Here is a 72,089-nt window from a genome sequence, read left to right on the forward strand (position 1 = left end):
CATTTTGACTTGAGGTCATCACACCGGAAAGAGAACGTGGTGCTTTCTAAACAATCACGTGGTACTTTGTTGTCATTCACTGATCAGTCCGTGCAGTGTAGCGTGAAGTCGATCACACTTGTAGTCTCTTTGTAGTTATTTGGGATGGGAGCTTTTATTTTTCTTTATTTCATACGTTGATATGCCACCTAAGCATTATGCAATAGATACTTATGTTTGTAATGCATTCATTTGTCCTGATGTAAAGGCAACTTCCCATGTATATTTAATGGTTGCCGGAGCTGGATTACTTACCCTGTTGCAAGTCTTGTCTATGTGTACTGTGTGCTTGTTTATCTCCCCACCTTCCTCATGTTATGCTGTATTTCCTTCTTGATACATTTCGTTGCATTGTACTTGTACATGTGTAATGACAATAAATTGAATCCAATCCAATCCAAAAGGACAAAGGAGGCACTCGCAAGCAGACTTCTGAGCGCTAAAAATACAAATGCGACACCATACGGACTCGTTGACTTGGCGAAAGACAAAAACACTGTAGCATCTAGGAATTTTACTACAGTATACTATAATAAATAAATAATAAAAGTGAAAATGCAACATTTATTTTAATTTGGACCGGCACCTTATTACTGTTTATAAACTCCATTACAAGCTATGATAGTTTAACCTTTTTAATGCTAAGCATCGAGAAATTTGAGAATTTTTTCTCAAAAAAAACTGTGCACCAGCCTCAACTGCCCTCAGCATTCATTTAGGATTTTATTTAACAAGTTAAAATCTGTGGTTGAGACAATGCTAGACAAAACGGACTTTCTGACATTATCTTGTGTGGTTTTGTTCATTTAAGCTTGAAATAGAACTTTATAGGCTACTGGTGCGCTGTCTGACAGAGATACACTGAAGCAGCCTTTAGCCTGTGACTGGATAGTCTACATCAAACTGGACCACTGTTGCGCTGTGCTGCATCCCACAGCTAGAAGCTGTCTACACCGAATGCTTCAAAACAATTCAAATCGCGCTTAAAGTGTTTAAAGGCTAAAAATAAAAGATAAAAATAAATGCATATGTTAACGCGTTGACAGCCTTTCTATACATACACACAAACACACACGCAAATGCACATATTTATATATATAAAAAAAGAGGAAAAAAATTTGACCATTCCTAATTTACATTTCAAATCAGCATTTCTAGATGTATTGTGATGATTCCAGATTTACACATTTATTATTGACATGTATAGGATTTATAGCTATACATTCAGATTAACAATCTGTTTGGCACTATAATGTTACATTACAAGGTCAGAGGAAAAGGAAAGAGTTAGTTCCGTAACAGCAAAAGAATGCAAAAAACAGGTGTGTCTTCCACTGTTTTTCAATGACTCTCATGTGAAGATTAATCCATCAATCAAAAACACAATGTAAAGTAAATTTTCTTTAGAAGTGTTTTAGTTCTTTCTGAAAGACTAAACATGTTCCATGTATACACGTGTAATGCATTCCATTAGATGATGTCATAATACATGAATATGACATACTGTAGGTGTGTCTTGTGTCAGTTTTTTATAGAATCATCAGGTGTAGACTGTCAGGTTATTTACATTCGGTTTTCTATTGAAACATAAAATAATATACCAAACTAAATGTTGGACAGGTAATACGTTAGCTTTGGACACCACTGAAGGAAAAAAAATAATTTTGATATTACCATGAATGAAAACATTTGTATATATATTTTATACATTTCTTCTTCCGCATTCAGCAAAGAAGCTTTTAGAAATAACTTGTCATATAGTCCATTCCAACTACAACATAATTAAGGTGAAATAAAACAATCTAAGGTTAACTGTACCTTTAAATTTTAAGCACAGACGAGACATGGCCTTATCATAGTAAGGTTAAAAACACCTAGAAGATCTTGTCAAAAAGAGAAAAATGAAGGAATAAAGAAACAGACAAATGAAAAAGAGTTAATCATTATTTGTACATATTTTTTTTAATTATAACATGCTAACCGCAACCTATAAACAGTGTCAAAGCCACCCAGTTTACAATGCTCCACCTGTTCTGCGCAATCCTTTACAATCTTTCTGGGGTGAGACCAAGTCTGACTAATAAAAATAATAAAAATGTAAATCAATGCTGTCCCACTAATAAGTGGCTTTAAAAAAAAGAATCTGTTAAGTGAATAAATGAAACTACATTATGTATTGGCTAACCTCTTTATTTATTCATTTGATTGTTTCGTGTTTTTATTTCTTCTGTGTCAATCTGGATGACGTTCAGGTCGAATTGTTCTGTCCAGCCCTGTTCACACCCATCATTATGGAAATCAAAGTAGATACTGGCACAACATTAAATATGTAGGAATTCAGAATCACATTCTCCTTACGTCCGTTGTTGTTATCTGCCTAGCCAGTTCTTGTATTCACAAATGAACCAAACACATATGTTTTAGTTTAGTGTTATTACATTTTGTTTTAAAAATGCTTTCCTGTGCCATAACAATGAATGAGTAAAGTAATTCTTAAGTTTAAAAAAATATATAAATATTTAGGTTGTTGATCAAACATTGAAAGCTTTACCAAAACTTTAAACGAAACCAAATATGGAAAAATGTGACGACGCCACTGTGACTGTAGGACACTAATTTACCTCCACTGTGCAATTTTAGATGTATGCTTTTATGAAATGTTTACATTATGTGTTAATTCTAAATAATGCCAATAATTATCTCAAAACAAAGAACCACAATTAAAAATCTAAATAAAAATTAAGAGGGCAATTAAAACCTTTATTAACCTAAAGTGCAAAATGTCTTTCCTCTGTGAGATCACATGGATATTTGTAACAAAGTTTAAATGCATTTGAAAGCCATTAGTGGACTTAACATGACCCCTAGTCACCATGAAACAGAAGTTGCGATTGACTTCTTTTCCGTTACGTGACGAACAAACCAGTGAAACGTCAGTATTCCTACTTCTTTTTTTGTTGCTTACATCATGTGATGAAGAGTTGTTGAGAGGGGGAGAGGAGCATAATGTTTTTGATTAAAGATAACATGTGCAAATGAATTGAAAAAAAGATGTTGTGCACTGATAAATCATTTATAATAATCACAGCAACAGTTCATGATGACTTTAAACACAGCCCTGTACATCTAACTTTATTTATCATTTTCAAATAAAATAAACATTCCTAACAAATTAATATTCATTAACAATTTGGGTGTTAAGATATCAGCCCCAAACATAAGAGTAGTTGCATGTTACTGTTCATTTAGAGGCATTCTATAATTATGGGAATACTTTTTTTGTAAGACATGTTAAGAAATGAATATGTTGCACACAAACACCCCTAGCTAGTTTAAGTAATGTGTCAGCTTAGTAAGGAAGTCCATACTGATGTCAGATGCTGGATAGCTGATGGCGAATCTTTCAGCTCCTGAAGCAATTTGAAGCAAACTGCCTGGAAACATACAATACACTGTAAAAAAAATCCTGTAAAATTTACAGTAAATTACTGGCAGCAGGGTTGCCAGCCAGTTACTGTAAATTTTACAGCCACAGTACTGTAATTTAATTTACAGGCATTTTCTGTAATTGCATAATACAGGAAAAAACATCACAAAGCAAGGCCCAAGTGAGTCTGTAAAACGGTCCACATCTTGATCCATCAGAGCACAACAAGTAGCTAGAACTATGGAAAAGAAAAAAGAGAATAATGTTAGATATTTATAGTCAGAGGACAAACAGAGGACAACATATACAGTCAGAGACAGTGAATATTAAAATGATGTAATTCAATGATGAGATCTGTGTGTGTGTGTGTGCTTCTTACTTTTCATCAATTTCACTGAAAATTCATCATCGTGTTTAGAAGAGCGGCAACATGTGGGTTCACTACAACCTGTTTCTTCTGTATCCTGGCATTTTAGATCACGCTTCTTCTTGTTCCACTCTGTGGATTAATATCTACAAAGAGTCAGGAAAAATTAAATGTTATATATTAAATATACAAAATATATTATATTAAAGCACATGAATTAAATCATCAGCTTGCTAGTGTTAAAAAGGGGAGACTTCTAAATAATTTGCACTGAAAAAATCCATCTCTCGTTGAGAAATATTGTTTTAAAGGTCTTAACAATAACATTAACATATCTATAAAAGGCAGGTAAGGAAGTTGTTCATCTAATACCTTTCAGTGGACTCCAAGATACACGCTTGCCCCATCCTGGTACTCAAGATTGAATATGTAACATGCTATGAACAGAGTGGGAAGGCCAGACATGAAGCTGTGCTGAGCACCGTCACACACAACCTAAACTTCAGTAGTCAGCATCCAGTGCCCTGCATGTGTGTCCTAAAACAAACAATACCACAAGTGACAATAGTTAATAGTTACTATAGACTTTTATCTTTAAGCTTTTTACATTTAAACTACATTTTAGTATAAGTGACTCTACAAACAAACTCTAAGCAAATTACACAGAGTAACTTACACTCAGTGTTGCCAGGTACGCGGTTTCCCCGCACAATTGGGCTATTTTGAGAATGCAATTGCGGGAAAAATTATGGAGCCGCGGGTTGCGTTTTTTTGGGCTACTTTCATAATGTTCCGCGGCCGCCAAAATGTTTATTTATATTCTAAGGATCAATGTTAATTGATGAGTTCTTAATGTATAATCACACTCCGAATGAATACCTGCCAACTCAAGGACCGGCCCGGTCTTAAAAGTGTGGGGAACGATTCTGACATGCAGGCTACAGTACATGGACGGACGCGGGAGCTCAGCTCAACCAAAGAGGAAAACTTAGCGGTGGTATTAGACACAGTACATCCGAATTATGTTTTAACAAATGTTTCATCAGGTGAATGTCACGTTGCACAATGAAAGAAATCACTCGTGAGTGTACAACACTTGATTCTTCCGGCTGCCAAATATCACGTTTGATCAGCGCTATACGCAGTCTAGAACAACTAAAACATTGACGTGCTTGTACAGATTATACATTATGCAATAAATGTTTCCATGTTTATTAAACCAATTTTCTGCATGTCTTACGAAGGGAAAACATGTTTCTCGTCCATTTACGTGCACGTGAGATATTTTTAAAGGGACACTCCACCCAAAAATGAAAATTCTGTTATGAAACTAGTTGTTTCTAAACCTGTATAAATGTATTTGATCGGTTGAACGCAACGATATTTGCTAGAATGTTAGCTGCTGCAAATTATTTGGCATCATTGACTACCATCGCAGAAAAAAATAAATGGTAGTCAAACGTGACCGACAATTGTTTGCTTTCCTAAATATCCCAAAACTTATTTTGTGTTCAACAGAACAAAACAATATATACAATACATAGGAAACCATTCAGATAAAAAATATGGCAATAGAAACGTCTTTAGGCAGTTGTAAACTTTGATTTGACAGAAGGAAAAAATTGGGCTAGTTTTTATTCCTTTTCGGAGGGTTTTGAGAGGTTATTGGGCTGGAAATATTTCTTGGACCTGGCAACCCTGCTTACACTTAAAACCGTACTTATACAGAAATGTAATCCAACTAACGTTAGGGATGTCACGGTCAAGAAATTGTCACACTGGTATATGTAACGGGCCGTCTCACTCCCACCCTCGAACGGTCCTATCCAGTGGTGTAGTCTAGTTTTTTGTAGTGAGTATACTCTGATTCCCCCCCAGCCTACTCATCCGTCCCAGGTCGACAACCCATGAGCACCACCACACGCACGAATTCAAGGATAGAGTATGCCTCTATATGTAATCAAGAAAGATTTATTGCAAGCAAGATTTCAATAGCCAATGACAGCTGTGGGACTTGCTGGTTTTAAATCAGTCAGTTAAGAGTTTTATTTATGTATACAGTCACTAAAGTACAGGTTTTATCAGCTGGCAATTTTCAATGCACATTAGTGATCCACGGGATAAAGCTATTAAGTATTTCTACACAAACCCATCCCGCTAAAAATAGTATTACATACATTCTAGTGGTTTCCATTTAAATACCATTATGAAACACATTTCTTTATCATTTTTTTATTTTATGCCTTTTCTATTGATTCCCATCTGCATCCCTTGTGTTTTGGGCGGGGTTCTATTGTTTTTTTAAGAAGGGCAACTACATAATGTAAAGAATATCTTGTGAAAGTATAAACTTTAGATTTTGATTTAGTTTGACTAAGGCCAAGTCAGAGACTCACAGTAAATCATATTGAAAAAAATGGTTAAAATCAAACTCTGATATTCGTCCCTAATAACTAGATTTTTCAAACACTTTATGTGTGTAAGTTGCATCTATTATTGACATTGATATTTAACTATAATAATTAACAATGAACATTTGTACAGTTTTATCAAGCACCTGTTGCACCTATAGATTGCTGGCAGTGTCTCTAGCTCAGTGGCGGATCTACATTGAATCACTCCCCGGGCGAGATCCCTTCTGGGTGCCCCCCCACCTACTCCCACCCATCCGAGAGAGAAAAAAAAGCCATGTTTTACCATAACTATATAAGTGTAAGACAAACCTTATATTTCTCAATTGCACAAATCCTTCAACAGAACATTTTAACACAATTCTGCACAAATCAGTATAAGTTTTCAGAACTTAAATATACTCTATGTACATAAAAGTTGCAACATATGTACAATCATGATGTAACACGAGCGGAGAACAACAACAATATAAAATATTAAGAATAATATACAAATAAAATATAGAATAGATATTCTAAATAGCACAAATCCTTCATCACACAAAAGCAAATCTAATTATTACACTATTGCACTAAGAACAGAAAACACAAACTAAAACCTGACCTTTCTGGCCTTCCTTGATGCAAAATCATCATTAATGTCATCATACGAAATCTGCCCCCTATTGAGTGATTGATACTGATGATAGCAAGGCCAGTGAGCCATTCTTGAGACATGGTTGACCTCAGGTACGACTTGATCAACTTTTGAAAAGCTCCTCTCTGCTTGAGCCACAGTGACTGTCAGAGTAAGTGCAATCCTGAGAACAGTCCAAAAGTTGGAGTAGATCTCTGATAGATCCTTATCATGCATAAAAGTGATAAGTTCAAGGAAGATGATGGTTTTGATGGCTGACCAAAGGCAGAGGATTCTCCAAAATACTTTAGAAGTGCCCCTGAATTTGCAATTGAAATTGACATCAAAAGACAGTAGGCTACAGTATAACTCTTATGAATTGCAAATTTAAATAAACATGCCCTTACATGGCAAATGTCTGTCATCACCCATTAGACGCTATATTAATCTAATCTAAGGGAGGAACAATTAGCTCCTTGGTTACTGCCTCCAGGGGCGTAGTTTGTGGGGGGGATGGGGGGAACGTAACCCCCCCAATATTCAAATCCATCAGTTACATACCCTCCAATATTTCAAAATGAAAATCACAGTAGATCAAATGAAAAATATGTAGAATTACTTTATTTCGTGATGATAAATTTGTTCCTTATCAAATATGAGTTTGTCATAATAAATTAGACAAAAAAAACTCCCCCTCCATTGAACCGATTGGTAACGCCCAACCAATGAGTCGCACTTTCACCAAAACAACGCGAGTGGTGTTTCAATGGGAGAGCACACGGGTAACTTAACGTACGCCAAAAATGAATAGAAGTGCTGCTCAGCGGACTATATTAAACTGCTGGTCAGAGAGGGATGCAAAAAAAAATAAAGCATGTACTGAGAATGAGGTATGAGAATATTGTGTAATAAAAGCAAAGTACACACCATAGCCTATATGTTAGCTAGCTAATCCATTGAAATGTATTTAGCTATAACTATCAATATAACAAGTTACCAAAGCAGCCATCTGTTTTGCTAGTTCATTTTTCAAAAGTGTCTGTAATTATCAATGACAAAAGCATTCACATTGATGTTTGTTTTCTTCCTAAAATAATCTGACTTTTGAACGAATGGATGAATGAATAATTTAAGTGTCTCACTCATTAAAACAGTAAATCGCTGCCGCCTACTGGCGCTTTCAATACTTAATTTCTTTCTTTTTATAATCTCTTCTATGTTAGAATTTTATGAATGAAGATTATACACGAATTTCATAACGTTATGAGGTGTATAAGCTCTTAACAAGTTTTTTTTAACAGATTCGAGGTAAATATAGTAGATAGATAGATAGATAGAAATAAATTATCCAATAACAATACACATTAAAAAATAAAAATAAAATAACAGGCAGCATACAACCCCAGATAGCACACGTACGTCTGCAAGATGTCTGTTAAAGATCACTTCATCTGGAAAGCATCTGCTGTTTACTAACATCTGATAGACATCTATAAAATGTCAGTTTAACATACATTCTAAATCATTACATCTTAAAGACATCTTCTAACAGGAAACGTCCTTTAGACGTATTGCAGATGAGCAAACACTCTAAAAAATACGTCTGCCAGATGTAAACACACACATCAAATAGATGTCTCCGTGATGTCTGTGTGCTATCTGGGAAGTTCAACCCCCCCAATGTTCAAACCAAATCTACGCCCGACTGCCTCGAATTATATTATTTTTCATGCAACAGAGTTATAGCAAATGTTCGTCTTTGAAACGTCCTACACATATGTTAATTTCGTTGTCTAATTACAGGGCCCAACATTAACCCCAATGATGGAAATAAATAATAACTTTACTTGTAACAGTTTTGTTGCAAAGCACAATCTTATGGTGAAATTAGATCTCGTGTTTGTTGAGTTAAGACCGAATTATTGTTGTATAAGCATAGCAAGCATCATAGCAAGAAGGCTAACAAACGTCAGAGTTAACGTTACCACCCATTAACATTAGCCCTTCATTGATGACATGGATAACATTACCGTAATCATACAGAGAGAACGTAGTTGCATACCTTTATCTTTTGCTCTTTTCTCCTCTTCTACTTTTATTTGTTCCTATATTGGGCACCTGACGGTTTAAACCTTTTTCTCTCCATCGCTCTCACTGTGTTTATCTGGCACTTGACAATCAACAGATTTCACAACACTGTCACTCACAACCAGAAGTCAAGACTAAACCACTTCACCTCCACATAATCGTTTTGGATTACCTTTTTTTATTAGCCATTTCACACACACAATTCAGAAAAAAAAACATGGAAAATATAGGCTAGTGCTTTAATATTATGAATGAAATGTGCGTTATTTGGAAGAAAGTCAAGGTGTGACTGACTTTAGCCCACTAAATGGCCCCTCCTCCTTGTCCACTCCCTTTGGGAAAGTTGAACTGTCCATCGCGGGCGCGGCCCCTCCCCTTTCCACTTTTCACACAGCTTCAGCGCTTCTCAGCAAGCAGGGGCGGCAATTTGCCAATTCCCCACACAGACAGTTATATTATAGATAATAGAAACCCGTTTAGCGGCGCATATTATTTTTCTTTTTCAAGTGCTTTTGCCGCCCCCCAAGTGTCGTGAAAATGTGCCGCCCCGGGCGGCTGCCCTGTTCGCCCGTGCCTAAAACCGCCACTGCTCTAGCTTGACTTTCACAAGGCTTGTGAGGAGTTCTCATCTCTTATCATCTAAAACAATTATAAACATTGTAGTATAAGTTATCTCTCCCTTTCTCCCTCATGTATTGATTCAACACACAAACTAATGTTTGTGAAGTTGGCAAGTTAGATAAAATTTAATATGCCAACAGTCACAATAAGACTAACAGTTATGTTAATGGTAACAAATATGCTTGTTTTATTAAAGACTTTGCAGTGGTTTTAAAAGTGGGGTGAGTTAAAGGCAGAAAGTAAGACACGGGCGAACAGTGTGCACATTGCGACCCCGGAACACTAACGCGAGGAGTGGGGACCCCGCGTAAAGCATCGCATGAGCCTCGTCGGACTCATTATGTGTAACACCTGCTGCAGCTGCACGAAGCGCCAGTAGCTTCGAGGGCAGGCTTACGATAACACTGATAGTGTAAATGCTGCCATTAATGATCTCCTTTGGTTTCATATCTCCTGGTTGCACCAAAAGTCAGTGCGTCGTACTTTTCTGACACAAACGATGTTGTTACGTAACCTTGCACTTTTTTAAGTGGGTATACAGAAATTCTTGATCTTTTCTAGTGGGTATACGGCGTATACCTGCGTATCACCTAGACTACACCACTGCGGTGCAGATCCAGTGATAGTCCTGTAGGCAAGCATTAGTGACTTGAATCTGATACGGGCTGCAACCGGTAGCCAGTGAAGAGAGATGAAAAGGGGAGTCACGTGAGCCCTTTTGGGCTGTTGGAAGACGAGGCGTGCTGCTGCGTTCTGAACCAGCTGAAGTGGTTTGATAGCCTTTGCAGGAAGACCAGAAAGGAGAGCATTGCAGTAGTCCAACCTTGAGATTACCAGGGCCTGGACAAGCAGTTGTGCCGCATGCTCCGTGAGATAGGGTCTGATCTTTCTAATGTTGAATAATGCATATCGGCATGACCGTGTTGTCTTTGCAATGTGATCATTGAAGGACAGCTGTTCATCAAATATGACTCCGAGGTTCCTGGCTGTTTTGGATTGGGTGATCGTTGTATTGCCAAGATGGATGTTGAAATCGTGTTGGACCGTAGGGTGTGCCGGAAACACGAGTAGTTCGGTCTTTGCAGGGTTTAGCTGAAGGTGATGGTCTTTCATCCAAGCTGAGATGTCCTCGAGGCAGGCTGTAATGCGAGCTGCACCAGCAGTGGTCTCGTCTGGGTTAAACGAGATGTAGATCTGGGTGTCGTCGGCATAACAGTGATATGAGAAGCCATGTGCCTGTATGATGGGTCCCAGTGAAGTCGTGTAGATGGAAAAGATCAGCGGTCCAAGCACCGAACCCTGAGGGACCCCAGTGATCATGTGGTGAGCCGTGGACAGCGAGCCCCTCCATGACACCCTGAAGGATCTGTCGGAGAGGTAGGATTTGAACCAGCGGAGGGTAGAGCCTGTGATTCCTAGTGATGACAGGGTTGCTAGCAGTTTCTGGTGATTGACAGTGTCAAACGCTGCAGATAAGTCTAGCAGAATCAGGACCGAGGATTTAGATTCCGCCTTGGCTAGCCGCAGTGCTTCTGTGACCGATAGCAGTGCCGTCTCAGTGGAGTGGTTTGTTTTGAAACCAGACTGCTTGTCATCCAGTAGTTTATTCTGGAACAGGTAGGAAGACACCTGGTTGAAAGCTGCCCTTTCAAGTGTTTTTGCTATAAACGAGAGGAGAGAGACAGGTCTGTAACTGTCGGGAGTAGAAGGGTCCAATGTTGGTTTCTTCAGTAGGGGCGTGACCTGGGCCTGTTTGAATGTGGATGGAAAAGTGTCGGTGAGCAGGGAGGTGTTGATGATGTGTGTGAGTGCAGGTGTGAGCGAGCTGGATATGTCCTGAAGGAGATCGGAGGGGATAGGGTCAAGGGGACAGGTGGTGGGGTGGCTGGAGAGAAGCCTGGTGACTTCAGTGTCCTTAAGTGGGGTGAAAGAGAAGAGTTCGATGGTTGAAGTGTGGGAGGTGTTTGGATGATGTTTTGTCAGTGAAAAATACAGCGAAGTCTTCCGCAGTCAATGATGAAGTGGGCGGGGGAGGATTGGGGCAAAAAAGAGAGTTAAATGTCTTAAAAAGCTGTCGAGTGTTAGAAGCATTGCTTACCTTGGTGGTATAGAAAGACATTTTAGCTGTGGTAACACTAGTAGAGAAAGAGGAGAGTAGTGACTGGTAGTCCCCTAGGTCAGCAGGGTTCTTGGTCTTGCGCCATTTCCTTTCAGCAGCCCTGAGTGTACTACGTTGTTCACGGATGATGTCAGACAGCCAGGGGCAGCGGGGAGTGGCACGAGCCGGTCTGGAGGACAGAGGACAAAGGTTATCTAGACAGGATGTAAGTGTTGAGCATAAGGTGTCGGTGGCAGTGTCAGCATCCAGAGAAGCAAAGTTGGAGGGAAGAGAGGATGTCAGTCTAGCAGAGAGTTTGCTAGGGGAGAGAGAGTGAAGGTTCCGTCTAAAGTGAACAGGTGTTGGTGTTGGTGTAGTGCATGTAGGAAGGAGCATGTTGAAAGTGATGAAGAAGTGGTCCGAGATTTGAAGAGGTGTGACTTGAATGTTATCTGTGGTGCAGTTACGGATGTAGATGAGATCCAGCTGGTTTCCAGATCTGTGAGTACTGGCTGTGACGAGGCGCGTGAGGTCGAACGAGGCGGTGAGGGTGTGGAAGTCAGATGCATAGGGTTTCTCCAGGTGGATGTTGAAGTCCCCAAGGACTACAAGAGGGCCGCTATCTTCCGGAAATGATGAGAGCAGCACATCTAACTCTTCAATGAAGTCGTGAAGAGGACCTGGGGGACGGTAAACTACAACAATGCTGAGCGGGAAAAGTGATATTAACAGCATGGTATTCAAATGAATAGTTGTTGCATACGGAAGATAGTGTTTCATATTTCCAATCATTGGTGATAAGCAAACCTGTGCCTCCTCCTCTTCCAGTTTGGCGGGGAGTGTGAGAGAAGGAGTAGTTTGTGGAGAGAGCACCGGGTGTGGCTGAGTCTTCAGGACAAATCGAAGTCTCAGTAAGACCAAGAATGTGAATCTCAGACTGGCTGGCAAACGCATGGACGAAGTCAGTCTTGTTCACAGCTGACTGGCAGTTCCAGAGACCCATAGATAGAGACAGAGATGTGAAAGGGGAGATGTGAATGGGACGCGCTTGAGAGTGTGTGCGTTGTGCCTTGCGTCTTGGGTGAGAACGCTGTCTACGGTATAGTACAGGAATAAACTAGAAACACATGTTAGTAGACAAGTAAATGAAAGCAAAGGTATGTTAAATATACTGATGTGCCTTGCCGGTGTCTTTGCTTGGTGGAGTCGTGCAGGTAGAGTCGCAGGTATTTACACTCTTCGGTCTTCACACGAGGAGGCTGAACACGAGGGCTGATGCTACCGCTGACGCTTACCGCGACAGCGCAGATGCACTGCTTAAGTATGTGTAGAGATTAGCGCGAACAGAATACAGCTGGAACACGCCTTCTCGATTAGCAAAACAAAGTCTGTATGACTTGAATGGGCCACGGATCAAACAGCGATCAACTAGTTGATGCTTTTAAGTGCAAACTTGTAATGTCAAGCCGTAACGAGCGGCTAACGGCAAATTAAATTCAGTAAAAACGAAACAAAAAACGCTAACAACTTAGCAATCAGTCAACGAATCATTAAATAAACGAGCTCAAATAATCTTAACTAACAACAGGCAACAGTCCAGTTAAACAGTTTAAACAAAGTAACGGGGTAAATAGCAGACTCACGCACTACAGCAGGCTTGTGATGACTTGTTCGTTTATTTAAGGCAATCCGGGGACACGGAGGATGCTCGGCGGTCCCCTACCCTCTTGAAGGAAGTGAGCGCCATCAGGAGGGCCGTCTTATTCCGTGAGGAAGATAGGAACCTCTGAGGGGCTTTTTGGGCGCCCTGAGGCTCCCCAGGACCACTTTGGGGTCCCAAGAGGGTATGGAGCGGAGATGAGTCGGATTCCGGCAATAGCGACTACATACACATTCAGTGTGGAGGGGAGATGTTAGTCTCCAGTCTCGTAAGAAGGACAACACAATCCTGATCGAGCACCTCAGTGGATCTTTCTCAATGAGAGAGACACCAGGACGAGAAGAGGCACCGTGTAGAGGCGTGTTACCGCCTAGTAGATGGGGCCCTAGCCTGGGTGATGGTCTCTCCCGTCTAGAGACCAGACTTGGGATGCCAGAACGTGTCCTTCCCCTGATAGAGCAGGTCCTCTGTCAGGGGAATGGTTCAGGGGGAGTCGCTGTCCAGAGCATCAGCTCTGAAGCCAAGAGCGGTTAGACCAGTGTGGTGTAACCAATAACTCTTGGTGCTCCTGCTCCCTGACCTGAGGTTATGGCGCATCGGAAGCAGGGCGACATCACCATGTGCCTGGTGCCGGTGTACAACGCTCTCCTCGGAACTCGACTCTGAAACCAGTGTTTGAGCGGTTTCATGTGCATCAACCCGGGGGGTATTAACCCGCGAGGACGCCATGTCCCAGGAGCCTCTGAATTGTTTCAGGGGGACCGCTGTCTGCCTGAAATGTTCATTTCAGGCAGTTCAACACTGGTTGGGCGTGTACTGCGAACAGTTACGCCGACATGGTGACAGAGTTGAGTTCCATACCGAGATAGAGGATGCTCTGCACTGGGGAGAGCCTGCCCCTCTCTCGGTTGACCTGGAGTCCCAATCGATCTAGGTGCCGGAGCACCAGGTCCCTTTGTGTACATAACAGATCTCACAAGTGTGTCAAGATAGGCCAGTAGTTGAGATGGTTTAGTAACCGCACACCTTCCTCACCTCAGGGAGAAAGGCCGGCTTCCACGATCTTCGTGAAGATCCGTGGAGACAGGGACAGACCGGAAGGGAGAACTCTGTACTGATATGCCCGCCCCTCGAACACGAACCGTGGGAACGGCCGGTATCGAGGAGGATCGATACATGAAAGTAAGCGTCCTTCAGGTCGATTGCCACGAACCGATCCTGACACCTGATAGATGTCAGGATGCACCTCTGCGTGAGCACCCTGAACCGCAGCTTGTGAAGATGCTCTGTTCAGGGTACGCAGACCTATGGGGCACAACCCGCCGTCTTTCTTGGGAACGATGAAGTGCGGGTCTTGACCCACTGAACATCTTGGTTTTGAGGGACGAAGTCGATGCCTGTTTTGCCAGAAGGGTGGTGACCTCTACCTGAAGTACGGAGACGTCCCTGCCTCTGATAGAGGGAGAGATGATGCCCCGAAACTTTGGAAGAGTCTCTGGCGAACTGGATCGAGTAACCAGGACGGAACGACAGGGTGAACAAGGGGGCGATCTGCCTCATCATTCCACGGGGGGTGGTGCGTTGGCAGGCTGAGCTAACCGTCTGTCACGGGGGTCCCCAGAGGGAATGTTGGCTCTGCCTACTTCTCTGCCTGGCGGGACAGCTTCGCGAGCTGTCGGTTTGAGAGTGGTAGTAGCTGTCGTGTGTACGACCCTACGCCTCGCCAGGGCGTGAGGTCGGGTTTGCCGGGCACAGTCCAGTGGAGTGCGATCGTGTCCATCCCCCTCCTCGATGAGGGTGCCGCACCCAAGAGAACAGCGGGACATGCCGCGCTGGAGATTGCTCAGTCAGTCCTGAAAAGGACTTTTTTAGAAAAAAATCTCTAACACCTCCGGAACCGGCGAGACGTCCAGGGGAAGGTCACTGCAGGTAGGGACGATCCACTGCAACACGTCGTAGATCCGGCAATGTAGAAGAAGAAGAGAATTCATTGAATTCGTTCTGTTCGTAGTCACGAGCGAAGGCTCTGAAGAACAAAATGTAAATGCCCCGCATGCAAATTTAATTAGCCAAATTGAATGGGCCTTTTCTATAGTAGTCAGAGTTGATTGGTTCTCAAGGGCGAACCCCATCTGTCGTTCTCGACACAACATCGAGAGATCAACAGAAAGGGAACCAAAACTAAGCGTTTCAACAGGACTGCATTCTGAAACCATTCAAGATTTCCATCCATGCACATACGGATATTGGTCCAACACCGAGATTGCAAGTATCTGTCTCTAAATATAGAGTAGCTGCGTTAAGAGCGTGCCTCTTTGTTAAAGATGATTTTATTGGTTTTCAGACATGTTTAACCAGCCTCGCGGCCATTTCCTCACACTCTCTCTCATTCTCCCTCTCCCTCTCTCTCTGCGCTTCCTAGCTCGTTTATGTTTCATGTATTTGTTTGTCGTCATTATGTTTACCATGTAGAGTAGAGTTTAATAAAAACCGTAAAGGCATTTGTGATGGGTTCTCTGTGTTCACGCTCACAAACGGGTCACTTAAACTGTGTTTCGATCTATGCTACCTCTGCTCTTAACTCTGTTTTGTAAAGTCACGTTACTTATGGTCAAGAGATAACGTTAGTGTATAAATCATCAATGCATTTGCTGGACGAATACATATAGGATTTTTATAACTATAGGCTTACTGCTAATCAGAATTGTAAAATATTTGTGTGTAATGACGATTATTATACGTATTTTCCTTTGTGCTAAACTAATTCCTTGACTGAGATTAACGTTTTAAATAACTCATTTCAAGATTGTGATCTTTATAGATCTGGTGGAGAATCTTATTTTGGTGAGTTAAACTCATCCTTATTTTAACATGCAGCTAAAATCGCTACAACCCTACACACCAGCAACTTCCCCACCACCAACCACAACAAAACCAGTAACCACCCTACCACAATCGCCACAATGAACAAACCACCTTAGAACACCCTCTGTCCTCACCGAACTCAGCGACCTCGTCCAAATCGTCCTCACTGACCGCATCAGAATAACCCTCAAAAACCGTATCCCGTTTTTTCTCAACATCCATAGCAGAACAAACCTCCAAAGAATAAGAAGTAAAACTAAAGTGATAAAGTAATATTTGTCTCTCAGTCTGTTATATTCAGTATGAACAGTATGCTTACTGTATCATGTGATTGCTTCTGTAAGTTTAGAGTCAAGTGGTAGAGAAGTAAAAGTCATTGTAGTTAAGGGGCCGCTATCCCAGAAAATGGAGAACTCTGCGTCCGGGCAAGAAGCAGTTTTTTTGGATTGACAAACCAACATTCACTGGTCAGTACCTCCGGTCCACAAAAACTTAGAGAAACAAGCCAGAACTTGTTTGAAATGTCTCTGCCAGGGCATTTGAAAGATGCTGACCATGAGTCGATGCGACCCTTATGTCGGGAGATAGAGCTCCCGCTATCCGGAAAGGATGAAAAACCTAAGCTCCGGGACCCGCTGGCCTGTCAGTATAGCATGGGTTTGGCCAAAATAAAAAGATTCTCAAGAGTGGATCAGTACCAGCTGTTCGCGATCAAGCTTCATCTCCGGATGAATAACACATCGTTTTAAATCTCCTTTCTAAAAGAATGTGTTTAGCATGTTAGCCGCTTTTGTTTACATCTTCGCGGCTAAACCTGAGTCTTTACACTTGTCCAAAGACAGGTGTTATGTCATAAAGTTAGTGGTAAAATGCATAGCGCCCCTCGGTTCAGAAGACTTGTGACCCATATATTTCTGTTAAGCTTATTCATTACAATGAAAGAAAGTTATAGCGGTGTCTTTCTTGGTTAGTTAAGTGTTTTCTAGTATGTCCTTAGTGCGACAATACTTAAAGCGGATAGAAACAGAGTTTGCATTTGTGAGACAACCTGGTTGCTGATCTTTACATAGCTGTCCGTCATATACAATACTCTGAATGCATGTTTTTGCGTATATCCATGTTTATGTCTGTTAGTAAATATGCATGCATGTGCTTAATCCTCTATGGCCAATATTTCATACAGCATATATTGTTCTTTCTATGTTTTTGTCTTCTCCATTTAATTCGTATTTATGGACAAGGCATTAAGGTGATTTTTATTGCAGTTAGTGCATGATTTTGTTTGGATAGGGCATTACAGACGTAAATGTATATTCCGTTTTGATGTCATCCAAAGCACATGTGTAAGTACTCTACATCACATTTTGCATACGAGGAAGGGAGCAGAAGCTCATATGGATTTAAAGAGACACACACAAAGGGGGCGCGTTTTCCATTGCAGCCACAAATGGCCTTGTTCAACATATTGTAATAAAAGACGTGTTGTGTATTTTGAGCTGAAATTTTACAGAGACATTCTGGGGATACCACTGACGATTTTTTAATTGCAAAAAAATGGATTTGCGGCCCTTTTTTACTGTGATTCAAATATTAATTAAAGGGTGAAGTTTGGGGAAAATTACATGATTTAATTGATGTCTTAATATTATTCGTGTTATTCTGTAATATTGTGTAATCTTTGTGGTAATGATATAAATAATAGCTGGAAGTGATTGTGGGAGGGACTAGTGCTGTTTTTGGCGGTCTGTTTTAATTTAAGTTTTAGTCAGTCTTTGTGTCAAGCTGTCATTTTAGTTTTATTAGTTTTAATCACGTTCATACTCTTTTAAGTCTAGTCAAGTTTCAGTCGACTAAAAGACTGAGAAGATACCACTGCAGCAGCTCGCATTACAGCCTGCCTCGTGGACATCTCAGCTTAGATGAAAGAACATCACCTCTAGCTGAAACCTGCCAAGACAGAACTTCTGGTGTTTCCGGCACACCCCATGGTGCATCACAATCTCATTGTCCAACTTGGCAAGACCACAATCACTACTTCCAAAACAGCCAGGAATCCAGAGTCATAATTGATGAACAGCTGTCCTTTAATGATCACATTGCAAAGACAACACGGTCATGCTGATATGCCTTATTCAATATTAGAAAGGTTAGACCCTATCTCACGGAGCATGCGGCACAGCTCCTTGTCCAGGCCCTTGTAATCTCAATGTTGGACACCTGCAATGCTCTACTGGCTGGTCTTCCTGCAAAGGCTATCAATCCACTCCAGCTGGTTCATAACGCACCAGCACACCTCGTCTTCCAACAGCCCTAAAGGGCTCATGTGACACCCCTTTATATCTCTCTCCACTGGCTACCGGTTGAATCAGATTCAAGTCACTGATGCCTGCCTACAGGAATATCACTGGATCTGCACCGGCATCTCACACCACATTCAAAAAACTAGTTTAAAAATATCATTTCTGTGAATACTTGAGAGACAAAAGAAAAAAAAAACACTCTCTTTCTCTGAACAGGTATTTGTCTAGCTTTTGTTGAAACTAGTAACTTTTTTATTAACAACTATTGTATTATTAATCCTCTAGGACATACCGCTTATTGCTCCCTGAAATCTCTGTAAATCGCTTTGGATTAAAACATCTGCTAAATGACTAAATATAAATGCATTTCATGCGTGGCAAATATTTTAAGGCAGAATGTTTTGTTTATAAACATATGATTCTCATTTGTGGCTACTTGTTTGTTTTCTTCATTTACTGAAGATAAACTTCTTTATTGTGCTTGTAGAAAATCTTTGCGATTTTAAATTCTGACACTAAATGAAAACAAGGTGAAACATCTTTTTTAAACTAGTTTCACCAAGTTACATTGCCCCTTTCAAATTTGACTGATTTTGTTTGAAGCTTTTGTATTTTAAAACGTAATGTTTACATTTTATAAGAGAATTAGGACATGCTGGCAGGAGCCTGTGACTATAATGACTGATAATTATTGGTATAGCAGATATACAAACCCCAATTCCAATGAAGTTGGGACAATGTATAAAACGTAAATTGAAACAAATTACGATGACAAATAAGGAAATCTCATAAAACACCATTTTGGAACATTCCACAGGTGAACAAGTACAGTATTGGTACAAAAGGAGCATCCCAAAAGACTCAGTCATTCACAAGCGAGGATATACAGTTCACCACTTTGTGAACAACTGCATGAGCAAATAGTCCAACAGTTTAAGAATTACGTTATTCAACCTATAATTGCAAGGTATTCAGGTATTTCATCATCTACAGTCCACAATATCATCAAATAATTCCAAGAATACGGAAACATTTCTGTACGCAACCGACAAGGCTGATCCCTCAGGCGAGTTGCATTAAAAACAGACATTATTCTGTAAAATATATTACCAAGTGGGTTCAGGAACACTTTGAAAAGACACAGTTTGTCGCAACATTTACAGGTGCAAGTTAAAACTCTACTATGCAATGCAAAAACCAAATATCAACATCAGCCAGTAATGTCAACGGCTTCTCTGGGCCTGAGCTCATCTTAGATGGAGTGATGCAAGGTGGCAAAGTGTGCCGTGGTCTAACAAGTCCACATTCAAACTGTCCTTGGAAATCACCCAGTTCACTTTAACCGCAAGAAATGAAGGGAGAGAGAATCCCACAAGCTCTTCGCTTAACTCTGTAGCTCTCGACATGGAAGGATTCCACCTCACGATCAGAAAGAACAAGCTGGTTTATGTTAGTGTTTTGGTTTCTTCACAACTCATGGAGTGCTTTTCATTCATCTGGTGTTTAGTGTTTGAATTGTTACCCTGCCTCTGTAGTTCCTGGGTCACTCTGACATGGAATCAAGCCATTGCCTGCCCATATATTTACAAATGCCCTACATGCCAACATGACTGAGATAATTTACTTTAATGAAGTCTAGAGAGGAATAAGAGTTTAAAATGTTAATTTTGTTAAAATACGTACAGTTGTACACTAAGAACATAGAATATGTACTGAAACATTAGTAGACTTTTACAGTCAGTCAGTTACTGGCGGAGCTTGTAGCTGGTTGAGCAAAATGAGGGTAAGAGCTGCCATCTGAAATTTATGGCCTGTAATCTGTGTTAACAGTGAATGAAATGTTAGTCATTTACTGGAATGTGATGGGAAAGGTTTCCACCTGGAACCTTCAGCTCTATCAATCGTTGATAACATTTGAAAACAATCTTGATTGTGACTAATTGTGATAAGGTCTTTGGCAAAGATTCTTTACACGTACGGTATTGTATTATCTGATAATTCTGAGATTTAGGTATTTCTAGGGCTGGAAATAGAAAGACAGAGGGGGGAATTGATTCCAGGGCGTGAATTTTAAGGAGAAACAAAGTCTAACTTCAAAAAGTAGTGAATGTCCTTTTAATCAACGTTAGGCTTCAAATTTTATGCAAATTTCAAAAATAGATATAACGACACTGGTTCAACACTCCCTACCCGGTTTCAGTTCTTTAACACTACACAAACGTTTGAACAAAGTACAACCACTTAAAATGTAGAACAAATATTTTTAAGCTTTAATTATCCACGTAAGATAAATACATCTTAAAATAAATATTGCAAAGTGGTCTATATTGAGGGATTCTGCTTAATGGGTATGACTTTAAAAGGCATGATACAGAAAACTGTGCCAACTAACTAACAGATGGCAAATAATCATTCATTTCTTAATATACCTCATAGGCTACATTACAAACTATATAATATAAAAACAATATTAAATACCACGAGATTTAATACATAGAAAGTACTTCATCATTTACAAAGAAATGGATTCTCTTTTCATTCTGTGAAACACCTTTACAACAGGTCACTTCACCAACACCCTTGTTCTGAAATTAATCTTTTATTTTAAATTCTATTCTCTTGTAAAAAGAAAAAAATGCTCAAATGAGAGAGTTTAGTGCTCACAAGCTGTGTTTTATTCTTCTTCCCATCAGGTAAACGGTGCTCGGGTGAATCTCCCTGCGGACTTTGGTTCCATTCATTTGTCTCAGTCGGGACCCTACGCTCAAGTTGATACAGACTTCGGTGTGCGTCTGGTGTTTGATGGAAGTTCCAGGCTGTTTGTGCAGGTGGATGAGCGCTACAGAGGGATGCTATGCGGCCTGTGCGGTATTTACTCCGGAAGTCAGTTCGATGACTTTTTAACTTCCGACGGAAACAATGTAGCGGATCCGCATGAGTTTTTTTTTTTTTTTTTTTTTATTGAAATTATCAAGATTTACAAACAAACATGGCTGCATAACATACATTACTTCATAATATAATACATAGAAGATATAGCCTGAGGGATCAGCACTTAATACAAACAGGAATTATATATGCAGTCTTAGAAAAATAAAAATAAAATGTAAATTAAATAAATTAAAATTTAAGAGAATTACAACATGACATAAGGGGAGAATTATGTTATTGTTTAGCTATTAACCTGAGTTGGGAAGTATTTTAGGGTATCATATATTTTTGTGCTTTAGGACCTTTCAACATTTTTAAAGACTTCAAATACAGATTTGGGAGATGATTTCACAACTCTACATTTGTGGATGAAGAATTTAGCTAGACATACAATTGTATTAGTACAGAGCTCATCACCCTTGTTTTGCAATATCAATCCAAATGTTATATCGTCCCTGGAGAAAGAGGTTGGGAATGAAGACATCTGCTGCTTTACCCATTTATATATATCACACCAAAATGTCTGTATGACATTACATGAAAAAAACACACAGTCCGTAGTTTCAACATAATTTTCACAGAATGTACATGTATTGTCATCAATACCAAAGCGAAGATTCAGTAAATTTTTTGATGGGTAAATATTGTTCATCACTTTGAAGTGTGTTTGTTTCACTTTAGGAGGAATAGGGAGTGTTAGATACATTGTTCTTAGTTTAGTGATTGAGTCTTTATCAAAAAATTTTAAGATGTTATTTTTATTCTGGCTTTTAGGGTAAATATAATCAGTAAAACATTTTCTAATAAAGTCGTTTGTGCATTTTTTATCCAGGACAAAGATCCCTTGAATTGATAGTGGGGCCAATTGTGGTTGTATCGTATAGTATGCTGTAATGTTTCTTGTTAGAAGGACAAAACCTTGGGGTAGTGCTTTATGTAATTTAGAAAAGTCTGATTTTGAGGGTTTGAAATTATGTTTGATGCAAAATTGTTCATAATTGAAGACATGACCGTTGGTATCCATCAAGTCGGCCATGGACCAAATGTTTCTCCCATACCAATCCTCAGAGAACAGAGATCGGTTGCGGTGCAAATATATATCTGTTGTTCCAGAGTACAGATGTATGGGGTGAGAAGCTATGTACGTATAACATTTTCCAATACAAGAGTATTTGTTTGTGAAACTCTGACAAGGATATGGGTAATTTGTTAATATTAAAGTCCGCTCAAAGAAGAAATTCTAATCCTCCGATTTTCTTGAATAAGGCCTTCGGAATACAATACCAAAAGGAGTTGTTGTGTTTGATCCAAGATTTTAACCAATTTATTTTTAAGGTTCCATTAAGGCAGTCAAAATCAATTACTTTTAGTCCTCCATCCTTTGTGTCTTTAACCATATTGCTTTTCTTCATATAATGTGGTCTGTTTCTCCAAATGAAGTTTAGGTTGATTTGGTTGATAGATTTAATCAATTTGTTTGGAATGGCATTGGAATAGGCTGGGTAAATACATCTTGAGAAACATTCCATCTTAGTTAGGTAAATTCGACCTAGTATTGATAAGTCCCTCTGTAGCCAAATATTTAGTCTTGATTTGCATTCTTTAATTTTATTTTCTACATTCATAGTTGGCTTTGTTTTTGGTCCTTGGAAATGTAAATGCCCAGGTATTTGATTTCTGATTTAATAGGGATATTACAGATGTTTTTCAGTGAAGGGTCATGTACAGCTAGCAATTCACATTTTTTTTAAGTTTAATGTTAGACCTGAGGCTTTTTGGCAATTTTGGCAATAGTTGTTGAAATTCGGTTTCTATCTTTTAAGAATATTGTTGTATCATCCGCTAGTTGGCTAATTATTATGTCTGTGCCAAGTACATTAAGTTTTTTAATATCATTATAGTTTTTAATATAGATTGCTAGCATTTCTGTGGCTAAGATGAACAGGTATGGTGAGATGGGGCAACCTTGAGGAATACCCACATTAATCTTGAAGCTTGGGCTGGTACCACTAGGTAATAGGACACAGCTACTAATATCTCGATATAGACCACCAACCCATTCCCTAAATTTGATTCCAAAACCAAAATGTTTAAGCACCGAAAGAATAAATGGATGCTCCACGGAGTCAAATGCTTTATAGAAGTCTAGAAAGAGAAGGAAACCATCATCCTCTATTTGGCTTCTATACTCAATAATGTCCATGACCAATCCTATATTATTATGGATTGATCTTCCTTTTAAGAACCCGGACTGTGTATCTGCAATAAGATCCGAAATCCCTGTTTGTAGACGAGAAGCAAATATGTAAGTTAGGAGTTTGTAGTCTGAATTTCTGAGCGTAATGGGTCTTCTGTTATCTATAATTCTGGGATCTTTCCCGGGTTTTGGAATAGAGATGATAACTCCATGTCTCATTGTTGGTGGAAGCACACATGTTTCAAATATTTCCGTAAAGACTTGTAGCAGCAGGTCTTTTAAATCTACCCAAAAATGTCTGTAAAAATCACCTGTGAGACCATCGGAACCAGGGGCTTTGTTAAGAGAGAGACCACCAATTACTGCGTCATGTTCTGTGATTGGAACCGCACGAGTTCGCCAGCAGCTGGAATACAAATGACAACTATTGGCTGTAAGAATTTACTGATCCGCTTGAGATTTGTAACGTTATTTGACTAACCGCGGCGCAACGCAAACCGATCGGCGTATGACATCAAAGTATCGCGGGAATTGTTTTGGCTAGTTTGACATCCCGTTCGGTCTGCGCAGCGCATGATTGCTGAAGTCGAACGAACGTATTCAATCCTAAAACATTTGTGTAAGGCGACGTGTGTTGATAAATAAATTGTGATTTCAAGCTATTCACTACTGATCATTTAAAAGATAAAGAATCCCTTAAAAAGATGTTCAGATTTTGTGGTTTTAGGTTTATACATTCGTCAGACATTTGATATTAAATTGAATATGTATATATATTATAACATAAAACTTTAGTATAGTTTAAATATATACTTTAATAATATATCATAGACTACAATAGAATGCTTTTGATGGCGGCTGGTCAACATATGATAATAATACAAATAGAAAACTTTATTTCAATTTCTTCAGGTGCAGCAATGGCTCTCCAGACCCCCCTGTGTGTGACTCAGACCTGGAGAATGCTGCATACACAGAGTGCAGTGCATTGTTTGGAGATGTTTTCACAGAATGCCACTGGTTTGTTCCACCTCAGATCTACGTAACAAGCTGCATTACTGATTATTGTACTTACCAGGGGGATACATCTCAACTCTGCACCTCTTTTGAGGACTATGTGTCTGCCTGTGAGGTGGCTGAGGTGTTTCTAACAGACTGGAGAAATCACACTTTCTGTGGTTAGTGCCTATTTAAAAAGTAATGGAAGACTGTCAAACAGGTATTATCAAATCTGGCATAATTGCTGGACAGCATTACATTTTAAATTATTTGTAAATAAGTCTTTCTTTATTAGCTAACATTGTTGTCCGTTATTAATCTAATATTGGTTTATTAATTTTATGTTCTATACAGCATTCTATACACTTAAATATTCAAAACATGTTTATTTGTTTTGCCAAATATGATAAACATTGCATTTTGTGAATCAACTTTGCGTTTAAAATGTACAGTTAAATAAATGGTAATTGTCTTATTGTAAAGTGCCTTAATAGTTGTCCAATGGTTATGCTTCTATACAGATTTGGATCCTTTACTACCGTCAACAAATGCACCCAAACCAACCTCGCTGCCTGAAAGTAAGCTGTTTTCGTCTTTTTGTTTATTTATTTTTAGTTGTGATATGATCATTTATTTTCCACCATTGATTGTTACCACACAGGCTGCAGGTGGAGCTGCAACTTTGACCAGGATGATTGTGGGTGGGAACAACTCATCCAGGACAGTTTTGATTGGACTAGATGGTCGGGGTCTACGCCATCAGAACTCACCGGGCCGACCGGTGACCACACCACAGGAAGTAAGCTGGATTGAGCAGAAGATGCTTATAAAAGCTGGTTAAACAAAGCTTAAAGACTGCTCATCAGTCCATGAACAACTGCGAAATCCAAATAAGTAGTAGTTTGTATTATTGGTATTCTGAATTTTTTGTTCTCTTAAATAGACGGCTTCTACATGTATATTGAGGGAGACAGTGTGCTTCATGGTGACTCGGCCCGTATGATGACTCCTGTCTGCTACACCTTTGAAAAGCAGTGTGTGAGTTTCTGGTATCACATGTATGGTCCGGCGAATGTTATGGCACTCAACCTTTACCTGTTTGAGAACAACCGCGCAGTCAAACTATGGTCCAAAACCAATAACCAAGGCAATCGCTGGTTCCAAGCCAAGGTTGAAATCAAACCACAAGCAGCTTTTCAGGTTAGATACAATACTACAATACATAAACATTTGATATGACTTCTATCTTAACCTAATTTGGGTTCTGGCTTTACGGACGAAAGTGCTATAGGTTAATATTTTCATTCTAACTGATGTGACAGATGTAGTACAACCCATGCTTATACTCTAATATGCTGGTTTCAGATAATCGTGGAGGGCATTAGGGGTTCAGATCCTCGCTCAGATGTGGCCATAGATGACGTGGTCATAAGGTATGGTGAATGTGAAGGTATGTGTAGATCTAAATCTATTCAAGGCTGAACTGTATGCACCTTTTATTGTGTTAAAATCAGTGACTAATTCATCTAGACTGGTAAGCATTATTTTTAAAACATTGGCAGATATTCCCGGAGATGACTTTGACACGACCACTCTGGAACCCCCTCGGACTAGTTCAAATTCAGTCATCCCCCATCCAGGTAAGATTTCCTTGAGGAAAGATTTGAATCAAAGAAAATATTCATTGGGAAAGATTTGTAGGATTTTTTTAATTCACCTCTTTGTGACTGAACTCTCACAGTTGGCATCAGGTTGAGCAGAATGTGGTTATACAATGTTAATTATAGTGTAACTATTGTGTTTTGTTTTGACAGTTTGTGGCCTGAACTGTGATTTTGAGAGTGATATCTGCAGTTGGACTCAGTTGCTGACTGACGTTTTTGATTGGACAAGACAGATAGGCTCCACCCCAACATTAAAGACTGGTCCTTCCTCTGACCACACAACAGGAAGTGCGTCATGATTTCCTTCCAAAAATATTTTTCTGAGTTGTTTTCACAGTAAAAAACAGTATAATTAATGTTATTAAACTTAAATCCAAAATAATTATTCTTGTTTTATTACTATATCTAGATAATTAAAGGCTATAAATCTGACAATAGATACAATGAACCTTTAAAAAAGAACATTCAGAATGTCACTGCCTTCCATTTGAACATAAGGATATAACATTAAAGTGGCAAAGTCCATAAATAAAATCCATTGCATTTTCTGACTATTGGTCTGCATTTTTAGGTGGCTACTACATATACATCGAGGGAGATAGTGCCACTCACGGTGACACGGCACGCCTCCTCAGTGCAGAATGCACTGACATTCAACCCCAGTGTCTTCAGTTTTGGTACCACATGCACGGTGCCAGCAGCACCATGGGGCTGAGCGTCTACCAGTTTGAGGGTAATTTGGCCCAGGAGGTGTGGAGGAGGAGAGATAACCATGGAGACATGTGGCATCATGCGCTGGTGGATCTGAGGCCGACTGTTAAGTTTCATGTCAGTAAATGAACCACTTTAAAGAGATATACTTCACCCAAAACGATAATTTTACTAAACCACGCATTAATCTGTATAGTATAGTAAGAGAAGCATGCTTGAGTTATTTTTTTTAGGACACAATGTTACTGAACTCGATACAGTGTGGTGTATATAGGAATTTATTGAGCAATGACATTTAGGAGTGAGAGTATAATCGATACATGTGATTGGTCTGTCAGGTGATCTTTGAGGGGCGTAGAGGAAGCACAGCCCTGTCAGATGTTGCCATTGATGATGTCTCTCTGCACCGTGGAACCTGTGATGGTATGTATTAAAAAAAATGTATGCTTCTAACTCTTATTAGCGTTCTTGACATTGCATTAAAAGTTGTAAATCTTTTTCAGATTTAGTAAACCAGGTGAAACCAACAACTCCAGGCCCGTTGCCACCAACAGTGCATACTACAGCCAGACCCATCCAAACTACATCTGCATCTGTTGAAACTACGTCCAGACCTACCCAAACCACAGCTGAACCTGTTCACACTACTACCAGACCCGTCCAAACCACATCTGAACCCGTCCAAACCACAGCTGAACCCGTTCAAACTACTACCAGACCCGTCCAAACCACAGCTGAACCCGTTCAAACTACGACCAGACCAGTCCAAACCACAGCTGAACCCGTTCAAACTTCGACCAGACCCGTCCAAACCACAGCTGAACCCGTTCAAACTTCGACCAGACCCGTCCAAACCACAGCTGAACCTGTTCAAACTTCGACCAGACCCGTCCAAACCACAGCTGAACCTGTTCAAACTTCGACCAGACCCGTCCAAACCACAGCTGCACCCGTTCAAACTACGACCAGACCTGTTCACACCACAGCTGAACCCGTTCAAACTACGACCAGACCCGTCCAAACCACAGCTGAACCCGTTCAAACCACGACCAGACCCGTCCAAACCACAGCTGAACCCGTTCAAACTACGACCAGACCCGTCCAAACCACAGCTGAACCCGTTCTAACTACGACCAGACCAGTCCAAACCACAGCTGAACCCGTTCAAACTACGACCAGACCCGTCCAAACCACAGCTGAACCCGTTCAAACTACGACCAGACCCGTCCAAACCACAGCTGAACCCGTTCAAACCACGACCAGACCCGTCCAAACCACAGCTGCAACCGTTCAAACTACGACCAGACCCGTCCAAACCACAGCTGAACCCGTTCAAACTACGACCAGACCTGTCCAAACCACAGCTGCACCCGTTCAAACTACGACCAGACCTGTTCACACCACAAATGAATCTCTCCAAACTACAGCTGGACCTATTCAAACTACAGCATCAAGTAAGCCCCCAACCCATAATCAATGAGTCATGAAAATTCTGTTGTGATTCATGGCTGTTGCCATGAAATTATATCTTTGTTAAGAGTTATTTCTTTGCCCACAGCACCCTCTTGCCCCATAAACAGTCATTACACCGACTGCATTCCTGCCTGCGAGCCTACATGTTCACACCTGCACGGCCCGCCGAACTGTAACACAGAAGAGCCGTGCGTGCAGGGGTGTGTGTGCGACGACGGCTTTGTGCTTAAACAGCGCACGTGCGTGCCCATCAGTGAGTGCGGTTGCAAAGACAGTCACGGCAATATTCACAGCGTGAGTGACAGTGACACAAAACACAAACGTTTGCTCTTGTCTTTTTCCTACACAAGTAACACGTCATGTTGTTTTGTTTGTGTATCCAGTTTGGTGAGGTCTGGTATGGCAGCCATTGCTCACAGAGATGCGAGTGTGAGGACGATGGGGAGATAGAATGTGAAGATTATGAATGTGATGGAAATGAGATATGTCACGTGACTGAACAGGGGCAGCATATGTGCCAGAAAGCTGGTATGAAATTTTCTACTGACATTTAAACAGAAGTAAACAAAATTCAGGCAAATTGTTAATGATAATAATTGTTCATCACAATATTTGAGGGGCTGCAAATCTAGTTGGAGATGAGATAGTGTTTATTCACGTAGGTCTTCTGGTGTAATTTGTGTCCACAAACTAAATTATTCCCTCAACCAGCGTTCAGCAAATGTACAATCGATGATGACCCGGAGTACAGAACTTTTGACAAGATGAAGCACAAGTTTAAAGGCAAAGATTCCTACATCCTGGTCCAAACCACCAACCTCCCCAGCAACATCCCCGATGTTTATGTGGTCACGGTCAACAAAAAAGTCAAAGACAAGAGCAGCGAGGAAGACAGCAGTGAGGAGGACGATGATGATGGTCGTCTGCGTGCTATCAGAATCAGGGTCTATAACCACACAGTGGACTTTAAAAAGGGCCGTAAAATTATGGTGAGAACATTTTTAGGTTTGTAGAGTACTCCAGATTCCCTGGATTTAATTTTCATAGTCTTTCTCACTCACAGGTAGATGGTTTAAGCGTTCAAGCTCCTATCTCCCCCTCCGGAGGAATCAAGATTTGGGATCGCTCTTCTCGAGTTTTTCTGAAGACTGACTTTGGCCTCTTTGTGGAGTTCGATGGCAAACACAAGGCAGGTATGTAAAAAATATTTTTTATTTTACGGTTGATCCAATCATGCTTATTATAATTTTGAATTACAGTCGTGTAAATTACTAATAGTGTTAAGAACTCCTAAGCGAAACAAGTGGAATAGGTGGTTCACACAAACAAGGAGGATCTTTAAAAAATTGCCTGTCTTCTCTGCAGAGATCACTCTTTCCCACGTGTATAAAATAAAGATCGGAGGTCTCTGTGGAAATTTTGACGCTGTGGGGAAAAATGACATGATGAAGCCAAACGGGGAGCAGGCAAGGAATGTGAAGGAATTCGGAGAGAGCTGGAGAGTGACAGACAGACGGAGGTAAATATCTTATTTTCATTCATAGAAAAAGTGCTGCGTTGTCAGTTCATCACATAAAGTTTAGCAATTCATTTAATTAATTTACCATTCATTTCCTAATTCAGCATTTGAAGCACTTTGATTTATTTTCTAAGGAACTATTAATATATGCAATTTAAATGTGAATGTTTTGATTAATCTGCACATCATAAAATACATTTTTAAGTGCGATTAATTTTCTTAACAGTTTGTCATAACATCATTTTCTATATCATCCGTTTTTTCCACTTTTTTTAAAAAGTTCCGGAGTTTCTCAATTAGTGCAAAGAAAGTTTGACACCAAATGTTTTTTTCACCTATTGTATGTTTCCAGGCAGTTCATTCTTTAAGAAAAATTGCTTCAGGAGCTGAAAGATTCGCCATCAGCTATCCAGCATCTGACATCACTATGGACTTCCTTACTAAGCTGACACATTACTTAAACTAGCTAGGGGTGTTTGTGTGCAACATATTCATTTCTTAACATGTCTTACAAAAAAAGTATTCCCATAATTATAGAATGCCTCTAAATGAACAGTAACATGCAACTACTCTTATGTTTGGGGCTGATATCTTAACACCCAAATTGTTAATGAATATTAATTTGTTAGGAATGTTTATTTTATTTGAAAATGATAAATAAAGTTAGATGTACAGGGCAGTGTTTAAAGTCATCATGAACTGTTGCTGTGATTATTATAAATGATTTATCAGTGCACAACATCTTTTTTTCAATTCATTTGCACATGTTATCTTTAATCAAAAACATTATGCTCCTCTCCCCCTCTCAACAACTCTTCATCACATGATGTAAGCAACAAAAAAAGAAGTAGGAATACTGACGTTTCACTGGTTTGTTCGTCACGTAACGGAAAAGAAGTCAATCGCAACGTCTGTTTCATGGTGACTAGGGGTCATGTTAAGTCCACTAATGGCTTTCAAATGCATTTAAACTTTGTTACAAATATCCATGTGATCTCACAGAGGAAAGATATTTTGCACTTTAGGTTAATAAAGGTTTTAATTGCCCTCTTCATTTTTATTTAGATTTTTAATTGTGGTTCTTTGTTTTGAGATAATTATTGGCATTATTTAGAATTAAGACATAATGTAAACATGTCATAAAAGCATACATCTAAAATTGCACAGTGGAGGTAAATTAGTGTCCTACAGTCACAGTGGCGTCGTCACATTTTTCCATAATTGGTTTCGTTTAAAGTTTTGGTAAAGCTTTCAATGTTTAATCAACAACTTAAATATTTATATATTTTTTTAAACTTAAGAATTACTTTACTCATTCATTGTTATGGCACAGGAAAGCATTTTTAAAACAAAACGTAATAACACTAAACTAAAACATATGTGTTTGGTTCATTTGTGAATACAAGAACTGGCTAGGCAGATAACAACAACGGACGTAAGGAGAATGTGATTCTGAATTCCTACATATTTAATGTTGTGCCAGTATCTACTTTGATTTCCACAATGATGGGTGTGAACAGGGCTGGACAGAACAATTCGACCTGAACGTCATCCAGATTGACACAGAGGAAATAAAAACACGAAACAATCAAATGAATAAATAAAGAGGTTAGCCAATACATAATGTAGTTTCATTTATTCACTTAACAGATTCTTTTTTTAAAGCCACTTATTAGTGGGACAGCATTGATTTACATTTTTATTATTTTTATTAGTCAGACTTGGTCTCACCCCAGAAAGATTGTAAAGGATTGCGCAGAACAGGTGGAGCCTGCCCGCTCATCCCACCTGCAAGGAACTGAACGGATCAAGTTTTCTATTATGCCTTAGGCAAATTTACTGATCGTAATGTAATAGAATAGAACAACAGAACTACGAGTTGTTCAACACATGTGTACATTTCCTTGTTCCGTTAAACACCAAAGAAATGGCACCGTTGACCAACATGAAAATGAAAATGGTAGGCAAAGGTTCCCCACAAACTATCTGTTTTCCTAAATTCTTCAAAATGTCTTATTTTGTGTTCAACAGAACAAAAAAATATTAAACAATATTTTTCCTACTCTGGTAGTCGAAGGAAGTTAATTTGATATTGTGTAAAAAATATGATGTCAAGCAAATGTCGTGTGACCAAAACATCACCTTAACAATGCGTTTGGACAGGGACCAAGTGAACAGATTTTTTTCATTGTACTCACTAACAAACTTTACAAGCCTGATGAAGAATGCTTTTAAACAAACAGTTCTTGGGAACCATTGACTACCACAGGAGAAGAAAATACTTTAATCTTTTTGTCCCATTGAACACCCAAAAGATATATTTTGAGGAATGTAGGACTGTTCTGGATAACTTTTGATTACCATTGTCATTTTTCCCACAATGTTAATGAATGGTGGCCAAGAACTGTTTGGTAACATTCATTATAGGAAATATCTTTCTCTGTGATCATCAGAATATATATATCTGTTTTATTTTTAATTTAATAAAATGATTGATATTATTGGTCGCCACACATGATTCCCAGGGTGAAAATGGGCCCCACTCCAGCCCTGGCACTCATGTCCACAAATGTTTTATATAGTAGAATGATTACAACTTGAATTACTGAAGTATCATGGTTAAACTATGTTAACTATATCTTTCTATTCCTTACTAAAAGTTGCTCTCAGCATAGGGTGACCACCCGTCCACTTTGCGTTGTACCGCACAGCATTTTACCCCTTGTCCTGCACGTCGCAGATTGAGAAAATCTGTTGCATTTTACTCACATAATGAAATCACTTTAATTTGCCTGAAAAGGACATGAGCCGCTTCTTTGCTGTGTCAAAAGCTGTTACCCAATTTAATCCAATGGATGAGAAAATAGCAGTGATTTCTGTCATCAAGAGAAGTTGTGACGTCCATCAATAAAACTGTTGTTCTGGTGTTCCATGTCAATTTGCCGGATAAGTCACTAAAACATTGTAAACTGGGTGGCTTTGACACAGTTTATAGGCTGTGGTTAGCATATTATAATTAAAAAAATATGTACAAATAATGATAAACTCTTTTTCATTTGTCTGTTTCTTTTTTCCTTCATTTTTCTCTTTTTGACAAGATCTTAGGTGTTTTTAACCTTACTATGATAAGGCCATGTCTCGTCTGTGCTTAAAATTTAAAGGTACAGTTAACCTTAGATTGTTTTATTTCACCTTAATTATGTTGTAGTTGGAATGGACTATATGACAAGTTATTTCTAAAAGCTTCTTTGCTGAATGTGGAAGAAGAAATGTATAAAATATATATACAAATGTTTTCATTCATGGTTATATCAAAATAATTTGCTACCTTCAGTGGTGTCCAAAGCTAACGTATTACCTGTCCAACATTTAGTTTGGTATATTATTTTATGTTTCAATAGAAAACCGAATGTAAATAACCTGACCGTTTACACCTGATGATTCTATAAAAAACTGACACAAGACACACCCACAGTATGTCATATTCATGTATTATGACATCATCTAATGGAATGCATTGCACGTGTGTACATGGAACATGTTAAGTCTTTAAGAAAGACACTTCTACAGAAAATTGACTTTACATTGTGTTTTTGATTTATTGGTTTAATCTCCACATGGGAGTCATTGAAATACCTTATTTTTTTAAGGAATAGTTAATTTAGGAATAGTTAATTATGACCAGAGATAGTAACTCTGTGTAGTATTTTGGTTGGCCATCAATCTCAGCTGCAACAGAGGCCCTCTCCCAAATGACGCACTTCACGTGGACTTGCGGCGGTCTTGTGGACTTCAATTGCGCGTGCTTGCCAAGTCAACGAGTCCGTAGGTGTCCCATTTCTCTTTTTAACGCTCAGAAGTCTGCTCGCGAGTGCCTCCTTCACTGAAATCCCCTACCCAGGAATCCTTGCGAACGCCCAATCAGAGAACGGATGGGAGGAGTCTATTAAGTCAGCTAATCAAGAATAAAAACTTTTAATGGAGTGCATTTTCTTACTTAAGGTAATAAGCCATGTTTTATTGTAGATTTGTAACTGTCTCTGGGCTCTGTAAAGCTCTGTATTATAGAGATATATTAAATAACCACATAAATATATGCATTTATATATTTATTTATTAATTAGATATTATTTATTAGAATGATCTTGCTCGTTCTATAAACACCATGCGATGTGCTATGTTTTACCTTTTCTGTTTTTCCTGTTTGCCCCTGTAAAACTGCTTTGGAACAATGCACATTGTGAAAAGCGCCATATAAATAAACATGAATTGAATTGAATATATATGCATATAAAAAAGGTGTATACAGAAGAATAGTGTGTACAAATAAATAAAATACATAGGCCAGTTGCCTTTACGTCAGGACAAATGAATGCATTACAAAAATAAGTATCTATTGCATATTGCTTGGGTGGCATATCAACATATAAAATACAGAACAATAAAAACCGGCAGCTCCCATCCCAAATAACTACAAAGAGACTACAAGTGTGATCGACTTCACGCGGCACTCAGTGAATGATCAGTGAATGACAACAAAGTACCACGTGACTGTTTAGAAAGCACCACTTTCTCTTTCCGGTGTGATGACCTCAAGTCAAAATGCACTCCCATGTACCGTTGTGGACTTGTGCCTAGTGCCCTATAGGTCTGCACTTCCTGATGTCACCAAGTGTGGACTCAGAGGAGATCCACTAGACCGGAGTGCACCATTTAGGACAGGGCCAAAATATGAGAGACAGTTTTTGGCCCTAGTGTTCAAGTGGGTGTGTTGATCCCAAGTGAGCCTGTAGTATTTTTAACCCACTGAGACACACTTAGCAAGTGGAAACATATAATGTTAATTAATGTGGTGTTTCTAATAATGAGATAAAAAGGAGTTTTACAAAATATGAGAGCCAATTAGAGAGCAGCCTCAGGTGACCTGCCTCAAAAACAAACATCAAAAATTACCTAAAATTCATTGTGCAGTGTAAATAGATTCACTGATTAAAATGGGAGCTTTTAGCGAATATAAACAAGTCAGTGATTGTTTAGTTATAAGGAAACGTCTGCATGATGACAATACTAGTATTTTGAGACAGCTGTGTGAATGCTGTCTTACCGGTAAATTAATAGAAGTCTATTGCTTATATGAGCAGCACATTTGTGTATTTACTATAAATTTACCAGAATGACTTTACCAGTAATTTACCAGCATTGCTGTTTGAAAAGGGTAGTTCTCTATACATACATAAACATTCATTTGTCCTACAACCACACTCATAATATATATGTTTTGTCACAGAGAATAATCAACTACAATTTTAAGTAATACTTTTAATGAATGCGAACTACCAGATGTGAATTAATCTGTTTATTTAAAAATTATTTAGCAATTTATATAGTATGTTGAATTTATGTTTAACCCTTTGATTAGCCTCAGTCTGTGGGTAATCAACGACTGGCTGACGATCTGAACAACTTCTATTGTTGTTTTGAAAAGCAGAGTCTCAACCTCCTACCCGCCCTGACCCTATCTCTGCTATAACATTAACACCTCCTCTTGACACTCAACCTGCACTTAATATCTGCAGAGAGGATGTGTGCCGCAAACAAAAGATCAGAAAAGCACTATGCCAAGACAATGTCTTACCCTCCTGCCTGAAAGTCCATCTTCACTAATATTTTAAACAGATCTTTGGAGGAGTCTAAAGTCCCTTTATGCTCAAACGCTCCACCATCATCCCTGTACAGAAGAAACACAAAATCTCTGGATTTAATGACTACAGACCTGTTGCTTTAACACCTGTGGTAAAGAAGTCATTTTTTGAGAGACTTGTACTGGCCCACCTGAAGGACATCGCCAGACCCCTTCTGTATTTACAACACCAGATGAACTTAGTTGTACATCTTTTTCATGTAAAGTATGCAGCTCTGTTTACAAGCATCTTCAGTTGTGATAGTCCCAAAAACAGTTCTTATCCTCTGAGAAGCAGAGGCGGACATTGCATTTGCAGCAAAGTGTGTTTGTGTTATCTGTAGCACAGTGTCTGCAGCGTCCTCTTTTCGTTTTAACAGGAAAATGTCCATACATGTCCTGAGCTTTCCTGTGGCATGGCGCTAGCAAAGCCAAGGTCATGGGTTCAGAAACAAATGTATAATACAAAGAAATGTAAGTCGCTTTGGAGAAAAGCATCTGCCTAATGCATAAAAAAGTAAAACGTCCTCGCCTCTCTTTTGGTGGGTGTACATTGAAATGTTCTGCTTGGATTCCACTTGAAGGTCTCCCATTATCTGTGGGTGGGCTTTCTGTCAAAACTGGGCTCCCATGGCTTGAAGATGGTCTCCCCCTTTTTCGTTTGATGGGAGTTCTGCCGACCATGGGTGCGTTTCCCAAAAGGATCGTTCTCCAACTAAAGTTCCGTCATTGTTAACCAGGGAAACGCAACCCAGGATGAGAGAGGATGCAAAGTGTGCTTGAAACTGTCTTCTGTTCAGTGTGTGAGGAGGGAGACAGCATCATTGGTGACACCCTGAACTGAAAAAGCAGTGCTGGGACTGATAAAATCCCTTTTTAGCCAGCGATACTTTTCACGAGGCATGGGCTGTGTTATTGAACGTCTTGGTGGTTGCTTTGACATGTTTTGTTGGTTTTGTGGATTGTCCACATAGAAATCAGATGGTTGGTTAATGTTTTTTTGTTATTTTCCTTATCTAGTATATAGGAAACTCCAAATTTCATCTCAAAGTTCCTGTGGCGATTCTGAATAGCATCAATAATATCATAAACATTGAACAGAATTCCCTGTTTTATGTGGGGAGAGAAGTTTTTAGTCATTTGGCTTTCCATACTCTCTCCCCGAGTCTCGTCAGTTCCCGCCCTTTCTGTCTCATTAGCTTTCCTTGATTGTTAACCCCTATCACCTGGTCCCTATTAATTATCCCTTGTCTGTTTCCCCTATATATACCTCTCATGTTTCATTGTCTTGTGCTGGTTCGTTACTTGTGGATACATGTACGTGAAGATACTTGTGCTTATGCTCAGTTGATTGCATCTGTTTTGCTGGTATACGTTTACCCAGTCTTGCCTTGTTCCTGTTTCCCCGTGTCTTTGTTTGTCCAATAAATTCCTGTGTTACCCCTACCTCCTGTGTCGTGCTTGCCTGCACTTGGGTTCTCCCCCGGAAATCATAACAGAACGAACCAGCCAAAGATTGAACCCAGCGGCAGCATGAACACAGACCGGACAACCCTGGCCCGTCTCCTCTGCAGCCTTCGCCAGGGAGAGGAGACTGTGGATGAGTACGTGGGGAGATTCCTTGATGTGGCCGAACAAGGCACCTTCGGAGAGGAGGAGTTGGCGGTGCTATTCAACGCCGGTCTCAGAGAGCCACTCTCTCGCTCGGAGATGAGGACGATGAGGCCGTTGGACTTCGACGCCGTGTGGCTAACTGCCTCGGCTCGTTCGGACTCCACGACCTCATCAAACACATACCTCTCATCCCCTTTGGCTTCGATTCCTGAGAGTGGCCCTCTGCAGATTGGGGTTGCTGGCATCGCCACAAACCCCTCCTCAATCTCTGCGGTCTCCTCACGACCGCCCAGTCTCACTGGCAAGCGGGGGAGACGGGAATCCTGGGGGTCCTCGTCTGAGGCTTCCAACCCCGAGCCGCCCGTCTCGTACTCGTCGTCCCTTCAGCCGGCCACCAGGCGGGTGGCTCGGCTAAAGAAGAAGAGGCAACGTAGGGCGGCTCGGAGTCCATTGGTCTCCAGCCCGGTCCAGCAAGCATCCAGTCCGGTCCGGCAGGCGTCCAGTCCAGTGTCAAGTCCGGTCCGGCAGACGTCCAGTCCAGTGCCCAGTCCGGTGCGGCTGACGTCCAGTCCTGTGTCCAGTCCTGTGTCCAGTCCTGTGTCCAGTCCTGTGTCCAGTCCGGTGTCCAGTCCGGTGTCCAGTCCAGCGTTCTGTCCGGTGTGTCAGTCGGCCTTCCAGTCCGTGACTCAGCCTGCAGCCCTGCCGGTGACTCAGCCTGCAGCCCTGCCGGTGACTCAGCCTGCAGCCCTGCCGGTGACTCAGCCTGCAGCCCTGCCGGTGACTCAGCCTGCAGCCCTGCCGGTGTCTCAGCCTGCAGCCCTGCCGGTGTCTCAGCCTGCAGCCCTGCCGGTGTCTCAGCCTGCAGCCCTGCCGGTGTCTCAGCCTGCAGCCCTGCCGGTGTCTCAGCCTGCAGCCCAACCGGTGACTCAACTGGGAGCATTCCTAGGTCCTTGCCGTGTCCAACCGGCAGCCAAGACTGTCCCTACAAGGTCCTCTGGGACTAAGACTGCGCCCCCCAGGACTTCTCCAATTAAGACCCCTGGGGCTTCACGCTCTCGAGCGTCACCCCGGTCTAAATCTGTTCCCCTCCATCCCAACCCTACTGGACATTCCCCCATGAACTTTGTTGTTCCCCCTCCCCCCCTCCCTTGTTTGTTATTTTTATTGTCTCACCCCAACCCGTTTATTGTTCTTGCTTGTCTGCCCCTAGTCTTGTTTTCTATGTTTTGTTTGATCTTGTCAATGTCCCAGTCTGTCTTGTCCTGTGAGTCTCCTTGAGGAGCGTCAGGATGCCGCTCCTTAAGGCGAGGGTTCTGTCACGGTTCTGCCTATCATGTTTGGCTATTCTTGGTCTTGAGGCAGAACCAAAACAGAATTCCCTGTTTTATGTGGGGAGAGAAGTTTTTAGTCTTTTGGCTTTCCATACTCTCTCCCCGAGTCTCGTCAGTTCCCGCCCTTTCTGTCTCATTAGCTTTCCTTGATTGTTAACCCCTATCACCTGGTCCCTATTAATTATCCCTTGTCTGTTTCCCCTATATATACCTCTCATGTTTCATTGTCTTGTGCTGGTTCGTTACTTGTGGATACATGTACGTGAAGATACTTGTGCTTATGCTCAGTTGATTGCATCTGTTTTGCTGGTATACGTTTACCCAGTCTTGCCTTGTTCCTGTTTCCCCGTGTCTTTGTTTGTCCAATAAATTCCTGTGTTACCCCTACCTCCTGTGTCGTGCTTGCCTGCACTTGGGTTCTCCCCCGGAAATCATAACAGAACGAACCAGCCAAAGATTGAACCCAGCGGCAGCATGAACACAGACCGGACAACCCTGGCCCGTCTCCTCTGCAGCCTTCGCCAGGGAGAGGAGACTGTGGATGAGTACGTGGGGAGATTCCTTGATGTGGCCGAACAAGGCACCTTCGGAGAGGAGGAGTTGGCGGTGCTATTCAACGCCGGTCTCAGAGAGCCACTCTCTCGCTCGGAGATGAGGACGATGAGGCCGTTGGACTTCGACGCCGTGTGGCTAACTGCCTCGGCTCGTTCGGACTCCACGACCTCATCAAACACATACCTCTCATCCCCTTTGGCTTCGATTCCTGAGAGTGGCCCTCTGCAGATTGGGGTTGCTGGCATCGCCACAAACCCCTCCTCAATCTCTGCGGTCTCCTCACGACCGCCCAGTCTCACTGGCAAGCGGGGGAGACGGGAATCCTGGGGGTCCTCGTCTGAGGCTTCCAACCCCGAGCCGCCCGTCTCGTACTCGTCGTCCCTTCAGCCGGCCACCAGGCGGGTGGCTCGGCTAAAGAAGAAGAGGCAACGTAGGGCGGCTCGGAGTCCATTGGTCTCCAGCCCGGTCCAGCAAGCATCCAGTCCGGTCCGGCAGGCGTCCAGTCCAGTGTCAAGTCCGGTCCGGCAGACGTCCAGTCCAGTGCCCAGTCCGGTGCGGCTGACGTCCAGTCCTGTGTCCAGTCCTGTGTCCAGTCCTGTGTCCAGTCCTGTGTCCAGTCCTGTGTCCAGTCCGGTGTCCAGTCCGGTGTCCAGTCCGGCGTTCTGTCCGGTGTGTCAGTCGGCCTTCCAGTCCGTGACTCAGCCTGCAGCCCTGCCTGTGACTCAGCCTGCAGCCCTGCCGGTGACTCAGCCTGCAGCCCTGCCGGTGACTCAGCCTGCAGCCCTGCCGGTGTCTCAGCCTGCAGCCCTGCCGGTGTCTCAGCCTGCAGCCCTGCCGGTGTCTCAGCCTGCAGCCCTGCCGGTGTCTCAGCCTGCAGCCCTGCCGGTGTCTCAGCCTGCAGCCCTGCCGGTGTCTCAGCCTGCAGCCCAACCGGTGACTCAACTGGGAGCATTCCTAGGTCCTTGCCGTGTCCAACCGGCAGCCAAGACTGTCCCTACAAGGTCCTCTGGGACTAAGACTGCGCCCCCCAGGACTTCTCCAATTAAGACCCCTGGGGCTTCACGCTCTCGAGCGTCACCCCGGTCTAAATCTGTTCCCCTCCATCCCAACCCTACTGGACATTCCCCCATGAACTTTGTTGTTCCCCCTCCCCCCCCTCCCTTGTTTGTTATTTTTATTGTCTCACCCCAACCCGTTTATTGTTCTTGCTTGTCTGCCCCTAGTCTTGTTTTCTATGTTTTGTTTGATCTTGTCAATGTCCCAGTCTGTCTTGTCCTGTGAGTCTCCTTGAGGAGCGTCAGGATGCCGCTCCTTAAGGCGAGGGTTCTGTCACGGTTCTGCCTATCATGTTTGGCTATTCTTGGTCTTGAGGCAGAACCAAAACAGAATTCCCTGTTTTATGTGGGGAGAGAAGTTTTTAGTCTTTTGGCTTTCCATACTCTCTCCCCGAGTCTCGTCAGTTCCCGCCCTTTCTGTCTCATTAGCTTTCCTTGATTGTTAACCCCTATCACCTGGTCCCTATTAATTATCCCTTGTCTGTTTCCCCTATATATACCTCTCATGTTTCATTGTCTTGTGCTGGTTCGTCACTTGTGGATACATGTACGTGAAGATACTTGTGCTTATGCTCAGTTGATTGCATCTGTTTTGCTGGTATACGTTTACCCAGTCTTGCCTTGTTCCTGTTTCCCCGTGTCTTTGTTTGTCCAATAAATTCCTCTGTTACCCCTACCTCCTGTCTCGTGCTTGCCTGCACTTGGGTTCTCCCCCGGAAATCATAACACATTGTATACATGATGGTCTTTCTTGGCTGGTGGCATTCTGAAAAAAAAAAAACGAATTACTTTCCAGTCCAATCAATGTTAATGCAGTTTAAACATTCCACAATATTCACACAAAGCTGTCTGGGTAGCTTATTGTGCCCTCATTTATATTTAGTAATTTTAGCAGACGCCTTTATCCAAAGATACTTTCTAGAGTTTAGGGAGCAATAAGCAATATGTCATACAGGAGTAATAATACAATAGGTGCCATTACAAAGAAACTGGTTTCAACAAAAGCCAGACCAATACCGGTTGAGAGAAAGAGAGAGGGTTAGTGTTTTTTATTCGTTTGTCTGTCAAGTATTCACAGAAGAGATGGGTTTTAATAACGCTTCTAATATCTCCACATTCCAGAACATTATCACCTGGTCTTCATGCAGCGAGCAAATATTTTGGTCTAACAAGCAAAGGCCAGAAAAATAAGGAACATAAATCAATAAAGTTAATAAAAAAGTTTTTTAAATCCCTAATTCAACTTTATCTTATTTAATAATCATTACATTTTAATAACTATAAAAAATAAAACACTAACCCTTTATCTCAACAGTTAGTGGTCTAGCTATTGTTGAAACCAGTAACTTTGTATTGGCACTTTATGTATTATGGCTCCTGTATGACATATTGCTTATTGCTCCTAAACTCTTTGTAAGTCGCTTTGGATAATAGCGTCTGCTAAATGTCTAAATGTAAATTTGTGATTAATCAAAAACAGGAGGTTTATACTTGTGTTTGCTTCATGTTTAATAGGAGAGAAGTAATATTCATCCATATAATGTGATAGGTGCTCAGGCAAAAATTGGCACCCCTGCGACCCAATGTTGTAAAATTACAACATTGACATACATTCTCAAAATGTAATCAAATAATCAAATAATCAAAACTTTCAGCTGTACTATAATATTTGCATGTTCTAGACAAAGCACACGAAAAAAATAGTTTGTGCAATTCACAAACTTGTACTTACTTCAACTTTGAATTATGTGGTCTAGTAAAACAAGATGATTTGCTTCAAGGAGAGTTCATGGCCAGGTAAAAACACCTATAAACAAAATCTGCGATCCAAAAGCATTGCAACGGTTAACAATAGGACCTAACAGTTGTGAAAATGTGCCCATGCGGGGAGAAAGCATTCATTTGGGATAAAACAGATGTTGTAATATTACGGCTGTTATAAATGTTAAATTAAAGAAAAAAATATATATCAATTTAATGGAGACATAAGTTGCAGCACTAATATCAAAATGTTGGCTTTCATTCATAAAATGATGTTTATGTCAATCATACAGAATCCTCTGTTTCATGTGAGGAGAGATATTTTTGACCCTTGCGGTCTTCCATACTCTCCTCAAGTCGCGTCATTGCCCAACCCTCCTGTTTCCTAGTTTCTGTTAATTACCTTCCCTATAAAGAGTCCTCATGTTTCTTTGTCTCGTTGCTCGTGCATTGTTTGAGGTACATGTTCTTGTACTCGTTCCTGTTAATGTTATGCCAAGTTGTTGTTCCTGTTTCCTGTTTCCTGTTTCCTGTTTCCTGTTTCCTGTTTCCTGTTTCCTGTTTCCTGTTTCCTGTTTCCTGTTTCCTGTTTCCAACGTGTCTTAGTAAGTGTTAGTTTATTGTGTCAAGTCTTTGTTTTCTTAGTTGAGTTAGTCCGTTTTCTTGTGTTGTTTTAGTTTACCCAGTCTTGTTTTCCCCATAGTGGGTTTTGTTTTGCCTTTTTGTCTTTGTTAAATAAATACATAACCCCTTCATCCGCCTTGCCGTCTGCCTGCACTTGGGTTCTCACGCCATGTCTCACACCAGAGTTCATGACAGAATGCACGAGCCAAGATTGAACCCAGCAGGCATGGAGGCGAGACGCGCAAGTCAGGCACGTCGCCTGTGTACTGTTCGTCAGGGATACGGCGACGTGCTTGGCTTAGCGGATCGCTTCTTTGAGACTGCAGGGGAGATGGTCCATGATGAGCAGGAACAGATGGTCCTGTTCAATGGCAGCCTCAACCATCCTCTGACGCGGGAGGAGATGCAGATGCTGAGACCGCTGGGCTTCACCGAACTGATCAGGTACGCCATGAATCGGCCGAAGCCCAGGGTCTCAGTTGAGTCCTGCTCTCCTTCTCCGCTGGCCGCCATCCCCGAGGGGCATTCCCTATAAATCGGGGTCATGGGCCTCTCCCCATCCTCTGCAGTCTCTTCACCACCACCGACTGGTCTCCGTGGCAAGCGGGGGAGGAGATCTTCTTCGGGGTCTTCCTCGGAGGCCTCCAACCCTGAACCAGTCGAGCCCTTCACCTCCTTCCTTCAGCCAACCACCAGGCGGGTGGCTCGGCTGAGGAAGAAGAGACAACGGAGGGCAGCTCCGAGTCCGGTGGTCCCGAGTCCGGTGGTCCCGAGTCCGGTGGTCCCGAGTCCGGTGGTCCCGAGTCCCAAATATTTTTTGGGGGGGCGCCGTGGGGAGGTGACGGTCCGAGCGTCCAGCCCGGCCGCAGATTCCTCCCAGGGGCCGGAATCAAGCCCGGTCCAGGAGCCGGAATCAAGCCCGGTCCAGGAGCCGGAACCAAGCCCGGCTGCCCAACCGCCGGCGTCAAGCCCGGCTGCCCAGCCGCCGCCGCCGTCAAGCCCGGCTGCCCAGCCGCCGCCGCCGTCAAGCCCGGCTGCCCAGCCGCCGCCGCCGTCAAGCCCGGCTGCCCAGCCGACGCCGCCGTCAAGCCCGGCTGCCCAGCCGACGCCGCCGTCAAGCCCGGCTGCCCAGCCGCCGTCAAGCCCGGCTGCCCAGCCGCCGCCGCCGTCAAGCCCGGCATTCAAGCCGCCGTCCAGCCCAGCAGTCCTGCAGGGGACAAGAACAGTTCCCCCCAGGACTTCCCATGTCAAGTCCCCTGGGGCTCCGCGCTCTGGTGCGTCCCCGAGGGCTGGAACTTCCCCACCGAGCCCTACCCCTTCTGGACAGTCCCCTGTGTATTTTTGTTTGCCCCCGCCCCCCTCCCATGTCTGTTATTTTTACTGAGTCACCCTAATCCCCTGATTGTTCTTGCCTGTCTGCCCCTAGTCTTGTTCTCCATGTTTTGTTTGGTCTTGTCTTTGTCCCAGTCTGCCTTGTCTTGTTCGTGCCTTTGAGGAGCATCAGGGTGCTGCTCCTTAAGGCGGGGGTTCTGTCATGGTTCCACCTCTCCTTGTCAGATATTTCTTGGTTTAGAGGTGGAATCATACAGAATCCCCTGTTTCATGTGAGGAGAGATATTTTTGACCCTTGCGGTCTTCCATACTCTCCTCAAGTCGCGTCATTGCCCAACCCTCCTGTTTCCTAGTTTGTGTTAATTACCTTCCCTATAAAGAGTCCTCATGTTTCTTTGTCTCGTTGCTCGTGCATTGTTTGAGGTACATGTTCTTGTACTCGTTCCTGTTAAGGTTATGCCAAGTTGTTGTTCCTGTTTCCAGTTTCCAACGTGTCTTAGTAAGTGTTAGTTTATTGTGTCAAGTCTTTGTTTTCTTAGTTGAGTTAGTCCGTGTTCTTGTGTTGTTTTAGTTTACCCAGTCTTGTTTTCCCCATAGTGGGTTTTGTTTTGCCTTTTTCTCTTTGTTAAATAAATACATTTGTTAAAAAACCCCTTCATCCGCCTTGTCGTCTGCCTGCACTTGGGTTCTCACACCAGAGTTCATGACAGTTTAAGAAATCTCCTATGCCTTCACCTACAAACCACAAAGCCACCATGTAACAGATATGTAATGATATGTAATGATGTAATACAGCTTTCCGCTGTAGCTTTGGTGTGCGGAACTCAGTCATTACAATGCCTGTGTCAGCGGCTGCCAAGAGACCTGCTCTAGCCTGGATGCTGCAGGGACTTGTGGGATATGCGAAGAACGCTGTGAGTGTGACGATGGCTTCCTGCTCAGTGGAGGAACGTGCGTGCTAGAAGAGGACTGTGGATGCTGGGTAAACGAACAGCATTATGCGGTGAGTTGTCATAGTTAGAATAAACATATTTTTATATATTTTTGAATAATAGTCATAAATAATTGTATGGATTGTTGTTATTGTATTAGGTTCTTGCATATGACGTAAGATAAATTTAAATGTGCTTTATAAACTAAATGTACTTACTATTAATAAATACATTATTTTACATTATTCTTAATGTTTTCTTTTGTCCACACTAGATCAGAGAGACATTTATGGAGGGTGACTGTAACACACTGTGCGAGTGTCAGGGCCACGGGAAAATTCACTGTTCCCCTGTGTCCTGTCTGGCCGGTGAAGTGTGTATGGTTCAGGACGGGATCAAGGGCTGCTTTCCTTCTAGCCCTGTGACCTGCAGTGTCTACGGTGACCCCCATTACATCACCTTCGATGGCAAGGCCTGCTCCTTCTGGGGCACCTGCAACTATACAATAGTAAAAACATGTGGCCCAGCTAACACCCAGTTCACTTTAACCGCAAGAAATGAAGGGAGAGAGAATCCCACAAGCTCTTCTCTTAACTCTGTAGCTCTCGACATGGAAGGATTCCACCTCACCATCAGAAAGAACAAGCTGGTTTATGTGAGTGTTTTGGTTTGTTCACAACTCATGAAGTGCTTTTCATTCATCTGGTGTTTAGTGTTTGAATTGTTACCCTGCCTCTGTAGTTCCTGGGTCACTCTGACATGGAGTCAAGCCATTGCCTGCCCATATATTTACAAATGCCCTACATGCCAACATGACTGAGATAATTTACTTTAATGAAGTCTAGAGAGGAATCAGAGTTTAAAATGTTAATTTTGTTAAAATACGTACAGTTGTACAAGAAAATAGAATGTGTACTGAAACATTAGTAGACTTTTACAGTCAGTCAGTTACTGGCGGAGCTTGTAGCTGGTTGAGCAAAATGAGGGTAAGAGCTGCCATCTGAAATTTACGCCTGTAATCTGTGTTTACAGTGAATGAAATGTTAGTCATTTACTGGAATGTGATGGGAAAGGTTTCCACCTGGAACCTTCAGCTCTATCAATCGTTGATAACATTTGAAAACAATCTTGATTGTGACTAATTGTGATAAGGTCTTTGGCAAAGATTCTTTACACGTACGGTATTGTATTATCTGATAATTCTGAGATTTAGGTATATTTCTAGGGCTGGAAATAGAAAGACAGAGGGGGGAATGGATTCCAGGGCGTGAATTTTAAGAAGAAACAAAGTCTAACTTCAAAAAGTAGAGAATGTCCATTTAATCCACGTTAGGCTTCAAATTTTATGCAAATTTAAAAAATAGATATAACGACACTGGTTCAACACTCCCTACCCGGTTTCAGTTCTTTAACACTACACAAACGTTTGAACACACTTAAAATGTAGAACAAATATTTTTAAGCTTTAATTATCCACGTAAGATAAATGCATCTTAAAATAAATATTGCAAAGTGGTCTATATTGAGGGATTCTGCTTAATGGGTATGACTTTAAAAGGCATGATACAGAAAACTGTGCCAACTAACTAACAGATGGCAAATAATCATTCATTTCTTAATATACCTCATAGGCTACATTACAAACTATATAATATAAAAACAATATTAAATACCACGAGATTTAATACATAGAAAGTACTTCATCATTTACAAAGAAATGGATTCTCTTTTCATTCTCTGAAACACCTTTACCACAGGTCACTTCACCAACACCCTTGTTCTGAAATTAATCTTTTATTTTAAATTCTATTCTCTTGTAAAAAGAAAAAAACTGCTCAAATGAGAGAGTTTAGCGTCACGAGCTGTGTTTTATTTTGAATCTCCCTGCGGACTTTGGTTCCATTCATTTGTCTCAGTCGGGACCCTACGCTCAAGTTGATACAGACTTCGGTGTGCGTCTGGTGTTTGATGGAAGTTCCAGGCTGTTTGTGCAGGTGGATGAGCGCTACAGAGGGATGCTATGCGGCCTGTGCGGTACTTACTCCGGAAGTCAGTTCGATGAATTAGGATTTTTTTAATTCACCACTTTGTGACTGAGCTCTCACAGTTGTCATCAGGTTGAGCAGAATGTGGTTATACAATGTTAATTATAGTGTAACTATTGTGTTTTGTTTTGACAGTTTGTGGCCTGAACTGTGATTTTGAGAGTGATATCTGCAGTTGGACTCAGTTGCTGACTGACGTTTTTGATTGGACAAGACAGATAGGCTCCACCCCAACATTAAAGACTGGTCCTTCCTCTGACCACACAACAGGAAGTGCGTCATGATTTCTTTCCAAAAATATTTTTCTGAGTTGTTTTCATAGTAAAAAACTGTATAATTAATGTTAATAAACTTAAATCCAAAATAATTATTCTTGTTTTATTACTATATCTAGATAGTTACAGGCCATACATCTGACAATAGATACAATGAACCTTTAAAAAAGAACATTCAGAATGTCACTGCCTTCCATTTGAACATAAGGATATAACATTAAAGTGGCAAAGTCCATAAATAAAATGCATTGCATTTTCTGACTATTGGTCTGCATTTTTAGGTGGCTACTACATATACATCGAGGGAGATAGTGCCACTCACGGTGACACGGCACGCCTCCTCAGTGCAGAATGCACTGACATTCAACCCCAGTGTCTTCAGTTTTGGTACCACATGCACGGTGCTAGCAGCACCATGGGGCTGAGCGTCTACCAGTTTGAGGGTAATTTGACCCAGGAGGTGTGGAGGAGGAGAGATAACCATGGAGACATGTGGCATCATGCGCTGGTGGATCTGAGGCCGACTGTTAAGTTTCATGTCAGTAAATGAACCACTTTAAAGAGATATACTTCACCCAAAACGATATTTTACTAAACCACGCATTAATCTGTATAGTATAGTAAGAGAAGCATGCTTGTTATTTTTTTTAGGACACAACGTTACTGAACTCGATACAGTGTGGTCTATATAGGAATTTATTGAGCAATGACATTTAGGAGGGAGAGTATAATCGATACATGTGATTGGTCTGTCAGGTGATCTTTGAGGGGCGTAGAGGAAGCACAGCCCTGTCAGATGTTGCCATTAATGATGTCTCTCTGCACCGAGGAACCTGTGATGGTATGTATTAAAAAAAATGTAAGCTTCTAACTCTTATTAGCGTTCTTGACATTGCATTAAAAGTTGTAAATCTTTTTCAGATTTAGTAAACCAGGTGAAACCAACAACTCCAGGCCCGTTGCCACCAACAGTGCATACTACAGCCAGACCCATCCAAACTACATCTGCATCTGTTGAAACTACGTCCAGACCTACCCAAACCACAGCTGAACCTGTTCAAACTTCGACTAGACCCGTTCAAACCACAGCTGAACCCGTTCAAACTACGACCAGACCCGTCCACAGCACATCTGAACCCGTTCAACTTACGACCAGACCAGTCCAAATCACTGCTGAACCCGTTCAAACTTCGACCAGACCCGTCCTAACCACAGCTGCACCCGTTCAAACTACGACCAGACCTGTCCAAACCACAGCTGAACCCGTTCAAACTAAGACCAGACCCGTCCAAACCACAGCTGAACCCGTTCAAACTACGACCAGACCCGTCCAAACTACAGCTGAACCCGTTCAAACTACGACCAGACCTGTTCACACCACAAATGAATCTCTCCAGACTACAGCTGGACCTATTCAAACTACAGCATCAAGTAAGCCCCCAACCCATAATCAATGAGTCATGAAAATTCTGTTGTGATTCATGGCTGTTGCCATGAAATTATATCTTTGTTAAGAGTTATTTCTTTGCCCACAGCACCCTCTTGCCCCATAAACAGTCATTACACCGACTGCATTCCTGCCTGCGAGCCTACATGTTCACACCTGCACGGCCCGCCGAACTGTAACACAGAAGAGCCGTGCGTGCAGGGGTGTGTGTGCGACGACGGCTTTGTGCTTAAACAGCGCACGTGCGTGCCCATCAGTGAGTGCGGTTGCAAAGACAGTCACGGCAATATTCACAGCGTGAGTGACGGTGACACAAAACACAAACGTTTGCTCTTGTCTTTTTCCTACACAAGTAACACATCATGTTGTTTTGTTTGTGTATCCAGTTTGGTGAGGTCTGGTATGGCAGCCATTGCTCACAGAGATGCGAGTGTGAGGACGATGGGGAGATAGAATGTGAAGATTATGAATGTGATGGAAATGAGATATGTCACGTGACTGAACAGGGGCAGCATATGTGCCAGAAAGCTGGTATGAAATTTTCTACTGACATTTAAAAAATTGATTATTTAGAAAAACTATTAAAAAAGTGAACAGAGGTAAACAAAAAAATTCAGGCAAATTGTTAGTGATAATAATTGTTCATGACAATATTTGAGGGGTACAAATCTAGTTGGAGATGAGAGTTTTTTATTCACGTAGGTCTTCTGGTGTAATTTGTGTCCACAAACTAAATTATTCCCTCAACCAGCGTTCAGCAAATGTACAATCGACGATGAACCGGAGTACAGAACTTTTGACAAGATGAAGCACAAGTTTAAAGGCAAAGATTCCTACATCCTGGTCCAAACCACCAACCTCCCCAGCAACATCCCCGATGTTTATGTGGTCACGGTCAACAAAAAAGTCAAAGACAAGAGCAGCGAGGAAGACAGCAGTGAGGAGGACGATGATGATGGTCGTCTGCGTGCTATCAGAATCAGGGTCTATAACCACACAGTGGACTTTAAAAAGGGCCGTAAAATTATGGTGAGAACATTTTTAGGTTTGTAGAGTACTCCAGATTCCCTGGATTTAATTTTCATAGTCTTTCTCACTCACAGGTAGATGGTTTAAGCGTTCGAGCTCCTATCTCCCCCTCTGGAGGAATCAAGATTTGGGATCGCTCTTCTCGAGTTTTTCTGAAGACTGACTTTGGCCTCTTTGTGGAGTTCGATGGCAAACACAAGGCAGGTATGTAAAATATATTTTTTATTTTACGGTTGATCCAATCATGCTTATTATAATTTGAATTACAGTCGTGTAAATTACTAATAGTGTTAAGAACTCCTAAGCGAAACAAGTGGAATAGGTGGTTCACACAAACAAGGAGGATCTTTAAAAAATTGCCTGTCTTCTCTGCAGAGATCACTCTTTCCCACGTGTATAAAATAAAGATCGGAGGTCTCTGTGGAAATTTTGACTTGAATTTTGTGGAAATCAATGACATGATGAAGCCAAACGGGGAGCAGGCAAGGAATGTGAAGGAATTCGGAGAGAGCTGGAGAGTGACAGACAGACGGAGGTAAATATCTTATTTTCATTCATAGAAAAAGTGCTGCGTTGTCAGTTCATCACATAAAGTTTAGCAATTCATTTAATTAATTTACCATTCATTTCCTAATTCAGCATTTGAAGCACTTTGATTTATTTTCTAAGGAACTATTAATATATGCAATTTAAATGTGAATGTTTTGATTAATCTGCACATCATAAAATACATTTTTAAGTGCGATTAATTTTCTTAACAGTTTATCATCACATCATTTTCTATATCATCCGTTTTTTCCACTTTTTTTAAAAAAGTTTCTCAATTAGGGCAAAGAAAGTTTGACACCAAATGTTTTTTTCACCTATTATATGTTTCCAGGCAGTTCTTTCTTTAAGAAAAATTGCTTCAGGAGCTGAAAGTTTCGCCATCAGCTATCCAGCATCTGACATCAGTATGGACTTCCTTACTAAGCTGACACATTACTTAAACTAGCTAGGGGTGTTTGTGTGCAACATATTCATTTCTTAACATGTCTTACAAAAAAAGTATTCCCAGTAATTATAGAATGCCTCTAAATGAACAGTAACATGCAACTACTCTTATGTTTGGGGCTGATATCTTAACACCCAAATTGTTAATGAATATTAATTTGTTAGGAATGTTTATTTTATTTGAAAATGATAAATAAAGTTAGATGTACAGGGCTGTGTTTAAAGTCATCATGAACTGTTGCTGTGATTATTATAAATGATTTATCAGTGCACAACATCTTTTTTTCAATTGATTTGCACATGTTATCTTTAATCAAAAACATTATGCTCCTCTCCCCCTCTCAACAACTCTTCATCACATGATGTAAGCAACAAAAAAAGAAGTAGGAATACTGACGTTTCACTGGTTTGTTCGTCACGTAACGGAAAAGAAGTCAATCGCAACGTCTGTTTCATGGTGACTAGGGGTCATGTTAAGTCCACTAATGGCTTTCAAATGCATTTAAACTTTGTTACAAATATCCATGTGATCTCACAGAGGAAAGACATTTTGCACTTTAGGTTAATAAAGGTTTTAATTGCCCTCTTAATTTTTATTTAGATTTTGGATTGTGGTTCTTTGTTTTGAGATAATTATTGGCATTATTTAGAATTAAGACATAATGTAAACATTTCATAAAAGCATACATCTAAAATTGCACAGTGGAGGTAAATTAGTGTCCTACAGTCACAGTGGCGTCGTCACATTTTTCCATAATTGGTTTCGTTTAAAGTTTTGGTAAAGCTTTCAATGTTTAATCAACAACTATTTTTTTAAACTTAAGAATTACTTTCCTCATTCATTGTTATGGCACAGGAAAGCATTTTTAAAACAAAATGTAATAACACTAAACTAAAACATATGTGTATGGTTCATTTGTGAATACAAGAACTGGCTAGGCAGATAACAACAACGGACGTAAGGAGAATGTGATTCTGAATTCCTACATATTTAATGTTGTGCCAGTATCTACTTTGATTTCCACAATGATGGGTGTGAACAGGGCTGGACAGAACAATTCGACCTGAACGTCATCCAGATTGACACAGAGGAAATAAAAACACGAAACAATCAAATGAATAAATAAAGAGGTTAGCCAATACATAATGTAGTTTCATTTATTCACTTAACAGATTCTTTTTTTTAAAGCCACTTATTAGTGGGACAGCATTGATTTACATTTTTATTATTTTTATTAGTCAGACTTGGTCTCACCCCAGAAAGATTGTAAAGGATTGCGCAGAACAGGTGGAGCATTGTAAACTGGGTGGCTTTGACACTGTTTATAGGTTGCGGTTAGCATGTTATAATTAAAAAAAATATGTACAAATAATGATTAACTCTTTTTCATTTGTCTGTTTCTTTATTCCTTCATTTTTCTCTTTTTGACAAGATCTTCTAGGTGTTTTTAACCTTACTATGATAAGGCCATGTCTTGTCTGTGCTTAAAATTTAAAGGTACAGTTAACCTTAGATTGTTTTATTTCACCTTAATTATGTTGTAGTTGGAATGGACTATATGACAAGTTATTTCTAAAAGCTTCTTTGCTGAATGCGGAAGAAGAAATGTATAAAATATATATACAAATGTTTTCATTCAAGGTTATATCAAAATTATTTGTTTCCTTCAGTGGTGTCCCAAACTAACGTATTACATGTCCAACATTTAGTTTGGTATATTATTTTATGTGTCAATAGAAAACCGAATGTAAATAACCTGACAGTCTACACCCGATGATTCTATAAAAAACTGACACAAGACACACCTACAGTATGTCATATTCATGTATTATGACATCATCTAATGGAATGCATTGCACGTGTGTACATGGAACATGTTTAGTCTTTCAGAAAGAACTAAAACACTTCTAAAGAAAATTTACTTTACATTGTGTTTTTGATTGATGGATTAATCTTCACATGAGAGTCATTGAAAAACAGTGGAAGACACACCTGTTTTTTGCATTCTTTTGCTGTTACGGAACTAACTCTTTCCTTTTCCTCTGACCTTGTAATGTAACATTATAGTGCCAAACAGATTGTTAATCTGAATGTATAGCTATAAATCCTATACATGTCAATAATAAATGTGTAAATCTGGAATCATCACCATACATCTAGAAATGCTGATTTGAAATGTAAATTAGGAATGGTCAAATTTTTTTCCTCTTTTTTTATATATATAAATATGTGCATTTGCGTGTGTGTTTGTGTGTATGTATAGAAAGGCTGTCAACGCGTTAACATATGCAATTATTTTTATCTTTTATTTTTAGCCTTTAAACACTTTAAGCGCGATTTGAATTGTTTTGAAGCATTCGGTGTAGACAGCTTCTAGCTGTGGGATGCAGCACAGCGCAACAGTGGTCCAGTTTGATGTAGACTATCCAGTCACAGGCTAAAGGCTGCTTCAGTGTATCTCTGTCAGACAGCGCACCAGTAGCCTATAAAGTTCTATTTCAAGCTTAAATGAACAAAACCACACAAGATAATGTCAGAAAGTCCGTTTTGTCTAGCATTGTCTCAACCACAGATTTTAACTTGTTAAATAAAATCCTAAATGAATGCTGAGGGCAGTTGAGGCTGGTGCACAGTTTTTTTTGAGAAAAAATTCTCAAATTTCTCGATGCTTAGCATTAAAAAGGTTAAACTATCATAGCTTGTAATGGAGTTTATAAAAAGTAATAAGGTGCCTGTCCAAATTAAAATAAATGTTGCATTTTCACTTTTATTATTTATTTATTATAGTAAACTGTAGTAAAATTCCTAGATGCTACAGTGTTTTTGTCTTTCGCCAAGTCAACGAGTCCGTAGGGTGTCCCATTTGTATTTTTAGCGCTCAGAAGTCTGCTTGCGAGTGCCTCCTTTGTCCTTTTGGATTGGATTGGATTCAATTTATTGTCATTACACATGTACAAGTACAATGCAACGAAATGTATCAAGAAGGAAATACAGCATAACATGAGGAAGGTGGGGAGATAAACAAGCACACAGTACACATAGACAAGACTTGCAACAGGGTAAGTAATCCAGCTCCGGCAACCATTAAATATACATGGGAAGTTGCCTTTACATCAGGACAAATGAATGCATTACAAACATAAGTATCTATTGCATAATGCTTAGGTGGCATATCAACGTATGAAATAAAGAAAAATAAAAGCTCCCATCCCAAATAACTACAAAGAGACTACAAGTGTGATCGACTTCACGCTACACTGCACGGACTGATCAGTGAATGACAACAAAGTACCACGTGATTGTTTAGAAAGCACCACTTTCTCTTTCCGGTGTGATGACCTCAAGTCAAAATGCACTCCCATGTACCGTTGTGGACTTGTGCCTAGTGCCCTATAGGTCTGCACTTCCTGATGTCACCAAGTGTGGACTCAGAGGAGATCCACTAGACCGGAGTGCACCATTTGGGACAGGGCCAAAATATGAGAGACAGTTTTTGGCCCTAGTGTTCAAGTGGGTGTGTTGATCCCAAGTGAGCCTGTAGTATTTTTAACCCACTGAGACACACTTAGCAAGTGGAAACATATAATGTTAATTAATGTGGTGTTTCTAATAATGAGATAAAAAGGAGTTTTACAAAATATGAGAGCCAATTAGAGAGCAGCCTCAGGTCACCTGCCTCAAAAACAAACATCAAAAATTATCTAAAGTTCATTGTGCAGTGTAAATAGATTCATTGATTAAAATGGGAGCTTTTAGCGAATATAAACAAGTCAGTGATCGTTTAGCTATAAGGAAACGTCTGCATGATGACAATACTAGTATTTTGAGACAGCTGTGTGAATGCTGTCTTACCGGTAAATTAATAGAAGTCTATTGCTTATATGAGCAGCACATTTGTGTATTTACTATAAATTTACCAGAATGACTTTACCAGTAATTTACCAGCATTGCTGTTTGAAAAGGGTAGTTCTCTATACATACATAAACATTCATTTGTCCGACAACCGCACTCATAATATATATGTTTTGTCACAGAGAATAATCAACTACAATTTTAAGTAATACTTCTAATGAATGCGAACTACTAGATGTGAATAAATCTGTTTTTTTTTCAAATTATTTAGCAATTTATAATAAACAGTATGTTGAATTTATGTTTAACCCTTTGATTAGCCGCAGTCTGTGGGTAATCAACGACTGGCTGACGATAAATTGACGATTGATATCTGCAAAGAGGATGTGTGCCGCAAACAAAAGATCAGAAAAGCACTATGCCAAGACAATGTCTTACCCTCCTGCCTGAAAGTCTGTGCGAGCAGCTGTCGCCATCTTCACTAATATTTTAAACAGATCGTTGGAGGAGTTGGATTGGATTGGATTCAATTTATCGTCATTACACATATACAAGTACAGTGTAACGAAATGGATTTAAGAAGAAAAATACAACATAACATGAGGAAAGTGGTGAGAAAAACAGATACACATAATACACCATAGACAACACTTGCAACAGTAAAAGATAATCCAGCTCCGGCAAGCAGCCATCCGGTCTAGTGCCATTACGGCACCGTTCACAGACACGCTTGGCAAAGCTCAAAGCTACGGAGGCGTGGGATCGGGTGAGGGCAATGTCTGTATGTGTGTGTGTGTGATATTTCTGAGTCGTTAGTGTGGGGGAGGAACGCAAGAGCGTCTCACTGCAGTGCTCTCACAGGGTTAATTTATCCGGGGGAGCCGAAAACGATAAGGGTTATAGACTGAAGTCCCTTTATGCTCAAACGCTCCACCATCATCCCTGTACAGAAGAAACACAAAATCTCTGGATTTAATGACTACAGACCTGTTGCTTTAACACCTGTGGTAATGAAGTAATTTTTTGAGAGACTTGAAGAGGCCCACTTGAAGGACATCGCCAGACCCCTTCTGTATTTACAAAAGCAGATGAACTTAGTTGTACATCTTTTTCATGTACACTATGCAGCTCTGTTTACAGGCATCTTCAGTTGTGATAGTCCCAAAAACAGTTCTTATCCTCTGAGAAGCAGAGGCGGACATTGCATTTACAGCAAAGTGTGTTTGTGTTATCTGTAGCACAGTGTCTGCAGCGTCCTCTTTTCGTTTTAACAGGAAAATGTCCATACATGTCCTGAGCTTTCCTGTGGCATGGCGCTAGCAAAGCCAAGGTCATTGGTTCAGAAACAAATGTATAATACAAAGAAATGTAAGTCGCTTTGGAGAAAAGCATCTGCCTAATGCATAAAAAAGTAAAACGTCCTCGCCTCTCTTTTGGTGGGTGTACATTGAAATGTTCTGCTTGGATTCCACTTGAAGGTCTCCCATTATCTGTGGGTGGGCTTTCTGTCAAAACTGGGCTCCCATGGCTTGAAGATGGTCTCCCCCTTTTTTGTTTGATGGGAGTTCTGCCGACCATGGGTGCGTTTCCCAAAAGGATCGTTATCCAACTAAAGTTCCGTCGTTCCAGCATTTTCAAAAACAATCGTTCCAACGATCAATCGCAAGCAATCGCAAAGTTGTGTGGAACCAGTGGTTTAGTCTACGTGATACGCAGGTATACGCTGTATACCCACTAGAAAAGATCAAGAATTTCCGTATACCCACTTAAAAATGTGCAAGACTACGTAACAACATTGTTTGTGTCAGAAAAGCGTGACAAACTGACTTTTGGTGCAACCAGGAGATATGAAACCGAAGGAGATCATGAAAGGCATCATTTACACTATCAGTGTTATCGTAAGCCTGCCCCCGAAGCTACTGGCGCTTCGCGCAGCTGCAGCAGGTGTTACACATAATGAGTCCGACGAGGCTCATGATATGCTATACGCGGGGTCCCCACTCCTCGCGTTAGTGTTCAGGGGTCACAATTGCGCACACTGTTCGCCGGTGTATTAAACTTTCTGCCTTTAAATCACCCCAGTTTAAAAACCACTGTGTAGTCTTTAATAAAACAAGCATATGTGTTATCATTAACTGTAAGTCATATTTTGACTGTTGGCATATTAAATTGTATCTAACTAGCCAACTTCACAAATGTTAGTTTGTGTGTTGAATCAATACACGAGGGAGAAAGGGAGAGATAACTTATACTACAATGTTTATAATTGTTTTAGATGATAAGAGATGAGAACTCCTTACAAGACTTGTGAAACTCAAGCTAGAGACACTGCCAGCAATCTATAGGTGCAACAGGTGCTTGATAAAACTCCACAAATGTTCATTGTTAATTATTATAGTTCACTATCAATGTCAATAATAGATGCAACTTACATAAGTGTGTGAAAAATCAAGTTATTAGTGATGAGGATCAGGGTTTGATTTTAACCATTTTTTTCAATATGATTTCCTGTAAGTCTTTGACTTGGCCTTAGTCAAACTAAATCAAAATCTAATGTTTATACTTTCACAAGATATTCTTCACATTATGTAGTTGCCCTGCTTAAAAAAACAATAGAACCCTGCCCAAAACACAAGACATGCAGATGGGAATCAATAGAAAAGGCATTCCATTCCATTTTCTACCGCTTATCCGAACTACCTCGGGTCACGGGGAGCCTGCGCCTATCTCAGGAGTCATCGGGCATCAAGGCAGGATACACCCTGGATGGAGTGCCAACCAATCGCAGGGCACACACACTAGAAAAGGCATAAATTACAAATTACAAAGAAATGTGGTTCATAAGGTGATCTAAATGGAAACCACTAGAATGTATGTAATACTATTGTTAGCAGGATGGGTTTATGTAGAAATAGTATATTACAAATAATGACTTAATAGCTTTTCCAGTGGATCACTAATGTGCATTGAAAATTGCCAGCTGATAAAACCTGTGATTTAGTGACTATACATAAATAAAACTCTTAACTGAGTGATTTAAAACCAGCATTCGTGAGTGTGGTGGTGCTCATGGGTTGTCGACCAGGTGCCGTTGAGTAGGCTGGGGGAGAATCAGAGTATACTCACTACAAAAAACTAGACTACAAACTGTGTGGAACTACAGGTCTTGAGCTGTGATTAGAAGTACGTTCCTTATTATTATGACAACTTGACTTACATGTATCAAGCTTTTGATCAAAGTAAGCAAACAACATGCAGTGCATTGCATAACCATCAATCGAAAATTACAAATTTAATTGGACATCTAAGTTTGTCAAGGTTGTTAAAAGTGTGCATGCACATGATCTTCGTTCTCTAGGACCCTGGGGAATCCCTGGGCAGAATGACATAGGAGGACACTTATAAATGAATTAAGTATCGTGAAATAAAACAACAAATTAAAAAAATAGGATAACAAAGTAGTCCATAAATGCAATGTATGTTATTTACATCAAGAATTTGACATTTATTCAATCTGAACGTATACTCCTCCAGCTATGTGCTGTCATCAACTGGATGACTTGGTTCAAACAATTGATCTCCGACAGAGTTACTACGGTTTGAGGGAAAAAGTCGTAACTACATCGTTAATTTCCCCATGGATGCATCGTACTATGGTGGTTAACCAGCGAGTTATGTCATTGTTCGGGAAACGCACCCCAGGATGAGAGGACGCAAACTGTGCTTGAAACTGTCTTCTGTTCAGTGTGTGAGGAGGGAGACAGCATCTTTGGTGACACCCTGAACTGAAAAAGCAGTGCTGGGACTGATAAAATCCCTTTGTCATTTCAGCAGACGCCTTTATCCAAAGATACTTACAAAGAGTTTAGGGAGCAATAAGCAATATGTCATACAGGAGCAATAATACAATAGGTGCCATTACAAAGAAACTGGTTTCAACAAAAGCCAGACCAATACCTGTTGAGAGAAAGAGAGAGGGTTAGTGTTTTTTATTCGTTTGTCTGTCAAGTATTCACAGAAGAGATGGGTTTTAATAACGCTTCTAATATCTCCACATTCCAGAACATTATCACCTGGTCTTCATGCAGCGAGCAAATATTTTGGTCTAACAAGCAAAGGCCAGAAAAATAAGGAACATAAATCAATAAAGATACTGGTAAAAAAGTTTTTTTAAATCCCTAATTCAACTTAATCTTATTTAATAAACATTACATTTGAATAAGTATAAATAAATAAAAAGATATTCTAAATTTGTGATTAATCAAAAACAGGAGGATTATACTTGTGTTTGCTTCATGTTTAATAGGAGAGAAGTAATATTCATCCATGTTATGTGATAGGTGCTCAGGCAAAAACTGGGACCCCTGCGACCCAATGTTGTAAAATTACAACATTGACATACATTCTCAAAATCTAATATAATCAAAACTTTCAGCTGTACTATAATATTTGCATGTTCTAGACAAAGCACAGAAAAAAATAGTTTGTGCACTTTACTTACTTCAACTTTGAATTATGTGGTCTAGTAAAACAAGATGATTTGCTTCAAGGCGAGTTCATGGCCAGGTAAAAACAACTATAAACAAAATCTGCGATCCAAAAGCATTGCAACGGTTAACAATAGGACCTAACAGTTGTGAAAATGTGCCCATGCGGGGAGAAAGCATTCATTTGGGATAAAACAGATGTTGTAATATTACGGCTGTTCTAAATGTTAAATTAAAGAAAAAATATATATCAATTTAATGGAGACATCAGTTGCAGCACTAATATCAAAATGTTGGCTTTCATTCATAAAATTATGTTGTTTAAGAAATCTGTTGTTTCTACATAATTGTAGATAATGTGAAATTATTATACTGTAAAAGTAAAAACATTAAATCATGTTCAGTGCGATTAATCATGATTAATCACAGAAAAAAATCAGATTAATCAGATAAATTGTTTTAATCGATGACAGCACAAATATATATATACATATACAGCCTATATATAATACACACTCTTAAAATGTTGCTAATAAACTCTGTCTCCTCTCGACCAATAAGCTGGTGTGTGGTGGGCGTTCTGGTGCAATATGGTTCAGTCACATCATCCAAGTGGATGCTGCACATTTGTGGTGGTTAAGGAGATTCCCCCTTCCATATAAATCGCTTTGAGTGTCCAGAAAAGTGCTATATAAATGTAACAAATTATTATTATTCCATTTTTCTGTTATTTCAACTCATCTTTGGGAAAATTATGGAGAAACCTGGTTGGGGTAAATTAACACAGAATATGGTTATATTTGACTCCATTACTTCACTTTCACAACATTTATGTCTCCAGTACGACTTATGAAGACTATATTAATGCAATGGAAAGTTTTTCATCTGGTTCTAGTAATTTAGCAATCTCATTAGTTGTTTTCTATATTTCTAGGGTTCCTAATAGTTTGTCCCTTTTACATTTACATTTACATTTACCAGACGCTTTTATCCAAAGCGACTTACAAAGAGTTTAGGAGCAATAAGCGATAGTTCATACAGGAGCCATAATACATTAGGTGCCAATACAAAGTTACTGGTTTCAAAAAAAGCTAGACCACATTCAAGTGTTTGACCATATATAAATTAAGGGATAATGTACAGGCAGCCAGTTGTTATCGCGAGAAGAAACCCAGACCGTGTAAGGACCGATGTAGAGGGCCTTGTATGACAGTGAATGGGTTTATTAAGCGATAACAGCCGGCTGTCTGTACATTATCCTGCTTATAACAAGGCTACTTACCACATATGTAAGTTTTTGATGATGATATTGTATATATTGTATATATATATATACAGTCAGGTCCATAAATATTGGGACATCGACACAATTCTAACATTTTGGGCTCTATACACCACCACAATGGATTTCAAATGAAACGAACAAGATGTGCTTTACTGCAGACTGTCAGGGTCTTCTTACCCTTCAAAAACTCTTCGGTTGCTTTTGCAGTATGCTTTGGGTCATTGTCCATCTGCACTGTGATGCGCCGTCCAATGAGTTCTGAAGCATTTGGCTGAATATGAGCAGATAATATTGCCCGAAACACTCAGAATTCATCCTGCTGCTTTTGTCAGCAGTCACATCATCAATAAATACAAGAGAACCTGTTCTACTGGCAGCCATACATGGCCACGCCATGACACTACCACCACAATTCCTCCATGATGAGGTGGTATGCTTAGGATCATGAGCAGTTCCTTTCCTTCTCCCTACTCTTCTCTTCCCATCACTCTGGTACAAATTGATCTTCGTCTCCTCTGTCCATAGGATGTTGTTTCAGAACTGTGAAGGATTATTTAGATGTCGTTTGGCAAACTCTAATCTGGCCTTCCTGTTTTTGAGGCTCATCAATGGTTTACATCTTGTGGTGAACCCTCTGTATTCACTCTGGTGAAGTCTTCTCTTGACTGTTGACTTTGACACACATACACCTACCTCCTGGACAGTGTTCTTGATCTGGCCAACTGTTGTGAAGGGTGTTTTCTTCACCAGGAAAGAATTCTTCGGTCATCCACCACAGTTGTTCCCTTTCTGTCGGTCTCTCGACGTTGTGTCGAGAACGACAGATGGGGTTCGCCCTTGAGAACCAATCAACTCTGACTACTATAGAAAAGGCCAATGAAATTTGGCGAATGCAATTTGCATGCGGGACTCCGCCCCCGGAAATCCGGTATAAAAGGAGGCCGGCGTGCAGCATTCACTTACCTTTTGTTCTTCAGAGCCATCGCTCATGATTACATCTCAGGATTCTCAAATCCTCTTCAAACTTCACTACCGGATCTTCGACGTGTTGCAGCGGATCGTCCCTTCCTGCAGCGACCTTCCCCTGGGCGTCTCGGTGGTTCCAGTGGTGTCAGAGCTATTTCCAAAAAGTCCTTTTCAGGACTCGGCACTCTACAGCGCGGCATGTCCCGCTGTTCTCTTGGGTGCGGTACCCTCATCGAGGAGGGGGATGGACACGATCGCTGTGTTAGGTGTCTGGGCGTCCAGCACGCTGAAGCAGCGTTCGTTGACACATCTTGCCCGCACTGCGGGCAGATTGTCATGCAGAAGTTGCGGTCACGGTTGGCTGTCTTCCTCCGGGAACCAGCCAACATTTCGTCTGCTACCAGGGTTGTGGCATCTGTGGCTACGGCCCCGATGTCCTCTCGTGTTAGCAGCGTTAGTGATTCGGGGGCTACTGTGAGCGTCAACCCGCCAGCCAAGCGCTCACGGGCCGTTCACACCCCAGCACGCTCTTCTGACCGTTCCCCAACCGGCGGTGGCATACCGTCCGGATCCTCATCCACGCACTCGGAAACGGGGCGTGGCGAAGATGAGATGTCTATCGCAGCATCGGAGGGAGATCTGCTGGCATCCGACAATGACGAATCCGAGCTTCCCCCTACGGGGGGCCAAGCTCTGTAGGAAGCAGACGTTGAGATGTCGGCCATGCTAACCCGGGCTGCCGCGAGCATTGGGTTGCAGTGTACGGCACTGCCTCTACCCCAACGCTCGCGGTTGGACACATGGTTTCTGGGGTCGGATCGTGGTGTCAAGCCACGCCCACCCCCGGTTCCATTCTTCCCGGAGGTGCATGAGGAGCTGTGTCGGACATGGAGCGCCCCACTCACGGCTCGCTCCTCTCAGTCCAGCTCCGCCTCCCTCACCTCCCTCGATGGTGGGGCGGCCAAGGGCTACGTCGACGTCCCCCAGGTGGAACGGGCGATTGCGGTGCACCTGTGCCCGCAGACGGCCGGCACCTGGAGGACCCGGCCTCGCCTTCCGTCCAAAGCCTGTAAGACTTCGGCATCCCTGGTGGCGAAGGCTTACAGTGCTGCGGGCCAGGCCGCCTCCTCTCTCCACGCCATGGCCATCCTGCAGGTCCACCAGGCTAAGGCGTTGAGAGAGCTCCACGAGGGCAGGGCCGACCCAGGTGTTATGCAGGAACTCCGTGCCGCCACTGACCTCGCTCTACGGGCGACTAAGGTGACGGCGCGGGCCCTGGGTCGGACGATGTCCACTCTGGTGGTCCAGGAGAGACACCTCTAGCTCAACCTTGCGAGAATGAGTGACGCCGAGAAAGTCCGCTTTCTCGACGCACCCATCTCGCAGGGTGGGCTGTTTGGTGACACCGTCGAGAGCTTCGCACAGCAGTTCTCGGCGGTGAAGGAGCAGACGGAGGCTATAAGCCATATCTTACCGCGTCGCGACTCGGCCGCCCCCAGGCCTCCGAGTTCCCGCGCACCACCTGCTCCCCGACAGCCCCGGACCCCTTCGAGCTCTGCACCGGCTCAAGTGCACCCCCGTGCTGCACCCCGGAAAAAGAGCCCGAAGGGAAGACCTCCTCCTCGTCAACAGCCTTCTAGGAAGAAGCGGCCCTGACGAGAAGACACCGGAGGAAGCAACATCTGGCCCGACCCTCACAGTACCATCTCTGACTGGTCGGTATGGGACGATCCCTGCCTCGTCTCCACAGCCAGGCCCTTTTCAGGGCCTGGCGCCCACTTACTCACAAAGAGAGTTGCTTTCCCCGGGCGTTCATTCCAGCCGATCGCACACTCCACCGGACTGTGCTCGGCGAACCGACCTCACACCCTGGCGAGGTGTGAGGCCGTACACATGCGACAACTGTCACCACTCTCAAACCGACAGTGCGTGCCGTTGTCCCGCCAGGCAGGCAAAAAGGCGGAGTCAACCATCCCTCCGGGGAAACCTCCGCGACATGCGGTTGGCTCTGCCTGCCAACGAACCACCCTCGGTCGGAATGATGAAGCAGGCCGTCCCCTTGGTCCCCCTGTCACAGTCCATGGGAGCTTGGCAAAAGTTGCCCACACTGTCTCGGTGGCTAATGCGGACGGTCCGTCTCGGCTACTCGATCCAGTTCGCCAGGGCCCCTCCCAAGTTCCGGGGCATCATCTCCCCCTCTCTCAGAGGCAGAGACGCCTCCGTGCTTCGGGCAGAGGTCTCCACCCTCCTGGCGAAACAGGCGATCGAGTCCGTCCCACAAGCCGAGATGTACAGCGGGTTTTACAGCCCGTACTTTATCGTTCCAAAGAAAGACGGAGGGTTGCGTCCCATTCTGGACTTACGTACCCTGAACAGGCACCTTCACAAGCTGCCTTTCAGGATGCTAACCCAGAGGCGCATCCTGACATCTATCAGGTGTCAGGATTGGTTTGTGGCAATCGACCTGAAGGACGCTTACTTTCATGTCTCGATTCTTCCTCGACACCGACCGTTCCTACGGTTCGCTTTCGAGGGTCGGGCATATCAGTACAGAGTCCTCCCCTTCGGTCTGTCCCTGTCTCCACGAGTCTTTACGAAGATCGTGGAGGCCGCCCTTTCTCCTCTCCGGGAGAAGGGCGTGCGAATACTCAACTATCTCGACGACTGGCTTATCTTGGCGCACTCGCGAGATCTGTTGTGTACGCAGAGGGACATGGTGCTCCGGCACCTAGATCGATTGGGCTTTCAGGTCAACCGAGAAAAGAGCAAACTCTCCCCAGTGCAGAGCATCCTCTTTCTCGGTATGGAACTCAACTCTGTCACCATGACGGCGCAGCTGTCCGCAGCACGCGCCCAGTCAATGTTGAACTGCCTGGAACACTTCAGGCAGTCGGCGGTCCCCCTGAAACAATTTCAGAGGCTCCTGGGACACATGGCGTCTTCCGCGGGGGTAATACCCCTCGGATTGATGCACATGCGACCGCTTCAGCATTGGCTACAGAGTCGAGTTCCGAGGACGGCGTGGCACACCGGCAACAGGCGTATGGTGGTAACTCCTGTCTGCCGACGCACTCTAAACCCATGGTCTTCCATGACCTTTCTCCGAGCGGGAGTTCCCCTCGGGCAGATTACGAGGCACGTTGTGGTGACAACAGATGCCTCGCTGCAGGGTTGGGGTGCAGTGTGCAACGGGCACGCAGTAGCGGGGCGCTGGACGGGCCCCCGGCTGCGCTGGCATATCAATTGCCTAGAGTTGTGGGCGGTGCTGCTTGCACTGAGAAGGCTCCGGCCTCTGGTGCAGGGCCAGCACGTACTGGTCCGCCTGGACAGTACGGCAGCCGTAACGTATATCAATCGCCAAGGTGGCGTACGCTCTCGGCAGCTAACACAACTTGCCCGACGCCTCCTCCTCTGGAGTCAGCAGGTGATCCGCTCCCTGCGGGCCACACACATCCCAGGCGTACTAAACGAGACAGCCGACGCGCTCTCTCGCCAGTACACGCCCTGCGGAGAGTGGCGACTCCACCCCCGCGCAGTTCAGCTCATTTGGGTACAGTTCGGCCAGGCACAGATAGACCTCTTTGCCTCCCGGGACAACACCCATTGTCCGCTTTGGTACGCCCTGACCGAGGCTCCCCTCGGCACGGATGCCCTTGCGCACAGCTGGCCGCGGGACAAGCGGAAGTACGCCTTCCCCCCAGTGAGCCTCCTTGCACACACACTGTGCAAGGTCAGGGAAGAGGAGCAACAAGTGTTAATGGTTGCGCCGTACTGGCCCAACCGCACTTGGTTCTCGGAGCTGATGCTCTTGACAACAGCTCCCCCCTGGCTCATTCCCCTGACAGAGGACCTGCTCTCTCAGGGGATGGGCACGTTATGGCATCCCAGACCAGACCTCTGGAACCTCCATGTCTGGTCTCTGGACGGGACGAGGAGATCCTGAGCAGGTTACACCCCGCTGTGGCTGAAACCATTGCACAGGCCAGAGCGCCATCCACTAGGCGGTTATACGCTTACAAATGGCGCCTCTTCTCATCCTGGTGTCTCTCCCAAGGAGCAGACCCACAGAGATGCTCGATCGGTATCGTGTTGTCCTTCCTACAAGAGAAATTGGAGACTAACATCTCCCCTTCCACGCTGAAAGTGTATGTAGCCGCAATTGCCTCTCATCACGACTCAGTAGATGGAAGGTCTCTAGGACAACACGACCTGATCACCAGGTTCCTAAGGGGCGCGAGAAGGCGGAACCCGCCTCGTCTCCGCTCCGTACCCTCTTGGGACCTTAACGTGGTCCTGGGGGGCCTATCCAGGCCTCCCTTCGAGCCCCTTGAAGCTTCCGATCTTCCTCACCTGACGAGTAAGACGGCCCTTCTGTTGGCGCTCGCCTCCTTCAAGAGGGTAGGGGACCTCCAAGCATTCTCTGTGTCCCCGGATTGCCTTGAATTCGGGCCTGGTAACTCTCACGTTGTCCTGAGACCCAGGCTCGGATACGTGCCCAAAGTTCCCACTACTCCCTTTCGGGACCAAGTGGTGAACTTGCAGGCGCTCCCCATCGGGGAGGAAGACCCAACCCGGTCCGTGTTGTGTCCAGTACGCGCACTGCGCCTCTACTTAGACCGCACACAGAGCTTCCGCAGCTCTGACCAGCTCTTTGTTTGTTTTGGAGGACAGCAGAAGGGGAAGGCTGTCTCCAAGCAGAGATTAGCGCACTGGATCGTAGATGCCGTTACGACGGCATACCGATCACAGAATCTCCCATGCCCACTGTCGGTTACGGCTCACTCCACACGGGGTCTGGCCTCCTCATGGGCATTGGCCAGAGGCGCGTCTCTAGCAGACATTTGTAGAGCTGCGGGTTGGGCTACGCCCACCACCTTCGCAAGGTTTTACAATCTTCGCGTAAACCCGGTGTCAGCCCACGTCCTACGTGGCGACATGTAGGACTGGCATCCGGGAGGGCGTATGCCTGCGAAAGCACCATCCCACCCTCTAGCAGGTTGGGTCAGTGTGCTATATATACCTTTTCTTCTTACCCTATCACATGGCTAAGGAAATCGGTACTTCACCAGCCTCCCTTCTTACCCAGACTCTGGTTAAGAACAGGCATTCCATCCATCACTAAGCAAAGCACCCCCTGCGGATTGGTTGGGCAGAGCAACCTTTCCCTTTGGCCGGGATACCATATGACCTATCACAGATAGTTCTAACCGGCCTGGTGCTGTCAGACGCATCAACACCCCCCCCGTGGGTTGTTCCGTCTGCTATACTCTCATGACTATGGTTCCCACACATGGTAACCCATGAACTTCCCCAGGTGGACCTCCACCTCGCGGTTAACTACCCAGTCCGCACATTCCATGCGTTCTCCTCCAAGGACGAGACCATACTTTTATCCACCATATTCCTCCCCACGGGTAGGAGGTGGCCTCTGTAGTGCTTCTCTGATTAAGAGTCGCGCTTACCCGGTGTAAACTGATCCGGACGGCCTCTCGCCTATAGAGAGCTAAGGCCCCGTCCGTGAAAGTTACCGGTCAGGGCTGTACCCATCTTTCTCCAAGAAAGCTCTGGAACCCCCCGACCACCACACTGGAAGGTTACAGTCTCACGAAAGCTTCGAGATGACACGCCCAGGCTTGTTACCGTCGCTTCGCTAGAGATTGTGACGCGATACAGCGTTGTGGCGTTTTCCATAGGCAACCCCATCTGTCGTTCTCGACACAACGTCGAGAGACCGACAGAAAGGGAACGTCTTGGTTACGTATGTAACCTCAGTTCCCTGATGGAGGGAACGAGACGTTGTGTCCCTTATGCCACGAACACGTATCGGATTCTGCTGCAGTTTGAGAGGTCTCAGGCTCTTCAGAACTAAAAAGGTAAGTGAATGCTGCACGCCGGCCTCCTTTTATACCGGATTTCCGGGGGCGGAGTCCCGCATGCAAATTGCATTCGCCAAATTTCATTGGCCTTTTCTATAGTAGTCAGAGTTGATTGGTTCTCAAGGGCGAACCCCATCTGTCGTTCTCGACACAACGTCTCGTTCCCTCCATCAGGGAACTGAGGTTACATACGTAACCAAGACGTTTTCTGTGGTCTTCTGGGTCTTTTGGTGTTGTTGAGTTCACCGGTTCCTTCTTTTTAAGAATGTTCCAAACAGTTGTTTTGGCCACGCCTAATGTTTTTGCTATCTCCCTGATGGGTTTTTTTCAGCCTAATGATAGCTTGCTTCACTGATAGTCACAGCTCTTTGGATCTCATCTTGACAAATGACAGCAACAGATTTCAAATGCAGATAGCACACTTGAAATGATCTCTGGACCTTTTATCTGCTCAATGTAATTGGGATAATGGGGAATAACACACACCTGGCCATGGAACAGCTGAGAAGCCAATTGTCCCATTACTTTTGGTCCCTTAACAAGTGGGAGGCACATATGCAAACTGTTGTAATTCCTATACCGTTCTCGTGATTTGGATGTAAATACCCTCAATTACAATTAAAGCTGACAGTCTGCAGTTAAAGCACATCGTGTTTGTTTCATTTGAAATCCATTGTGGTGGTGTATAGAGCAAAATGTTAGAATTGTGAAAAATCTTAAATTTTATCTTCAAATCTTTGCATTTTTAATTTCTAAGACTAAATGAAAACAGGGTTAAAAATATTTTTTCAACTAGTTTCACCAAGTTACATTACCCTTTCAAATTTGACTGATTTTGTTTGAAGCTTTTGTATTTTAAAACGTAATGTTTACATTTTATAAGAGAATTAGGACATGCTGGCAGGAGCCTGTGACTATAATGACTGATAATTATTGGTATCCAACCAATGAAGTTGGGACATATTATAAAACGTAAATTAAAACAAATTACGATGACAAATAAGGAAATCTCCAATAACACCTTTTTGGAACATTCCACAGGTGAACAAGTTCAGTATTGGTACAAAAGGAGCATCCCAAAAGACTCAGTCATTCACAAGCGAGGATATACAGTTCACCACTTTGTGAACAACTGCATGAGCAAATAGTCCAACAGTTTAAGAATTACGTTATTCAACCTATAATTGCGGGGGGCACGGTGGCTTAGTGGTTAGCACGTTCGCCTCACACCTCCAGGGTTGGGGGTTCGATTCCCGCTTCCGACCTGTGTGTGTGGAGTTTGCATGTTCTCCCCGTGCCTCAGGGGTTTCCTCCGGGTACTCCGGTTTCCTCCCCTGGTCCAAAGACATGAATGGTAGGTTGATTGGCATCTCTGGAAAAATTGTCCGTAGGGTGTGAGTGTGTGTGTGCGTGCGTGCGTGAGTGAGTGAGTGTGCCCTGCGATGGGTTGGCACTCCATCCAGGGTGTATCCTGCCTTGATGCCCGATGACTCCTGAGATAGGCACAGGCTCCCCGTGACCCGAGGTAGTTCGGATAAAGCGGTAGAAAATGGATGGATGGAACCTATAATTGCAAGGTATTCAGGTATTTCATCATCTACAGTCCACAATATCATCAAATCATTCCAAGAATACGGAAACATTTCTGTACGCAACCGACAAGGCTGATCCCTCAGGCGGCAATGCATTAAAAACAGACATTATTCTGTAAAATATATTAACACGTGGGTTCAGGAACAATTTGAAAAGCCACAGTTTGTCGCAGCATTTACAGGTGCAGATTAAAACTCTACTATGCAATGCAAAAACCAAATATCAACATCACCCAGTTATGTCAACGGCTTCTCTGGGCCTGAGCTCATCTTAGATGGAGTGATGCAAGGTGGCAAAGTGTGTCGTGGTCTAATGAGTCCACATTCAAACTGTCCTTGGAAATCATGGACATCGTGTCCAACAGGCTAAAGAGGAAAAGGACCATCCCAGCGCAAGGTTTAAAAGCCAGCATCTGTGATGGTATGGGTGTGTGTTAATGGCAGAGGTGTAGTCAATTTTTTTTATTAAATATACTCTGATCCCCCCGGCCAACTCACCTGTTTCAGATCGACAACCCATGAGCAGCAGCACACCCAGGAATGCATAGACTATGCCTCAATATGTAATCAAGAGCTTTCTGAAGGATTTATTGCAAGCAAGATTACAAAAGCCAATGACAGCTGTGACTTGCTGGTTGTGTTAATCAACGTCTCTCAGCCAGTTTAGAGTTACATTTAGCCGTAGATGGTATATAATCCATAAAGCATGAGTTTTATCAGATGGCAATTTTCAATGCACATCTTTAATCAATGTGAAAACCCAGATACAAAAGTAATTTATTTTAATTTTTTTTTTTTAAATGCAGGAAAAACAAGGTTTATTGACACAAACAGACAAAAGGCATCAATAAAGAACAGTCCAGGGAAACAGTCCTACTGGGAGGGAAACTCAACTCAAACTCCAGAGAGAGAATAGTTCCAACGAGTGAAACACAACCTGAACACAGAAGAGAGAATAATTCCATTTGTGATGCTGGGAGGGAAACTCTTCCAAACTTCCGAACAGAGAGCAATATCCACTGCAGTATGCAGCTTTGAAAGAACTGGCCCCGTAGCGGCTTCCCCAAATGACTGCCAAGTGATTACTCCAGGACACGAGACGCCAGCAGGAACCAACGAGCCTACCCTTGTTACAACAGTGTGGCTAAGTAAAAGAGTGCTGATCCAAGAGCTTACGAAATAAGAAAATCCAGACAGTTGAGCAAATGAAGATGTACTTTAGCAAGAATGGGAAAGAATTCCACAAAGCTTTAACAATTAGTGTCCTCAGTTCACAAATGCTTATTAAGTGATTTAACACAGTGGTAAAGATACCCTTGTATCACCTCTTTTGGAACGTGTTGCAGGCATCAAATTCAAAATGAGTCAATATTTGCAAAAAAATGAAGTCTATCCGTTTGTCTTTGTGATGTAATCAATTGTAATGCGTTTTTATTTACGTTTTACACAATGTCCAAACTTCATTGGAAATGGTTTGTTAGTAAGATGAATCAGTTACCTGTCAAAAAAAATTGTCACGCAGAAGGAATTTGGATGAAGTATTTTAAAGAGGTACACACCTGATTCAGAATAATGGTTTTAGCTGCCCATTGACTTTGCTTTTGTTTTAAAGATGCATTAACACGGCACCACGTGAGACAGATAACAATAGGGAGCAAACAGGAGTTTGTTATTTAAAAATCCCAAATGTAGTTATAAATCCTGAATATATACATATAAACTCTTAATACAGTTTTTAAATATGCTAGTCTTTCACAGTCTGAGGATTTGTCTAGCATTTACTATAATGTTACATGCTGGTGTCTGACCATAAACTGTATAGAGCCACAATATTATCCTTGACAAAATGCTTTTTTAAAAAGTGAAAAAATGATGTTATCGAAACTTTAAGAACTGCTTTTTCATTTCTTGAAATAAAACCCTATTTAAACCCTGAAAAAATATAATCACATTCAAATTTACATTTATATGGTCAGACTTAAAATAAAATACTTTAAATATTTCCTGTTTACCCATCCTCTTGAGCATACGTCTCTGGGAATCATTGAGATGGGTGTGATTTTTTGTTCATCAGAACAATGTCCCTAGCTATTCATAGCGCTCAAGAATTAACAAAAAAAGGCACACGTATTTGCACACGTAAATAAATTGATGGATGTGCATGCACACGGCAGTATATAAGACATGAAAACACACACAACAGAACAACACACATCTGCATGCACACCAGGATCAAAATGAAGGCTGTTCAGACTGCACTTTTCTTATTGCTGCTGCTTCAGGGAGTCATGAGCTATGATGACACAGGTGAGCTATGACATATTCCACATTATCTCTGTGTTTGTTTGTGTGTGTGTGTGTGTGTGTGTGTGTGTGTGTGTATACTGCATGTTTTGCATTATCCGTTGTAAAGATGATCCTTTGCTGGTTGTGCAATATGACAAATCTGTCACACTATTGATAAGTGATATTTTATTATTTGACCAGAAACGCTCAAATGCACACTTGCTGTTAACAGTAGTAAAAATAATTTGCCTAAATAATTATTAGAAATAGAATGAAAGAAAAGCTACTCATAGCATTGTCACAAAACATGTAATGTGACATGTAAAACAAATTTGACGACGTATTTTAGGGACGTAACAGGGACAGTTCCTTCAGACCATTTAACCACCCTCAGGTTGTTGCAAACCTGTTTAAATGTATTTGTTCTGCATAACACAACGGAAGATATTTGTAAAAATGTCTGTAAGTAAAAGATCTCATTCCCCATTGACTCCGATAGTATTTATTTTCTTTACTTGGCAGTAAAGGGGGAATGAGATCTGTTTGGTAACTGATATTCTTGCAAATATCTTCCTTTGTATTTAGGAGAACAAAGAAGTGTACAGCCTACAGTATATAACGTGTGTAGAGCACCCGTTTTCTACCACTCTTACACGCAAGAGCTTACCACCACGTTTTGTCTGGTATTTCCGTAAGCATGATCTTCAACTAGTTAAATAAAGTGTTAAATGAACCCACAAAGTGCTTTAGTCTCCTTAGAGCGGCAGCTATTAAAGGGGCCACGTTCATAAACCTGCTGCTGTGACTTCTGTCACCTGTTTTAATCAAAGAACAAAAGAAGAAAGTATGTTTAAAAACAGGACTGTTATGTGGTTTGATCATGATTAATAAAAGAAAAAATGTGAGATGAATTAGTTAATTTTTTAATTGATTGACAGCACTAATTTGAATAAACTAACCAATATTACTACATTTTTATCCGTACTGTAAATATATATACAAAAAATTTAACCGTCTCTGGCTGGGTTAAAGAGTTTTATTATATAGTACTTTTGACAATGTGCATTGTTCCAGAGCAGCTTTA

At 42.0% G+C, this 72,089-nt stretch overlaps 3 protein-coding genes and 1 long non-coding RNA gene across 4 annotated transcripts in view; 3 read left to right on the forward strand and 1 right to left on the reverse strand.

Moving 5' to 3' along the window:
* Window positions 1-3,140: 3,140 nt before the first annotated feature.
* LOC130418329 (uncharacterized) lies at window positions 3,141-21,283 on the reverse strand. Its single transcript, XR_008906315.1, has 4 exons — window positions 21,157-21,283; window positions 4,206-4,370; window positions 3,846-3,979; window positions 3,141-3,704 (listed from the first exon to the last, which is right to left on the reverse strand). It is a non-coding gene; the product is annotated as an uncharacterized LOC130418329 (long non-coding RNA).
* Window positions 21,284-24,000: 2,717 nt separating this feature from the next.
* LOC130417421 (zonadhesin-like) lies at window positions 24,001-30,661 on the forward strand (the record flags this gene model as incomplete). Its single annotated transcript, XM_056742984.1, has 17 exons — window positions 24,001-24,053; window positions 24,533-24,798; window positions 25,141-25,197; window positions 25,281-25,418; window positions 25,563-25,819; window positions 25,985-26,069; window positions 26,182-26,259; window positions 26,434-26,571; window positions 26,855-27,111; window positions 27,333-27,417; window positions 27,498-28,448; window positions 28,553-28,761; window positions 28,851-28,995; window positions 29,179-29,456; window positions 29,531-29,660; window positions 29,833-29,986; window positions 30,339-30,661. Coding segments are annotated over 17 exons (3,297 nt in total), but the record flags the coding sequence as incomplete, so codon positions are not given.
* Window positions 30,662-43,150: 12,489 nt separating this feature from the next.
* On the forward strand, window positions 43,151-51,237 carry LOC130417422 (zonadhesin-like). The gene is made up of 15 exons (XM_056742985.1): window positions 43,151-43,354; window positions 44,747-44,941; window positions 45,145-45,649; window positions 45,762-45,856; window positions 46,787-46,919; window positions 47,051-47,188; window positions 47,472-47,728; window positions 47,947-48,031; window positions 48,112-48,621; window positions 48,726-48,934; window positions 49,024-49,168; window positions 49,389-49,666; window positions 49,741-49,870; window positions 50,042-50,201; window positions 50,547-51,237. The coding sequence occupies exons 1-15, from the start codon at window positions 43,151-43,153 to the stop codon at window positions 50,560-50,562; spliced, it is 3,060 nt and encodes a 1,019-aa protein (XP_056598963.1). The 3' UTR covers window positions 50,563-51,237.
* Window positions 51,238-70,891: 19,654 nt separating this feature from the next.
* The window catches only part of LOC130418100 (G-box-binding factor-like), a 2,505-nt gene continuing 1,307 nt past the window's right edge, over window positions 70,892-72,089 (forward strand). Inside the window, exon 1 of the mRNA XM_056744063.1 lies at window positions 70,892-71,026. Within this exon, the coding sequence (XP_056600041.1) occupies window positions 71,015-71,026 (12 nt within the window). The 5' untranslated portion in view covers window positions 70,892-71,014. The remainder of the gene's footprint in view (window positions 71,027-72,089) is intronic.

The sequence above is a fragment of the Triplophysa dalaica genome, chromosome 3 (genome assembly GCF_015846415.1).
Source record: "Triplophysa dalaica isolate WHDGS20190420 chromosome 3, ASM1584641v1, whole genome shotgun sequence".
Lineage (NCBI taxonomy): Eukaryota > Metazoa > Chordata > Actinopteri > Cypriniformes > Nemacheilidae > Triplophysa > Triplophysa dalaica.

Excerpts from the sequence above, each read along its gene's own strand:
- LOC130417422 (XM_056742985.1), top strand. The coding sequence starts at position 43,151 with ATGGGCCTCTCCCCATCCTCTGCAGTCTCTTCACCACCACCGACTGGT. Across the intron at positions 47,189-47,471 it reads CTCTGACCACACAACAGGAA|GTGGCTACTACATATACATC; the intron begins GTGCGTCATGAT and ends CTGCATTTTTAG. Across the intron at positions 49,667-49,740 it reads AAAAGGGCCGTAAAATTATG|GTAGATGGTTTAAGCGTTCG; the intron begins GTGAGAACATTT and ends TCTCACTCACAG.